The sequence below is a fragment of the Ostrea edulis genome, chromosome 9 (genome assembly GCF_947568905.1).
Source record: "Ostrea edulis chromosome 9, xbOstEdul1.1, whole genome shotgun sequence".
In the NCBI taxonomy this organism is placed as follows: domain Eukaryota; kingdom Metazoa; phylum Mollusca; class Bivalvia; order Ostreida; family Ostreidae; genus Ostrea; species Ostrea edulis.
In genome coordinates, this window is record NC_079172.1 from 49,194,987 (window position 1) to 49,267,075 (window position 72,089).

Sequence of the window (72,089 nt, forward strand, 5' to 3'; positions counted from 1 at the left end):
TCGCCACACTCGGTGCCTCCTGTCTGTAAAGTCTAAACAATACCTGGACTTATCGGTGAACAGAACTTGAACCCAATCGTTCTGTGTCCAAGTGACATGATCTTCAGCCCAGTCCAATCGCTCCCGCCGGTGTCGAACAGTCAGAGGGACTCGAACACATGCCCTTCTCGAGTTGAGACCTGCATTGTGAAGCCGATTCCGTATCGTCTGAGTAGACACATTCACCCTCGAGGCGTTCAGGAGGTCGTTACGTAGGCTGGTTGCTGTCCAGAAGGAATGGCGTCGTGTCTGAAGAGCCACAAAATGGTCTTGGCGTTGGGTTGTCGACTTCTGACGACCACCCCCATGTCGGTGTGCTGCTGTACCAAAAGTTTTCTGTCGGTTCCAGGCCCTGTTTACAACGCTCTGGTTGACGTTTAGTGCATTTGCAACGTCACGTTGTGAATAGCCAGCGTCAAGCATTCCAATACATCTGCCCAGTTGTTCTGTCGTCAGGCGACGCCTTACACGTTGAGGGGCATTGTGTTGATAAACGTAGTGTAAACACTCAAGTGAGTTTGAAATTTTAGAAAGAATCAGACACCGATGCCTGAGTGAAAATCGTGCAATGGTAGCAAAAGCATAAACTGTGATGAGAAACGCATTTCCCATGGCATTAAATGCACGTGCAAGTTTGTTGAAGACGTTTTTTATTTCACTTGGACGCAATATTGCCAGTTATGCAGTTATTAATTTTTTAAACAGAAAAATATCTATGATTCTTATCAAATTTTGAGTAGTATGTTCAGTATTCAAATTTCAACATACAGAAATGTTGCAATGAAGGATTTTGAGAATTAGAGGCTACGAAAAAATAAAACAAATGAAAATGGCACTGTTTACATAATTTGCATGCGTAATATAAGAAACATACTGTACATAATTCAGTGACCAATATGTTACGTCATATATGAACCTAAACTGTTTCGTTGTATTTCTTTTCTCAGTAGAAACGTCGACCTTTTCGATTAATCATGAAAAATATATACTGCAAAATATGGACATAAGAAATATTTTTTTTTCTTGAGCCATGTTATTTAAGAATCACTGTTTAGTTTGATGGGTATGTGAGGTGATAAACTACACCCTGATGGAAAACATGTCAACAGACATAACGGCAAAGCCGTTTTGCGTATATTATCACGTTTTCCATTGTCCCGACAAACTAGACAGTACTTCCTTATATTTATACTTGAAATAAAAATGAGAGAGAGAGGGAGGGTGAGAGAAAGGGAGAGGGAGGTGAGAGAGGGGAAAGAGAGGGAGGATTAGAGAGCGGGGAGGGTGAGGAGAGGGGGTGAGAAAGAGAGGGGAGGGTGAAAGAGAGGGGGTTGAGAGAGAAAGAGGGTGGGAGAGAAAAATAAAATATAAATGAAATAAAATATGAAATAAAAATGAAAATATAAAATCAACATATTAAAATTAAGTACCGAATAGATGTCATTCCATGTTATTTCCACAGTATCCGCCCATTGACATTTCATTCTGCATGAAATGAGAAATTTACATCCAATTGTAAGTTGTGGGGAAATTAACACAATGCGGCTTTAATACTTCTCATTACCAGTTGATTAGAGTTATTGCGCTTTGAAGACTCTTGTGCGCCATTGGTAAGAAAATGAACAAGTATCGAGAGGAAGTGCGAGATACCGAGACACGAAACGGTGATAGCGGTACCCCTCCCTCTTAAAAAAAAAAACACGTTAGAATACATGGTGTATTTTTAGATAAAATAGTTATGGTTCAAAATGTATTGTATTTAAAAATTTCTAACACTAGTTTATTAAAACTAACATGTTTTTAAAAAAAAACAAAAAACAACACTCCATCACACCTATTTTGAAAATTTCAAAAATCAATGTTTTATATCCATCGATATTTTGTAATTTTCAAAATAGTTCAAAATAGCTTAGATGAAGTTCAGAAATGCATTAGTTGTATTAATTAGTGTTATAAACGTGTAAAAAAAAAATGCAGTTTGGCCAATAGGTAATTTATCATAATATTGGAAAAGAAGGCGGGTTACATACATACGATTACAAAGTCAATGCTTATGAACCTGTTCTACATGTAATTGTATGATAAAATAAGACCCCATTACACTCTATTTGCAAGAAAAGTTCTTGTGTCAATGGATGTGCAGTTTTTCGCTTCACAGATGTTCTTGTAATTGATGCTAAAAATTTGTCGGTCAAATTCGGTACCTGCGCTCTCTCAGATATGTTAACAAGTTCGTCTATTTTCTTGTTCGATTACAAAATATAATCAATTCCTTTTGACTTCAGAATTTTAATCAGTGTTGAGATTTGCAGCTGATTATAATTTGTATTCGATGCCATATCTCATATTATGTATGTCTAAGTAAAGTTTACGTACGTTGTCCCGGTAGCACGACTTTACGCGCCTTTAATTTGAAGAGTTCCACTAATGGAAATGATGAGTATTAAAAGGTTATGATATCACAGAGAAAAATCGATCTTTTACCTTTAGATATACAAATACTGCTGTTGTGAACACTCTTACCACGACATGTGAGACGACCTATTTTAGAATGCCCTCTGATTATTACAATTTAATGAAGGTGGTTGTCTCCTTATTGATGTGATATTTTACTTCTTATTATAACTTGTTAATGGTAATGATGACCACCTCATTGGTTTGACAGTCTACATCTTTAAAATCTATATTAGCACAACTTGTTAATGATGGTGATTATCTCCTCATTGATTTGACATTTCACTTCTGTAGATGATGAAAGTTTAGACACGTAATTACTTAGGTCATTTACATTGTCATGTGTACCTGCAATACCAAGGAATTAAGGAAAATTATTGTGGGAGGGAGTACGTTGGGATGAGACTGTTCCTTACTGCAAGACGTGGTTAATTACATGCTTTGTTTTGTCAAAAGGAAGTGTAGACTCCTCCTCTTGTAGCACGTAATCTTTTGTCTGTAGTGTTAATTCAGAATCTATGCCCGACCTTTTATGATGTCATTTACGTGCTGTAAATTGTCTGTTGAACCCGAATGCATAGTCCAGATACTTCAAATGACCAGCAGCATAAACGAAGAGCTGTTCTTTAGTTGTTATGCTTTTCAGGTGTCAAACAACCGTTGAAGCAGATAAAGAATGAAGGATCAAAACCTTATTGTAAGAGGATGTCCGAATGTAGTGGGCAACAACTGATCCGTGAACTATCATGCTTTCTCTCGTTATCGGAGGCAACCGTGGCACCTGTATCTTATGTCCGTCAAGACGGTCATATCAGTCGTGACTGCTGCCTCTAAGTGTTAGTGTCGCAGTGCAGAGGTGACCTCTCCAGGCCACTGACCTGGACACTAATTAAGAATACCCAGGAGTGCTCCGATGTAGGATATTATCCAACAGCCTGATATGTTTCACTCAGAATACTCTCATGCCTTTTCCTTCCCCAAAGGTTTTGCAAGGTTGTTGATATCTGATTCTTGGATTAAGACAAGAAATGCCGACATCAGGACAACGGTGGGCCATGCTAGTGTTGCAACTAGGGGCCTAGCCTTCTCTTAAACCCTAAGGTGTAGCCTGGGGACGATGTTGTCCAGTTGCCATTTCAAGGAGATCTCAAATCTGGTCGTCATGGGTCAAATTGAGAAGAGACTGTAGCCGGTGGAGGACTACACCCATTGTTTGTATTTATCAGCATTGCTAGCCATTACAATTACAGACACCACAACAAACACATATTCATTTGACAAAGACAACATACATCATACATGTATGTGTAATATGAGTTTTCAAATATTTGGCAAATAACACAGTGGTGAACAGGGCATAAAATAAATACTGTTTACTTACATTGGGTATAAAATAAATACTGTTTACTTACATTGGGTATAAAATAAATACTGTTTACTTACAATGGGTATAGAATCAATACTGTTTACTTACATTGGGTATACAATCAATACTGTTTACTTACATTGGGTATAGAATCAATACTGTTTACTTACATTGGGTATAGAATCAATACTGTTTACTTACATTGGGTATAAAATAAATACTGTTTACTTACATTGGGTATAAAATAAATATTGTTTACTTACATTGGGTATCAAATAAATACTGTTTACTTACATTGGGTATAGAATCAATACTGTTTACTTACATTGGGTATAGAATCAATACTGTTTACTTACATTGGGTATAGAATCAATGCTGTTTACTTACATTGGGTATAAAATCAATGCTGTTTACTTACATTATCCAACTTTTTATAAATGTTTAAGAGAAAGGAAATACTACTTAACGTAATTAGAATCTTTGAAAGAATCATCTCCCTCTACTCAAAGTAAAATAAATTAATCAAACTTTGCCTGGTGATGATTTGTTTTCTACATAATATACCCTCATCAGGAACTTTGGTAAAATAATTTTTATGCAAATGTATACATGTATATTTCAAGAATCTTTTGGTAAGTTAATTTGTTTTGGAATGCCTTTCAATATGCATGTCATACAGGGTCTCTGTTGTATAGGTTACCATTGATAAAAAAAATGTTGGGCGCATTACACATCGGATACCTTTGATAGAAAAAAAAGTGTGCTTAGCATGTAATACTATGAGACATTAACTTATTTGTGTACAATACATAACAAAGGAGTATATCGAAATTCACATCTGGACAATCAACTACAGAGATTAAGTCATTACTTCGACAATCTTAAGTCGAAATTTAAAACTTGCAGAATAGACAACTTGTTGGAGCAAAAACGATAATCACAGACCAGTCATGACTACAGGGAGTTGAATGCCATTGATAATCATAGATGATGTGACAATTACAAGATATTCAGTATCGGAAGAGGAGTGGATGTTACATGTATAAAACTCCCAGTCACTGGTATCGCATCGGGCGAGAATATAGCGAGAATATAGAGTAACTAGGCAATAACGTTCAGAAGCATATACATAAAGAGAAAGCGAATGTCAAAGAAGTTCTTGTAGAAAAGAATCCCAAAACATCAGCGAGCGGCAAGTCAAAAGTTTCGCGAAGTAGTTTGATGACACCCTGAAGACTCCCACAGCTTTACAGTTAAACAACTGAATTTTTGAGAAATGGAGTTCGACAGTGCTGTGTGGTCATTTTCAGACTAGAATTTTCTGATCATGTCCATCGTCAAGTTATGATCAAAGCAAGAAAAATAATGATGCTAAAGGACAAGTAAAGAATTAGAGACTAAGAAGTGGTCTGTAAAAAGAAGCAGAAAGCAGACAGAAAAATTTGTTGGGGTTAGTGAAAGAAGGAAGAATGTGACAATGCAGCTTGATTAAAGAAATAACTTTGTATCCAAGGATGGAAAAGAGAGGAGAATGATGACCCATAAAGAAACCATGCATGCAAACAGAAAGAAAGTCGAGGCAAGAGTAGCTGCAAAGAACATCGAAAGAGGGAAATAATTTAATTGAAGGGATTTGTGAAAAATGGATACACAGAAGCTTTTATCTGTGTCTGTTGTTGTCATTACCAACACATTTGACAATTTGGGTGTGATAGAATGCATTGGTACATGGCATCAGGGAGAAGTCTTTTAGGATTTGACACCTTCCTGTTGAGGAACTAACGGCGCCTTTTTAAGTTATGAACCTGAATAAAAACGGTCTTTTTTTTACTTAAAGATGACCCCTATTGTTCCTGTTAGAAATGGTATCCGAACTATATGTCACATTCTGTTTGAACTTCATCAGTGAAAATTCACATGAACACTCCCTATCTTAAACGGATTATCCATATATGAAGACTAGAAACTCCGATAAAATCACGAACAGTCTTTACATGTATCTGTAATATTGTATTTCATCAACAACATTTTGCAAGATTCATCCTAACATGTCCCTACCTCTCTTTTAACAACCCACGGCATCCGTATATACCAAATATTCTGAGTTTTCTCAGAAAAGTAGTTTGGAATGTCAACCCTTTATTTTTGGTGGATTTTTATTTCTTACAATTATGAAAGGTGAAGATAAACAGTGATCAATTTCGTAACTTCTGTAAGCAAAACATATATGGGCAAATATGATGATTCAATTAAACAGAAATCTGCAATGAAATTACCGTACTCTACCATGGATTTAACTAGAATCGGTATTTGCATTTAATTGTAATGTTTCCAGTGATTCTATACTGTATGTTTTTGTCTCATTTTGTCAATATCCTGAATGTATAATTTATTCTTAATCACGTTTTTACGCGGTACACGCATGCATAGCAATGGCGGAATTTTATGAAGATCATTTTAAAAATATTATTAAACTGATATGGTGCCCAAAATTTTTATAGCTACTCCTATCGTAGCATAGACACTAGACGGAAGCTAGGCAGCGAATAGCCAACAGTCAGTACGCCCGTAGAAGCTAGCAGCCAATAGGGAAATTCATCAAAGTACTGATAGTAAGCAGACATAATATTCAAAAGTCGATCAAAATCAATAATTTTTAAATCAATTTATAAACAGAGTTGTAATTGTAATTGTTAGATACTCATTGAACAATTTAGCTAGCCAGAAGAGTTTAATAGGAACACCACAATTATGCATCTCAAAGCGTAAACAGAGAGGTTGATAAATTCTTAATATTTAAAGAGTTCATGAAACGAGCATCGGGACCAGGTAGGGGACTTTTTGGACTATCACTTCCCATCCCAGTTTGGGGTTGCATTGGTGCCACCGAGGGTGGGATCACTTTTCATATCTCTATAATTATTGAAAATGGGGTGATGGAATGAAACACAACTGATAAAAAGTTATAAAACAATGAAGGGCGGCAATGGGGCAATTGGGTTCACCTGGAAGTTCCTAATTACTTCTCATAAGGTCATAACAAAACTGTAAAAAGGGTCATATCAGCCTTTGAGGGTAATTGAGCTCACCTGAAAGTTCCTAACTTTACTTTTGATAAAGTCATAATGAATTTATTTATTAAAGATTCCACAAAACGCGTATGGAGGCAAGGGAACCCCTTGGACTATCATTCCTCGCCTTCAGTTTGTGACTGTAGGGATACTATCTGAGGCATCCAGAGGGTATATATTTTGGTCAATGTTTTCGTGGGAACGTAAGCTGCGAAGTCATCATCGCAGGGTATTGCAGAATTTTTCTTTAGAAACGAAAAATTTCTAGTATCAATATGTTGAAGTCCAAATGTTGTTGAAGCTTTCAGTACAAGTGGCACTTATCGCTTATATTGTTAAACAAATAAGAGTTGTGATGATGACCAAAGATATATGTCATTACCTGTAATACATTCCGGGTATTTCAATCCTTATGACATCAGGAATTATTAGTCATTAAGTATGATCACCGAAATCGTAAATTTTCTTTTCTTTTCCCACACAAACCTCGACAAGGTTGTATGTTCGTCATTATAAAACATTTTTCTTTGTATGATGGTCGAATAATAGATTAAAACAAATATATTATTTTCGAATAAATGATTTACGACGTAAACTTTGCCTTGTTCATTTTGAAATACATTTCTCACTGGGGAAAGGGGGTATTGCTTCATTGCTTGATCCGCCATTCAGCAAAGCAAAATAAAAAATGTCATAATTTTTCTCACATTATCACCAGTGTGAGATAGACTTTACCCATGTGAGACAGCCATGTGAGATTTTTCTGTCTCACACTGCTGCGACGTCATTTGATTGTGACGTCATATATTTTCTATGATTTACGTTACACGGTGAAGCAAAAATATTTTGTATTGTTATCTTTAAATTTTAATGTATATAGCTTTCCGTTGGACAACCTTGGGTTTTTTAGTTTACACTTAAAGTGTAAACCATTTTCGGGTATGCTCTTTCTGCCTATCTAATTAGTTTTTGCATCAAAGTTCAAATGAGGATTTTGATAATTTAGAATTTTCTCAAAGCTCCTAAATTTATGCACTAAACTGTAGGTAAAATGTGAGAAAAATAATCCTTCATTATTTACTCGTGTGGGATAGGGAAATTCCACCTCTGGAACAAGATTCGCTGTCTTGGACTCGGCAAAGCCTCGTCCTAGACTGCGAATCTTGTCCCCTCGGTGGAATTTCCCTATCCCACACTCGTACTAATGAAGGATTCTATTAATATCAGATGACGTCAGTCACATTGACATGTGAATCGCAATTTGTCATGCATATATTTTTCTTATGCCGGATCTACTATAAGCGACATCGTTGCATGCAAGGGTAAGTTTTCATGTAGTAGAAATTTTCATAGACTTAAAAGCCGCATGGGCAGTAAAATACGCGCTGCAAAAATAACCTACACATATTTTCTATCACGACAAACTTATAACGTCACCTTCAATAACTACGTTTAGTCGTTTACAATACTTTGATGAATAGGCTCCGTAGAACTAAGATGGTTGCCTTCACAGCTAGACGATTCGTCATGGTTGCTTAGTGTATCATTGCGCAGCTCAATTGACAAGTATCTTTCAGAATTTATGTACATTTAGATAAACGATGGTTAGTACCTTTGTACCTTTTTCTGTTGCATTAAATTACAAGGAATGACTTTAATTCTGGGGCATATATATATATATATATAAAGCACTAAATAATCACAACTAGGTACTGAAAATTTTCGCCCCAGCCCGGGGTCGAACCAGCGACGTACGGCACCCACCGCCTAGCAAGATTGTCAAACCAGTGCGTAAGTCCACTCGGCCACAACGACTTCCCTGTGAAGGAAGCTTTGTTATGCTCCTAAAGCGCTACTTATACACACTGATGCAATCCCACACAGTCGCTGTGTCATTCAGATATTTTATAAGGAGAGTGGATCTCTCGATGCAATTATATATATATATATATATTATAATCATACATAATATGATATACGGTATATATATATATATATAATATATATATCATATATTATGTCTGAAAGTGATATGTATATATACGTCATAGTACTTTTGTGTATGTAGTCTTGCGTTACGTTGCTATGACAGATAAACACGACTGAAGAAGACAAGTAACACGTCGAAATATTTTCAGAAAGTGTTTTAGAGTTTTATATATATAGTTATTTATTATATCTGAAGATTTTTTTTAAAAATGTAAGCGCTTACGTTTTACAACGCGTTGTCATATTTAATTTTTTACCTATTGATTACCGGACACTGAGGCAATTTTTTACATTTGGATATATATATATATATTGTTAAAGATGAAAATACTAAAGACCAAAGACTGGCAGAATTGAAAATATTTCTTACTGCGCAGAATTATCCGGAAACACTCATTCTTTCAGCCATAAATGAAGCAAAGAAAATTCCACAGCATACACTTAGAACAACAAGAGAAAAAGAACACGATCCTTTCCTAATACCATTTATAACAACTTACAACCCAAAACATATAAATATCTTTCAGGAAGCTAAGAAGAATTTTACAGTTATCGAGCGTGATTTAGAACTTCAAAAAATTATTCCCAAATCCGACCTACTTCACAGCCAAAGACAACCATCCAACTTGAAAAAATTATTAACAAAAGCCAAATTCAATTCAACGCCTGAAAAATACGCAGTTTCTACATGTGGTGATTCAAGGTGTGGTACATGTCCCTTCCTAAAAACAGGACCTTCTACTACTTTTAAATGCGGAAAATATTTTACTGTAAATGATAACATGTCATGCAAGTCGAAAAACTTACTATACTGCATTATTTGCAACGGGTGTGGCGAGGAATATATTGGACAAACCGGAACACAACTAACAGCGAGGATGCGTGTCCATCGCCAACAAATTAACGATCCCAGTACAAGAAATACCCCATGCAGCGAACACTTTGACAACTGTGCTAGAGGCAACTACAGCGTATTTCCATTTTATAAACTTAAAACAGAATCAACATCCATGAGACTTGCTAAAGAAAATTATTTCATTAAACTGTTTTCTCCTAAACTAAACAAACTTTAATCAATTCTGATTGTTAAACCTCTTAATTCATCAACTTTTATCATGTTAATGTTCATGCTTATTTTGTCCAAGTCACCTTTCCCGAATTTTTTGTATTATGACGTCATGTATGTATTCCCTCCTCGCAAAGACTATCATGACGTCATGACGTCACAATAGACGTCTCTAAGATAAACAACTTTGTATTCATTATTTAAAATTTGTATTCACCTGAGGATGGATGTTAAAATCCAGAAAGCGCTAGTGATTTAAATATATTTTGGAACTGTATATTTTCCTGATTTTTTTTTATTGAATTATATATATATATATATATATATATATATATATATATATATATATATATACACATGTATATAAGATAAAAGTTTGAGCATTGGATTTCATTTTTTACTTTATTCTACCCCGATACCAAGAAAAAAGAATTTATTGAATATATATATATATATATATATATATATATTCTCAGTACTTTGATGAATTTCTTTATTGGTCGCTGGTTAGAGGCTGCTAGCTATTTCTTCCATAGAATGACTTTATCTTACATGTACAAAACACAGCTTTCCACTAGCATATGGGGCCAAACATATGAATAATAATTTGTAATTCAGTGATAAATGGATAATGATTCATATAGTTGTAATTATTTCTGTAAAATTCGATCGTTAACCCGAAAGATATATTTTCTGCTGATTGGACACCCTCGTGTTAAAGATCGTTGGTTGATTGATGGTGGTGGAGACTACTGGGACTAGTGCAATTGGAAATCACCACGTGTCCGGATTAACAAGAGCATCACAACACACATTGTTCACTGTATGATAAACGTTATTGCTTCCTTGAAAATGACTTTGTTTTGCCTATGACCTACGCTTAACCCCCAAAAGAACGAACGGTTTTTAATCCCTTCTTAAAGCAATTTATGTATGGCATTCACATAGAAGAATCATGAGTTTCTGTCGTCATTAACAACTTAGAAAATCCAATTTACAAAGAGAAAAAAAATAAATTGTACGTCCGAATTAACCTGCCAAAAGTTGACTAATCTAATTCAACGTGCCGTGAACATCGTGCGTAATCGAATTTATCAAGGACGAAAAGGTTCTCGCGTATTGCTACGCTGTTTTACACCTCCCTGATAATTTTGTGTTTTGTTTCCTCACTTTTCTCGTTGTATTCTAATTCGACAATAAATCAACTTTGGACATATCATGTAATTGACATTTAACAGGCAAATGGTGTTGGAAGAAGTGGCACAATGAGTGACAAATTGTATCGACGCTGTTTCGCCGAGCATTTTGTGATCTCTATTGTCTTACATCGGCCTATCACTGAACCCCGTGCCTAATAATATTAGCGATCTATAAAACCAATCAATGCAATGAAAAAAATCGAATTAGACCCTCCGCTGATGCTCTTACCACACTATAAGTATTTGTATGTGATAAAAATTGCAGGAAATTAATTAGGAGCTGTTCAGTCAAGCTAAAATTATCAAATAGTATTAATATGTACTCAATTAATTACAGCAGTTGGACAAGGATGTAAGCGCCACCTCTGCTGGCGAAAGATCGTTCATTACCGTTTTTTTAATATCATTCATATTCTAGTATCCCTAATGCATTGTTCCATATATCCTTGTCACGTGAAAACTGGCAAACAGTTATGGCTAACACGAGGGTTGTTTTGGTGTCTTGCCGCCGTGGGTATTTCATTTTTTTTCAGTTTTCATTAGCACTACTCGTGTGCCACTTCGATGGCATCCATGACAGCTTACGAAAGGTCTGTGATGCCAATCTGATTACTGGAATCATTAACACAAAGAAATGTTGGCTTCCTAGTTCAGTGGTTCTTGAGAGAATTAAAAAAAATATTCCCACTATATTTTCATTATTTCCGAATTGACTCTTGGAAGGTGGTATAAACAACCCTTCGTCGTTAATCCCTTCACCTTATAACAATTCTGTTACGTTTGGTTGAATTTGGTCTAGTGGTTAGTTAATATGAAGGAAAAAATAAATAAAAAGCTATGTAAGACAAGGATTAAAGGTAAGAAAAGTCCATTAGAGTCGTTGACTCGGGTGAGCTAAAATTGAGAAGAATTGTTTACACATACTTAGTATACGTGTATGTATACACTTCTTGCATGTGATACATTTGTATGTGGACCATTTTAAAACTATTTAGATGTCAGCATTCATTGTGTATGTTCACGATTAGAGAAAGAACTGAAGACTGCATGGTCTTCAAAACATAAATTACTCTAAACGAATTGTAAAAATCCGAGGCCCCGTGTCACAGCAGGTGTGGCACGAAAAATATCCCTCCCTGCTCTAAGACCGTAAGCGCCGAGCATAGGCCTAAATTTTGCAGCCTTTCACCGGCAATGGTGAAGTCTCCATATGAGTGAAAAATTCTCGAACAGGACGTTAAAACAATATACAATCAACCAAACAAACGAATTGTACACAAAACACGCAGAAGTACCGTTGTACGTGTATAAGGACACAACGCACTCTAATCTCTTATTCTTTGAGTGGAAGGATATGAATATGGAAGAGAAACATCACTAACATGGTTAGCGTGAAAAGAATTATGAAAATTTAAGTTTTGTACCTATTTTCCAGAGTATCCGTATAGATATCATAATTTAGCAATATAGCTATAGTTTGTTTTCAACCCGGTGAGACATTCTAAGTACATACAAGACTAAAGTTTCTCTGGAATAGCAATGGAGTAAATTTCATACAACGTTGTCAACGTGTTGAAAAAACAACAACACACCATTATTTCGAATATAAAGAGTGTCAAACATGACATTACATATACAACCATATCCACTGTTCATTCTTTTTTTGTCAACACAGTGTGTGCTAGTTTGGTGAGTCTGAATGACAAAATCTTGTTGATGTGAAAAATGTCATTTATTAATGTAAATGACAGATAATATGCAATGGTAAATACAACCAATAATAAACAAGATATACATGATGAAACATTACAATCAACATACATTTAATATCCACAATTATATGGCCCACCAAAGATGGGGAACTTAACACCTACAGTTTGCCAAAAATTAGTTTATTTCATAAACTCTATTTTATCATTATTTGTCTTGAATACTAATAATGCCTTTTTGTGGTTGTGCAAGACCATGAAATCAAACGCTTAACAAACTGCGATTTTTCTAGAACGGAAAAGGAGTTATGAAATTGTTCACTGTTCGTTTTCTTTACCTTTTCATAGAATGACTTTCCAGGAATTAATCGCGTATCAACGAAAGTATTTTTGACAAATCTGTCCACAAACATTGATTAAAACACAGCATTGATACAAGGATTAATTACCGAAGCAGCAGGTCTTTCAATCTGATGTTTTTCGTTTACTGTTTTTTCATGTTCCGACAGAGTTCTTAAGGTCATAAACATTAGTTGCTGCAAGATGCTAATTTCGCGGAAGAGCAACTCTTGCAATACATATCTTAGAGTATCAATAAACCTGGCCACGACTTACAAAGACATATTCTAAAGAGGATACATGATTCTGAATTAGTTAAATCAGTTGATTTTCAATTGAAAATAAAAGATTAACGGAAAATGATGCATACTATTAGACATATGACGGATGAACTTTTTATCTGAAAACTAATCACAGTTGAAAAGTTCAGTTTTGTGCAAGAATCGTTCTAATTTCGTCTTCCAAGACTCATTAGAGAAAGATGAACAGTAAATAATCTTGCATATCACTGAGCACGCGCGGTTATTTGTCGCCAGGAGACTGAGAGCGTACTAGAGACATGTCATTTTTCTCCAAGAAAGCAATAAACCATTAAGGTGTTCATTCCATGAGAAAAAAAAAACAATTTTCAATTGCTCTTCGTCATTAGAATGTACTTTATAACGAATGGGAAAACGAATGTCTTTAATAATAATTGAGGCAATCTCTAACTTAGCTTAGTCTCAGGAATGATTATCGAAAATGAACAAAGAACTCGGTATAGATACTCCAAGGAAGTTAGGTTATCACCTACAAAACAAATAACAAATCATTTTTATTTATCTACTTATTTTGCACAGAAACAATACCAGTAAACAAATGGATAAAAGTTACCCGAGACGAGGACTTTCAGTGTCAGAAACTGCTCTCGACTACCAGCGTCTCTGCGTTGAATAAGAGGAGAAACCAATTCCGCCAAATATTAAAAAAGTGTTTGAATCCACATGGGTTTTTCCAAAGAAAGCTCAGCCAGGAGAACATTGCAAGCCCCAAAACTTTTTCTCTTCTCTGAGTCAATAGAAGGACCCAATCTCTCTTTCTTTCTCTCTCTCTCTCTCTCTCTCTCTCTCTCTCTCTCTCTCTCTCTCTCTCTCTCTCTCTCTCTCTCTGAATTTTTGCAGCAGTGTGGGGAAATGTTATCATCTATATGCATTGTTTCTTATCCAATGGTGGGAAAAGAAAGTGGGTAACTACTTAAAAATAAAACCCCTGATATGCAAGTCACAGTCTACAACAGAAGACATATCAAGCAAATAGATTCATGTAGTTGGGTGCATGTTGCAAGATGCATAGAGTAACACGACTTTTAAGTTATATGTCGGCAGTGTCTTGTGACCAATTATTGATATGGTCTACATCTCCTGTCATATCGTTTGGTACTCCCATCAGTAACTCATATTTATATTTAGTTTACAATATATAAGTACATGGTTTCTTACCCCAATCATGTATATATGAGATGCAATCTAAAGTTACCAAATACAACAAGAACAGCAGTAATAACTGAATTTATTTGAGAAAACAAACTCTGTATTCCTAGAATTCCTTCAGTAATGTAATTGCGAAATATTTTGTCGAAGCAATCTATTTCTCTAGAAATGAATTTCCTCGACATTTTATGGCGTAGATGTGATGTTGCAATTGAATTCCCGTAAGAGACCAAGGTTACAACTCAATCGTTTACAACACTCTTTATCATCAAATTAGGAAGACTGCAACCAGCAAGAGCATGCTATATTAACTGTCACGCAGGTATCCTTAATTGCAAAATGAATATCTAGTGAGTCGTGTCTCCGCTTCCTAATCACCTCGCGCAAATCCTATCTAATTCTCACGATATTCTACATGTCAACAAATTTGTTACAAATATATTTCAAAAGGCGTTATATCAGCGTCTTATGTTCTCCTTCGCTTTGCTCAGCCGAACATAAAATATTTCCCGTTCTATTATCAAAATAAAATAAAACACAAAGATATATTTAGGTGGCGACAATGTTAGCTAGTTTCATTCATATATGTACAAAATAGCACGCGATTCTTTCAATCCATAGACGGGCAACCCGGAATGGAAGCTTCAGCTGACAGTCCGAAGGGAAACCAGGATTTCCGAACACTAACTTGAAAAATGTATCTGAAAAGAAAACTCATTCACAAAAAATGAACACGGTTTCGAAGGAAACTTACTGGTCATAGCTAAATTGTCGAATGATATTCAAGATTCGAGCATGAATTTAAATACCCTGATGGACAAATAACTGCGAATAATAAAGTAGTACCCGATAAAATTACAATATTAAAATTTGAAAAATATTTGGATATCCTACCCAGAAAAGATGCTATAACCTTTTGTAAATTTCGAACCTGTAATCATCACTTACCTATTGAAAGTGGACGCTGGCGAAACGAGCCCCGAGAAACAAGACATTGTAATAAATGTGATTTAAATGAAATTGATGATGAATTCCACTACATGTTTAATTGCAAATCTCTGATTAATATAAGAAAACAATGTTTATCACCAAAACAAATACGTCTCAAAAACATCATCACTTTAAAAAATATAATGAATTCAAACAAGCAATCTTTTTTAAGAAAATTGTGTTCCTTTATAAGAAATGCTCCCCGACCCAATGACAACTCGAATCTAAAATTGCATATGTTGCCTATCTCCATACTCACGCATGCCTTAAAACAGTTAGTGATATATTACCATCACTTTTATATAAAATATATGTACTAAATCTCTGTATACAATTGTGTAATTGTGATGAGAAATAAATTCAGTTCAGTTCAATGAAGAATAGCAAACTGCTGACAGTACAAAATCATTCAGGTAGAACCATGAAAAAGCTGAACCAACAAATTCGAAACAATATAATGCAATTTTCATTTTATTTGAAAAACGAAAAGAATATTAATGTATTTCTTTCTATAGCGATCTCGGCTCAGCTGCATGGGTCATATACAGGATATGACGTATTACAGAAGGACCGTACCACTAAGATACATGTATATACATTAATTACAAGTCGGAATTATATCCCGGTTACAATCTAACTTTTATCAAAAACAAAAGATGAAAATGGTTTATCTATGGAGCGCCAAATTAACATAAACTCAAATAATTGAAGATATCTTCAATTATTTGAAGATATCATCAATTCATTTGATGCGCGCAACAATTGAATTAAAGATCACTTCAAATAATTAATGATATCTTCAATTCTGAATTATTGCGCGCATTAATTGAATTGATGATAGCATTAATTCTTCAACTGAATTGATGCGCGCTTCAATTGAATTAATGATCTCTTCAAATGAATTAATGATATCAACAATTGAATTGATGCGCGCTACAATTCAATAGACCTTCCTCCGAAAAGCTACATCCGGTTTGGTTTTCGCTTTTATGATATGTTTTATCACGTGATACCCGACATATGTTTACTCGATACAAAATGGACGTTAGTACAATCCGTGCATCAACAGTGTGTAATTTACAAAATTTCTTGAAAGAACGGGGGATTAGCGCTCAGAAATTGAACAAAGGACACCTTGTAAGGCTTTGTGAAGCGGTACTTCATCTTGACTTACCAAAAAATCCCGAATATATAAATATTTCATCAACTAATGACGTTATTCGCAAGCTCGATGCACTGGGGTGCAAGGATCCTCTCACCATGGATGGGTTTTCAAATACTCTGTCTGATATTCCAAATATTACTCTTTATGACGTTTTTAATTATCTAATAACATCGAGATCTGACTACGACAGAAAAAAACTCAAAGCTTACAAATCATGCGAGGATTATAGACTATATTTCGATGGTCATGTGGATGATTTGGAGTACCACGGTCTCTCTAAAGAAGAACCCTTATGTCTCTTCAGAGCAAAAGTCAAACCAACTCAACGAGATAAAACTTACTTGAATGAAAGTTACTATAAATTATGGATCTGCATTGGAAAACAGCATGGCAATGTTAGATCAGCATACTGCACATGTATTGGAGGGTAAGTAGAGATTGGAAATGAATCACAGTGGGGTGTACAACATGTAATCTGTGATTATTTAATTAATGAATGGTAAATGATTATCATGAGGGGTGTTTACTATTTACCATTATGACTATTGGTAGTGACATATGTACATATACATACTCTCAATGTGTTTTGTAGTGCTGATGGTGCATGCAGGCACATAGCAGCTGTACTGTATGAAATAGAGGCGTATGATGAGAAGTCATCCACTGACGGGGAGAATAAATGGATCAAAAGACCAAGACATCATGATTGTCCAGTTCCAATTAAAAGATTAAAAATTATGAAAGCAAAGTAAGACCTAGTGTACAGATGTAAATACTTGATTTCATTGCAGTGGATGCAATATTAAAACTTAAGTTTATGATTTAAAAAATTATGTAATTAAAAAAAGGAATGGGGTCTTAGACTCGCAGAATAAAGTAAGATTTTTATGCATCATAAATTATAACTTCCAATATCAATTTCCTTCATGAAAGATCTTACAAGGGGCTGATTAAATTCAGGAATTTCTTCACATTTACTTTGGTTTATAATCCATTTTATCTTGTCATATATAGGTATCACCAGAATGCAGCAGATGTCAATAATAACTACACAAACGACGAGTTTGATCCTCGTGCTGTTGTTGAGGAAATGAATGATGAAAAACTGGATTCTTTTTATGCATCTTTACAAAAGGTATTCTTTCACTAAATGGCAAAATTCAACACTGTATCACTGTTGTATACCTGTACCAATTAATGTTAATAAGGAACATGAGTACCATAAGATATTGAATGTGTAAAACTTACTTTGTTTGTATATTCAGTGGTATTTTACTTCATTATTCTAAAATCTATAAGATTTTAGATGATTTTAAACCAAAGAATATTCTGAAATTCCTTTTTTAAATAACAGATTGACCCAAATACACAGGCTTTGGATTTGCTGGAAAGTAAATTTGATGAGTCGGATGTACGAAAAACAAATGATGATCAGTGTGTCATGTGGTCCATTTGTGAGAAATCAGTGAATTTTCTTGATGAAAAAAAGCTAAACTATCAGTCTGTTGATGAAGTACCAGATTCTTTATGTGATACCTTTCTAGAAAATATCCATGCCAGTGAAGAAGACATCCAGTATGTTGAGTCGCACACATATGGACAATCTGATAATTCCAACTGGCATGTAGCACGTAAAGGAATGATTACTGCATCAAATTTTAAAAAGGTGTGTGATTGTGTGGCTCATAAAAGAAATCCCAATTACTTGAAGAAACTGTTATTGGGTGCATATAGTGATGCAAAATCAGCTTCCCTTGCATGGGGTGTAAAGAAAGAAAGATGTGCAATAAACTTGTATAAGAGAGTGGCAGGAAAGAAGCATATTGGCATGGATATTAAATTTCCTGGATTGCGCATATTCAAAGATAAACCTTACCTAGGTTGCAGTGTTGATGGACTGTTAACATGCAAATGCAAACATCACGGTGGGACAAAAATTATTGAAATAAAATGTCCATATAGTGACAGGGAAAAGCTACCGAAGGAAGTGGCTCTTCTAAAAGGATGCGTTATGAATTCTAATGGAAATTTACAATTAACTCAGAGTTCAGACTACTATCCCCAAATACAGGGTCAAATGGGTATCTATAACTGTCAATTTGCTGACTTGATCATATATACCAAACAGGGAATCCATGTTGTTGAAGATATTGTGTATGACGAAAAATACTTCAGTGATATGATTGAAAAATTAGAAATGTACTTTAAGAATATTTTGCTTAAAACTATGTTTGTCAATTGCAACAAAACTACATTTGTAGAATAGTAAAATTGTATACTATCTGGATTTATCTGTTTGTAATACAAAATATTGTCAACCACAGTAAAACATGGTATATAGCGAACCTCAAGGGTCAATGAAAAACAGTTTCTTATAACCAAACTTTGTTTTATCCAATACAATTTTCATTTTTTCCTCTCTCAGAGGAGAATAAATATCACTTCACAATAAGAATGAATTTGTTATATGCTTGTTTGTTATAAGCATGTTTTGCCGAATATTGAATTTTTTTTAGAAGCCTGTAAAAATTGTTTTAAAGTGCTGTTTAATCCAGAATGGGGTCTAATTCAATATTTTGATTGGAATGGAGTCAGTGGTATCTGTACGAGAGTATTCAGATATCCTGAGTGAAAAAATTAAGCAAGACTGGTTATGACATTTCACATTTATTGTAATTTTAGTTGTATGTACAAATTTGATTTATTTCATCCGAAATAGATTGGATTGTCAATAAATCTCTAGAAATTGTAATATCTTATGTATACAGGTGTTTGTTAATTATTTTCATATGTTCAGTGAGTAGAAAACCACACCACCGAAGGACCTGGAAATGACAGTATCCAACAGTGAATGGCTCTCTAGATAGCAAAATCCTGCCAGACCCGCACAATGATGTAGCTTCAACATAATGTCTCTTTCCGCACAATGATGTACCCTCAACATGTCTTTTTAAGAAGTCATGATGCTGAATCTGAAATTTAAAGCAAAATCCGCAGCAGAAAAAGTCCTCTTAACCATGCAGGAAATTTACCTATACAAAATTTGGGGAGAGTGGGTGGGGATTTTCATGTGACCAACCCACTGGGAAGTTTCAAGCAAAAAAGGGGGAAGCATGCGCAAAGGAATGCTTGCGTCATTTTGAAAGATTAAATGTAAAAGTAAAACCTAGTACATGTACTACATTCAATAACCGAAATACAAGCAATGTTGACTTGATAAATTAGTTCGATTCTTAGTCAATAATTTTGTTTATCTTAAATGGATAAACTTAAATATTTTTAAAATATCAATGCAACAAATCTATGATAGGTAATCACTTAGAGAAACATTTGAGTATTACAAATTATACTCATCAACTCATTTAACAAGTTGCTTGTCTAGATTACAAAGAATACCACAAACTTTAACTACATTGTCAAACTGAGTCTTCATTCTTAATGGTAAGGTACCCTGTAAAATGGCAAAGTTTTTCAGTCTACCTATTGCTCTTTCAACATGAATTCTTGCATGAGCAATTCTCCTTGTTTTCGTTGTTGCTGCGCTACACATTTGTTTTCCCATTGCAAATGGAGGAATGTTTAATGTCGCTCCTTTAAGAGCTAACTCTCCCCTGATCAAGAACCCTCTGTCTGCCATAATGTCATCTCCATATTCCAAATTCTCAAGGAAACCAGATTGCTCAACAATTTTCTTATCCGATATGCTGCCAGTGAATAAGTTGGATATAAAGGAAAATGACCCCTTTGGTGTTATTCCAACTAAACATTTGAAAGTGTTATGATGTTTGTAGGAAGAATAAGTTATTCTTTGTGATGATGGCAGACTTGGCTTTTGCACAAAAAACTCTGTACAGTCAATAATACAACGTGTTTTGGGAAAATGTTTGAAACATGCTGGACGTTTAAATCTTACTTGTTCTCTGCTTGGCCAGCGAATCAAGAATCCGAGTTCCTTAGATACCAAAGAAGTCCATGTTACAAAAATTCTGCTTACCAAAGTGTCAGATATTCCAAACATGTTTCCGAGAGAAATGGTGTCATAACCTCTTCGCAGTCTCAGAAGCATTAACATCATCTCCTCATTTAGTGTCAGTATACGTTTAGGACCTTTCCTTGGAGTCTAAAAATTAATTGCTTAAAACTTCAATTTTGTACGATACATAAAATTATATAATTTTATCATTAAATTAGGATAATCTCATTTATAATCATTTCCTATAGTGCAAAAAGAATTCATGCTGATCTGTTACCTGCTTTTTACATTTAGGATATACATTTAGGACATGATATATAAAATCACTGTATAGTTCATTGTCTGCAAGATTGACTACTGTATTCAGACAAAATCCAGAATCTGTTACCTGTTTTCTTTCATTACTTGTCTCACTGCCTCTCCAGTATGTCATACTCTTTGCCGACTTAGACAGGAACACAAAGAGAAACCCAAACATTGCCAGGGACAAATCTAAAATGAATGAATTGACATAAAACTAAATACATTTTAAGAGTTTTGTCACCAATTAAAGAACTCTGTAGATATATGTAACATTCAGAACTTATTGTGCAAGTAGTAAGATAGTACCTCTAATATGTTACTGATTGATTGATTGTATATTGTTTAACATCCTGCTCGAGAATATTTCACTCATTTGGAAACGTCACTCTGATTTGATATATATATATATATATATATATATATATATTTTGTAAACTGATATCTTGATTCAAATGACTCTGACCTAGGGATTTATATTGATGTAGAAATGATATCTTGCAAATATTTGACATATATTAGATTGTCTAAGCAACCATTGGTATAGTAAAGTTTAACAATGAACTACCAGTATAAAACTTGCAGCTGTTGTCATCTTTCATGACATCCTTCAAAATGAATTGTCTACGCATGCTTCCTCCATTCATCAAATTATCATCATCATAATCACAGAGATGTTCTTTATTTATTGTGGTTTGCACTGCTTGATCCACCATTACTTTCTTGGATGAATATCCATGCTCTGGGAGATGGTCAGACTTCCCTTTTGAGAAAAAAAACCACAAAACAATTTTCGACATGTCATGGTGGAGTTTTTTCCTCATATAATAATGATTATATCTTATCCGTACACATTGGTATTAGGTTTGTCATTGAAGAGATCATATCACAAAAAAGCTAACTCTAAAATATACTGTACTTTCAATATTCGTTCTATGTGTGTGATTCAACACATTTATCAAAATTAAAGTGTGAATATTGCATATATCTCCATAATTCTTACCAATATCATCAAAAGAATCAGTTGCAATATCCTCTACGTCATCTATCACAATAAATGCTGCCGGGGTAGGAACGGTTTCGATATCAACATTACGGGAAAGCTTTGTGGTGGTTGTGGTTTCGTGATTGTTAGCCTTTTTAGTTGGGGGTTTTCTCAATGGTTTTCCCTGGGATGACGATCCTGCAATAACCGGGTACGGATATTTCTCTGTAGGCTGACCTTCCACAAAGTGCTTGCTGCATACGTAGGCATGTTTGTTTACGTTTTTCACAGTGAAATTTTTCCTATTGCATGCTTTCACCCACACTAAAGTTTCGCGTAATCTTGTTTTGGGCTTAGGAATTGGCCAGAAAGTAACATCTCTCATATATTCCTTGTCTTTGTAGCGCGAATCACTGTTACAAGTGCCCCATGCACATCGTTTTACCATATTTCTTTGATTTGTACTTTGTATTTACACCGCCTCAAATGTCGGGTATCACGTGATTAGTCGCTTACGTACTTATAAAAAGCCGCTTAAGATATGTATAATTGGAGGAACGACTATTGAAGAGAGCAATAATTGATATAATGCGCGCATTAAATCAATTGATGAGAGCAATAATTGAATTGATGCACGCATTAATTCATTTGATGAGAGCAATAATTGATTTAATGCGCGCATTAATTCAATTATTGCTCTCTTCAATTGAATTAATGATAATAATTCATTTGAAGAGAGCAATAATTCTTTTAGAGAGAGCAACTATATAATTAAATATATCTCCAATTCAATATATCCACAATTGAATTAATGATATCTTTAATTGAATTGTTGCTCTCTTTAAAAGAATTGATGCGCGCATTAATTCCTTATACAAAAGCATTGTAAATGATTTAAAGATATCTTCAATTGAATTAAAGAGATCATCAAATTATTTAAACCGAGCTCTAAATTAATTATTGCGAGCAATATTTCTACTAAATTGATGCTCTCATCAAATGAATTGAAGAGAACAATAATTGAATTAATGCGCGCATTAATTCATTTGATGAGAGCAATAATTGATTTAATGCGGGCATTAATTCAATTAAAGAGAGCAACAATTGAATTGATGATATCTTCAAATAATTAAAGATATCTTCAATTATTTGAGTTTATGTTAATTTGGCGCTCCATATATATCATATTGTATTGAACTGGTAGTGGTGCGCTGGGGGTTGGGGCGCTTTCTCCGAAACCAGGAGGCAAACCTACACTTATCATATGTAATAACTGTTCCTTCTCCAAGCTTCCCGTATTAGAAGTGAAAGTCACGGATCTTTTGGATAGGACCACAAAAGCAGGTCCCGTGTCACTGTAGCGTTGACATTATAACGAATCATCACTGCTACGACCTTGAGAGTCATGCAAAGGTCAAAGGAAAAAAGACCTATTGAGTCGGATTTGGTTTTAGTCTTTACAAAAAGCTTATCCATATTCATTCTAGTTTACAACTTGAGGCCAAACAAATGCAATAAGTTGTTTTTCACATATCGCAATGCATTTAGAATGCGGACATATAGGTGTAAACTTGTCATAAATCTTGTACTACGATGCATATGTAACATGATACATGTATTATTTGCGTTGTATCCAAATCATATTTTTGTAATAGTAATTTCCTGTTTTAATCAATTTTGGCATATTTCTTACTTGCTTCTATTTTTCCTTGCAACAACACTAATGATTGATATTGAAATGATAAAATGGAAACCCGAGGGAGTGTAGCTACTGTTGTGTTTAGAAACCTTACCTGATCTTAGCATGCTTTTCTACGTAGCACATGTACTTGAGTCGAGTAACACAGAATGAATTGTTATTGTTTCAAGAACCTTGAGATATACGAAGTAGTTCCACTTGATTGCTTTTGTGTATAGAGAGTTCGCCTTCACATAAATGTCTTACATATAAAGGTCCCGGGGGATCCAGGTTAGAATAGGTCCTCAGTACCTCTTGCCTGTCGTAAGAGGCGACTAAATGGGGCGGTCCTTCGTATGAGACAAAAACACACCCGAGGCCCTGTGTCACAGCAAGGTGTCGCACAATAAAGATACCTCCATGCTCAAAGGCAGCAAGCACTGAGCATAGGTCTCAATTTTGCAGCCCTTTACCGGCAATGGTGACGTCTCTATATGAGTAAAAAATTCATCGAGCAGGACGTTAAACAATATACAACCAACCAACCTTTAATATGAAGAATGATCATGCATCTTATTGAAGGAATATACACGCAGTTTTTAATACAAAATATTTAAAAGGTGTTGTAAAGACGAAATTGAAAGAAAATGTAAATAATATTTTGCGAGTTGGATTCGAACCACGGCAAAAAGGAACATCTGCATTCAATGACAGCGGTGTAGCTGACAGAACCATATTCTAAATACAAGTAATTCCCGCCCAGGTGTTCCAAAACAGTTCCCCATACTGTTTGTCAGCTTTTCACGAATTTCGAATCTAAGGCAGTGAAGTCCTTAAATTATTATTGTAAATTGTTCTTAATATTTTAACCTATCAAAATATTAACAACAACGATCTTAGGAGAGGCCTGCCTTGAAGGACTTCAAATTCATACTTCATGTCAAAACCGTTGCTTAAATAAGGAGAATTCTATTTAAGCCAACTTTGAAGGCTAATTTCAAAATTGTAGATAATAGATTATAGGTTCGAAATAAACCTTATTAATTCAAACATATGTACGACGGAAAGTAACAATTGAAACTTGATATAACAATGTGACTTTTCCCCCGGGAAAATTGTTCTCCCCCATACATGTAGGTCTTTTCTTTTGTTAACCTGAATTGTTCTCCCCCATACAAGTAGGTCTTTTCTTTTGTTACCCTGAATTGAGCCTTTGTAGCACTTCTCATAAAAGATGGTGACATCTCCATATTAGTGAAATATTCTCGAATGGGATGTTAACAATATACAAAGAAACAATACGTATTATTTGCTTTCAGTTCAGGTGAGCTACACAATTACTCAAAGCTGTATATCTATTCATGAATTCAATTGAAAATCTACAAATTTCCTTGAAATGCAAAACCAACCATACATGTGCTAATGGAGAGGGATTTGAAGGTCAAAACTTGTTTTATGTCTCATACTATTTCCTTTTCAAGAGGACAGCTCACCGAAGCTTGTTTTTGCTTTAAAAATCAACACTGTAAAACTGTATGAGAATGAAATATGTCATTTATTTTAGACAACAAATGACGAAGATAAAGGTTCATACAAAGAAGGGGGGAAATCAGCGATCCACGAACACTGTCATAATCTTGCATAATATCAACCCATCATTTCTGATTTCCCCCATATAGATAATTTCACAAATAAATATGGTACTGACCAGTTCAAATAGGGGAAAATCAGTAGATACATACAATGTAATTACATAGGATTTCAACACATCTGTCCTGATTTTCCCCATACATGATTATCACAAATAACAAACAATGACTAGTTAAAATACAGACCTTGGAAACTTGTTTCAAAGTGTACAACAAGCAAAAAGATGGCGAACAAAAAGGGCTACAATAAGATGACGAATAATTAAGCTACATTTTTATATATATACGTGGGATTTAAGATGGGGAGGTGGTGGGTTACTGGATTTCTCAAATTTCAACACGCTTTCTACAAGTCCAAACAATCAAAACTTTCTAACAGAAGTAGACACGTGATCTATACACAAGTTTTCATTGGTTCAGATACAAACTGTGCTAATGTTGAATAGGGGTTCCTGACGGGGTTTAATGTTCAGAGGTACAATACGGGTTACCCGGTACTAACTAATATAAATAATATAAGGAAAAAGTTTCGCCATAAATGTTATTATATACATAATAGATATTTTATGTCTCATACTATTTCCTTTTCAAGAGGACAGCTCACCGAAGCTTGTTTTTGCTTTAAAAATCAACACTGTAAAACTGTATGAGAATGAAATATGTCATTTATTTTAGACAACATATGACGTTGTACTTTGATTTCAGGTGGCTCAATACATCTTGAAAAACCTTTTCAATTCAGCACGAAATGATTTGATTATGGAATATATCATGATATGTAATAAGTTCATATGTTTAAAAGGCAGAAAATATGCAATGTAGGATAAGAAATGCGATTTTCAAAATTTGTATCCATAGATATGAATAAAAGACTCCAAAAGATTTGCGAATCATAAACCCGATACTTTATCAAATGAGCTACGATGATGTACACACAAAAAAATCGAACGATACAAATAATTTCACAAAACATTTAAATCGCCATCTTGTGACGATGTGTCATAAATAGGATACGTCTCAAGTTGGTGAAATGAACTACCTAATTTGAATTATGTTTAAACTAACGGTTAAATTGGCACTGCAACCTTCATTAATCAATCCATGGCATTGAAGTAAAGAAAACATATTCGATTCAAATTTTATAATCTATCATAGAAAATAAATATTTGTGATGTGTATTGGTAATTATTCCTTAAGTATATCAAACATCTGTACATTAAATTGTATCTATATATTGGTTTTAAGATATAATCAATGTAAGAAAATCTTCCAAATCATCAAATCACTTTTACTCGGAGCCACTGCTCACTCCGATGTTTACTGCTCACTCCGATATTTACTGCTCACTCCGATGTTTACTGTTTACTCTGTCTCCTCAAATGTTCCAAATCATCAAATTACTTTTACTCGGAGCCACTGCTCACTCCGATGTTTACTGCTCACTCCAATGTTTACAGTTTACTCTATCTCCTCAAATCTCCTTTTGTTCACCACTGTCGTTTTCTTTACTACCTTTATAATCATCAACAAAATCAACTAGCAGTAAATGTTACGTTGAGAACTGTTTGTTCTTTCTAGTGAAACTGTTCTTATTGATTCGTACGGTGTTCATTCTACCTGGGAGATGGCTATTCCTGAATACGTCACAAGAACATTACTGTTTCTAGGTGGTTTTTAGACTTTGTTTCCAACTCTCACTCAAATTCTTTTTTGATGCTTCATAGAGTTTTACCATATTTTAATTTCATTCATACTCACTTTCGTCGAATTTAATCTTTAGGCCTCCTGCGTCACTCAGATGACCAATTGTTATCGCTATTTGTCCGTCGTCGTCCGCCGTACGGCAGTTATAAACCTTTCTACAGGTTCAGTTTCGTCTTTGGAACTGCCGAACCAATTTCAACCAATTCTGGTAAATTACATCTATGGGAACAAAGCCTGTGCATTTCATGGACCCTGTTCTCTAGGGGCTGAGGGTTGTGACCAAAACCATCAAGATTAATGTAATCTTTAACAAATACTAGTATCTTCTTTACTTCTGGACATCAAGCAGTCAAACTATTAATATGATTATGATAAGCAATGAACCTTATACCAAAACGTGAAATTCATAATCCCTGTGTTCAGGGGTAATGCTCCAGGGTGGAGCTAAAGTTGGTCATATATTTAAAGTGCATATCTTAAAAAATATTTCTGTAGGTTTTATCTTGTGGCAATCCTTACAGTCATACAATACGTTTTATCCTGTGATATAGGCAATCTTACAGTCATACAATACGTTTTATACTGTTATATAGACAATCCTTACAGTCATACAATAGTTTTATCCTGTGGTATAGGCAACCTTACAGTCATACAATACGTTTTATACTGTTATATAGGCAATCCTTACAGTCATACAATACGTTTTATCCTGTAATATAGGCAAATCTTACAGTCATACAATAGTTTTATCCTGTGATGTAGGCAATCTTACAATCATGCAATAGTTTTATCCTGTGATGTAGGCAATGTTTAAGTCATACACAACGTTTTATTCTGTGATAAAGGCAATCTTACAATATATTGACGGTATGCTACCGTATAATAAACATTTTAGAAAACACAATTTACCGATGTTGTTGGTCATGACGCGATTATGGTAAATGCATGTTTGAAAACAAGAGTCACTTGTCACGGTGATGTCCATGCATTTGTTACAGCTGCAGCGATGATTTGAATCCTTGCCATGTAAGCTTCGGGTGTACGTTACTAATGTATTTCCTACATATATAAACATCTCTAGATCTTGTTTCAAGTTTGTTCCGTTGATGCCGCAACATTACATCGTTCCATAAATTTCCCCCAACAATTCGGGCACAGTATTGTGCGTCTTGGGATATTAGTATCAAATCTCAGATGGGATGCTTTGCAGGAAATATTACATCGCTATTTTCAATTTAACAGTTAGAGGTACGGCGTATGGTTCAACATGGACAGCAAATACAAGTGCCAACAACGCGAAGCAGCAGTGTGTTCCAGATCAAGTTCACTGGTCACAACCTGAAACAGAATAATTACGTATACCACGAGCACAATGACAATACACACATACATTCAAAGGAAACATGACCAGATTGGTAGTGGACTCAAAAGAAAGTAAACCCTAATGGCGGTATCAGGGGTTGAAATATGGATAGCAATGTTCAGTAAAACGCTATAATTGGATACACATGTATCTGGGAATACATTTGTATCTGTATGAAAGGACTAGGATCACTTAGATATGTGGTTTTTAAGTTCTTTTGGAATGTTGTTTGGAAAACATATGCTAAATACGAATACCAGTAGGAGAACATCAAAATATTTTCCTATATTCGTCAAGTATCACACAAACGTCATCAATACGTCTGAGTTGATAAAAGGCTGAAAAGATTATCGGTACAATGTCCTGCGCTTCATTCCCCAATCAAACCTCTTCCCATGTGCTTAGTTCTTCCGACTGTCGATCACCCTCTCTCAGAAAATATAAAACAAATGAAGACTCTATACCAAAGGGGTCATACGTAAATGAAATCATCCAGACTCTGTACCAAAGGGGTCATACGTAAATGAAATCATCCAGACTCTGTACCAAAGGGGTCATACGTAGACTCTGTACCAAAGGGGTCATACGTAAATGAAATCATCCAGACTCTGTACCAAAGGGGTCATACGTAAATGAAATCATTCAGAACTGTTACCTTCAGGTGAAATTAGAAAACGGTGTAAATATGCACAACTTAAACACTAGATGAAGAAAGATAACGACTCATGTATTGCAAGAGCAATAGTTAGGTTGAACCAGAATGAAAATAAATGGGAAACAATCAGAAAACGTACAACGACAATTACCTTGGGATATATACCATGAGAAGTGATTGCATTACGGATATGTTAAATCACACAAGTTATGCCTATTTACATTGTACCAGATTTACATTCTGCAGAACTCTAGTCATTGCATACAAAAAATCGTAAAAAGCTCCTTGTCCTCTCAGCTAATGGCAAATAACCTATCGGATTTTGTCGCACAGGATAAACAAATTGATCCTTACCATCATTCAAATGGAGATCGAACCATGGTTAAATGTACAGATGAATTATGTATAGTCTTTGACAAAATGTTTGGAGCCGAAAAATTATGAAATGTGGCTTTTTGTTTCAACACCCAGTATATGAACGTTGAATCTGGTGAGAAATTCATTTACTAAATTCTGTAGTATGCCAACATTTTCTTCAAAATGAAGTAAGATATTAGAGGTTGGCTAGAGTGATATAAGATGGAAGTGGAAAGGCATATGATCATGATGGGGAAAGGAAGCATGATCACAAAGGAAAAGGCAATATTAAAACAATGTAAACTCAGAACTTTCGTGACGTCAACACTAAACGTTTCTGGAGGGACAAAGGTTTTGAACTTGCCGAAAACAATATCTTACAGATCTTTATATTTATTTTGATATGTCGACCGTTGCCATGGTTCGCATACTAAAGATCGATAATGAAAAGTTCGTGGAAGATACAGGGAAAATGAATATCTAACACGATTGAAATCATATCCTTACCTCGAGATAAACGAGTCTTATATGCAAACACTCGCTTGTCTATTTTCATCTCCAGACCCGGGGAATAGTAATCAGAGTGGGGGATTACTTAGTTTGTGTGACAGATGGAGGACATTAGTATATCACTAGTCACAGGAGAGCACAAATTACATGCTTACAGATTAGAAAACAAGGTTGTATGACGGTAATAGCCCTGCATAGCAATAACTCCGTCGACACTCACTATATATGACACAATCAAACATGGTAAAAAAAACGACAGGCACATGGCAAACATAAACATACAATGGTGTGAGCAGAACCTTAGTATATATTGCAACATGACTTCATGTTTGTACCTTGTTGGAAGTTAATTGAAACATTTTATTGACTTTTAATTAATATCAGTACCATGAATCAGCTGTGTGTTTTTAAAACTTCTTAAAGGTAGTCATACAAAGTGTATCGCTTTCTCTTCAAAATAAAATTAACCAGGACAATACATGAACGGTTACTTTAACTCATGGGGTTCCTGCATACCTTTACTGCAAGGTCAGAAATTATAAACTAGTTGAATTTGGATTTAATTACGAAAAGCGAAGTAAAAGTATGAGGCATGTTCATCATAAATAAATTTCAATCAAAAATCGAGGTCTGTCGCATTTTTCAGTTTTTATACAGAGAAAGTGCATGGTTGTCTGATGGTGATTAAATATCAGGTGTAATCGCATTACATGTATATTCAAAAGAGAACAAGAAAACGCTTGCGCTAAAAGTGAAAATATCTCTCGGTTTCTCCATTGTAAATTTTTTTTTTTTTTTTTTACCTTGTATTGGTGTCATTATAATTTTGACCTGTTGAACAAAGAATGAAAAAGGTTATAGAACGTACTTATTGATTTCAGATGAAACTCTACAACATGACCTCTATATTCTCTATATTGTATTGTCTACATACAGTTTATGTACCAGTATCAACATACAACATAAAAAGAACAACATAAAAGCCCGACCTATGCGCTATATAGCTCACATGAGCACTAATATTGTATTGTATATTGATTGTATATTGTTTAACGTCCCTCTCGAGAATATTTCACTCATGGAGACGTCATCATTGCCGGTGAAGGGCTGCAAAAGTTAGGCCTATGCTCGGCGCTTACAGCCTATGACTAGGGAGGGATCTTTATCGTGTCACACCTGTTGTGACACGGGATCTCGGTTTTTGCGGTCTCACCCAAAGCAGTAATACTTTTTCATGTAAAATATTGAAGGGGCGTGGACACGATTGAGCTGAAAATTTTATTTTTCCACTTTTATTGTTTACAATGCTTAACAAAAGTATCTCTAATGGTCAACCAAAATTTGAATATTAGTTTTTGAGTTACAAGTGAGATACAACACTCACAAATCTTTGTTATTTAAACAAACGTCAATTTTACTTAGTTCTTTTTTTAAAATTTATTTATTTACAAAATGTCAGCGAGGGAAGTAAAATCCCCAACAATACAGTGACGTAAATGAATAATCGGGGGGGGGGGGGGGGGGTTAACATACGAAAGCCGATAGGTGCCAGGGTATAGAAGTAATATTTATTTAACTGGCGGCCGCTACCTAATTTATGAATTTATGTGGCGGCCGCCATGCACTTAATTTAACTGGCGGCCGTCACTTATTATCTGGCGGCCGCTATATAAATTAACTGGCGGCCGCCAGTTATTTTATCTGGTGGCCGCCACTTACTTTATACATGGCGGCTGCCAATTGCAAAAACAATTTAATTCGTATCGCTGAGTGATTGATTTGGAAAGATTTAGAATAGTATGTAAAACGCAGCATCGTTTTTCAAAGTGTAGGGACAGTCGGAGGAGAAAATGTCTTCTACAAGTGTTGACAAGCAGAAAAGGAACCTAAAATGTCTCTTTTGCCAAAACTTCGTACTCCTAAATTGGAGGGAGGGGGGCTCCGTTCATCCTTAAATTATCAGTTCATTCATCATTACATTTTTACCATTCATTACTACATGTACCACCAAAAGAGTGCATGGGTAGGGGCCAATCCGCCAATTAATCTTATCTCACATGTGAAATTAACTTAGTTTGCATGTGAAAATAACAGAAATTAAACATTGTCAAAAAAAATGGAGAGTCAGTCCCGTGGTTCTACGTATTTAACAGCACAATCGAAAAACAATAATTTAATGCTCTTAATTTTATATATATATCACATACATATTACTAAGCATTGGGGAGGGATTGCACCCCTTTCATTTTGATAGAGAGATAGAGAAAGAGAGAGGAGTTGAATAAATGGCAACAGCCATATAAATCATTTAAATTGAGTGGCGGCCGCCATATAAATTAAGTGGCGGGCGTCAGTTCATTTATCTGGCGGCCGCCAGTTCATTTATATGGCGACCGCCAGTTTATTTATATGGCGACCGCCAGATAATAAGTGGCGGTCGCCAAATAAATTAAATGGCGGCCGCCAGTTCATTTATATGGCGGCCGCCAGTTCATTTATATGACGACCGCCAGTTGATAAATGGCGGTCGCCAGATAATAAGTGGCGGCCGCCGCATAAATTATGTGGCGGCCGCCAATTAAATGAAAATTAGCTCTATACCCTGGCACCTATCGGCTTCCGTAGAGAACACACAACTCGTTGAATATAAATCATATCAAGCCACAGCCATGGGAGATCCTATGTATATTGGTGTCCATAATAAGTTCATATCAATATGATAGTTACTCACGTGTGTCGACATTATCTACGGATGTGTTGAATAAGACGATAAATTTCATCGGACCATGCAATCAACACCAATCAGAGTTCAGATACCCAGACCGAAATTTTGAAGGTAAGGTGTCAAGGGTTTGTGAGAAATGTGGTGGATCACAAACCCTTTACTTTGGAAGATGCTTTCACTCAAGAAATCTTTGTACCAGGTTTGGATGGAATGGATCCATGGTTGTGTGAACATGTGAAGTTTTTAGATGGACCGATAAACTTGGATTACCATTCGCGTATTGTATACGTTCCGAACTTAGATCAATCAATTCAAACAAACCAAATATATACAGATTCACCACCAGCTTTCTAAACGCCAGTGATTTCGTCTATCGTGCATACCTCTTAGACGTAACCTAATAATGAGTGTAAATTTCCGGATTCAAATATAGATATATTAATTTGTACTATCTAAGCGCTGTAGAGGAGTTGTAAATTGATCCAAAATAAGGATGCATTCATTTAAACAAATGAAAATTATTATGCATTTGTATAATACATGTAGTTTCCACGTGTAAAGAGTGTAAGTCTTGTACTAACCAAGGTTTATACAATAAACAATTAGAAATTGATTTGTTAAAAGCACTCTCTGTTGGACAAAATAAATTTTAAAATATATATAACTATTATTGTTATAAAAAAAAATCACCAGAAAAGCCATAAAGCCATTTTATCAGAAGAATGACAATTTCCGGTTCAGCTGAAGTGTGCGTGTTTCAGAAATCTTAATCGGCTCCGTGTTATAAATGAAACCTATAAAAGAAATGATTTATTTAAAATGAATCTGGTAATTATGTTTTCGTTTGGAAATATAAAAACAAAACAAAAAACCGTCATATAACTTATCCCGTCAGAAGAATGACAATTTCCGGGTTTAGCTGAAGTCTGCGTGTTTCAAATCTCTTAATCGGTCCAATGTTATAAATGGAACCCAAAGCATATGATTTATTTAAAATGAATTTGATATTTATACACAGTACAGGTGTGTAAATGAAGTATTATGTAAATCATTCTTTAAATGTCATTCAGTATAGTGTCATTATTTGTATTCTGATGTGGAATAATGAAACGGATCCACTTTTTGGTTATTAATATCAGTTAACTATGTTTAAATGAAAGTTTCAAAAGAGATTCATAGGCCACCTCATTCGCGTGATTAATATCCTATGTGAAATTTCAAACGCTTATGTGGCCATTCCTGTATATGGTTCAATTTAAACATTATTTTATTATGTATAACATAATAAGAATTAAGCAGCAGGCAGAGTCTCTAGCTCTCCTGCTCCAAGAAAAAAAAAACCCCTTTAACTGAATACACTATATGAGGATATTTGTACATCAGCTTAACAAACTATACGCTTATAGTTCTTTTAAAATGTTTTGAACGAATTTTGTTGTATATCCACGATGACCGCATATGACGCACACGTGGATAATAGTCATTGGTGTATACAAACTTGAATCTACACTTATCTACATATAGCTGCAGAACTGTACCTCTCGGGGCATTCTTTGTGCGCCGTAAATCGAAGGTTTTTATAAGGGGTGGATCTGTAGCTCTCTGGTCTGTCCCAATATTTTCTCACAGAGCTACAGATCTGCAGCTAGTCTGCATAAGGATGTTTGCACATCAACATAACAAATAGCATTCTTAAGGGTCTTGAGAGGAAGATTTTAAAGCAATTTTTGTATCTACATTCCAAGTTATTTTATTTTTTTCGGTTTGTGTACTTACTGGAGATGTGTGGTCTTGAACGCTCTTAAACACTTGATTTGTAAAATGCTGCATCAATAATTGAACATGCTGTGATACTATCTTAACTGTGAATAATGAGTACAATATTCCAACAAAGTTCTTCCTTGTACAAGCATCGAATTAACAAAACCTAAACAAGCTAGATGGTCATAAATGTAAACTCAATATACATGTAGTATCGAATGAAAGGGGGATTGATAAAAAGCTCAGTTCAACATATATCAATCCAGTCCCCAATATAACATCTTTTTGTACATAAAAACATTTAATATACCGTGATTGTAAGACGTTTTTCTACCCCTCGCTATCGATCTACCTGTATATTCCTCAGGTATGCACAATGGTTGAACAGATTGACAGCTAGAAGTACGTCATATCATTCATATCTTGCAGTAACACCCCCCCCCCCCCAAACCCAAAACAACAAACTTATCAAGGCCAAAACCAATATTTTCAAAAGAACCTTTACTATGCCACATATATGAGAGGAATTCAATAGAGTCGGCTGGTCATTTCTGAGTCTACCTCGCACCCCATTTCGCTCTGATAATCAGTTCCCATTAACTAATGAAATGTAACAAGAAAAAATCTCTACAACCCCTGAAGGACATATTTCAACAACATTTCACAATTTGTAGTGTTGTTGATTTAAAACAAGAGATCCAAGAGCCACTGAGCTCATCTGAATTACCTTGCTTAATTGAGACACATGAGTTCAGAACACTATCAGTGGTAAAACACAATTACAGATGTCTTACTACTAGTATATTCCGAAGAACTATATGAACCTATTTATGAATAAATAAAAGTGAAACTTTTGATTTCGCAAAAGACCTTTCGCGAATATTGATTACTAGCTTATGACAGGAAATCTACAGTAAAGCCAAGAAGTGTTAATTAATCGCTACTGTCTGTCTTGAACAAATTGAATGTTTGTGTCAGGAGAACCAAATGATATCAAACACTTGTAAGTTTATAGGAACGTTCCAGAGAAAAGCAAAGCTGTTTGATCCTTCTCTCGATTAATTGTATCCAGTCAACAAATTAATTGTGCAACAAATGAAGTAGGAACACGTGCTTATATTGACGACTTTCCACCATATAATGCTGTGGTAGATCATCTCTGTAAATCTGTGGACTGTAAATTATCCCTGTTCGCAGAATTAAGAAATAATTAACCATGCATACTAGAGAATTATTTTTACAATGCTTATGTATTATTAGATTACAATCTGGGGTATTGTTCTTGTCTCTGAGATTGACTGGTCTCATAACGTAGAAAAAAAACCTAAATAGCAGCTAGAATCGTTATAGATGCTTCTTATGTACCTTCCATGCCTATGTTTGACAAAAGATAATGGCTGACTATATTTTTGCAACTTTAAACATCTATATCTTTTTGCATAAATCTGTACATAACTGGAGCCTAGATTACACGAGTTCATATCATTAACACTCTGCATCACAAAAACATGATTCACGTCTACCAAAATAAAAAAGCAATATTTTTTTAGAAACTCATTTCATTACTGTGATGTTCAATTACGGAGTGCTTTACACTAACATATCGAAATGTCAACTACTTCATCTGTTTTTGAACCCAATATTAAGAAAAAAAAAGGATGTATTTGCAATATGTTGTTTATGTATATTTATTGTCATTTGTAATTGAAAAAAACGTGAAAGACCTTGAGGAAGCCTAGTGCCTGCACTTACCAAGATATATCTCCCATAAAGAAAGTATCGATATTACTATTATTATACTGTATACACTATATGCCTATGTATGCCTGCATATATCAAATTCTAAGAAATTATCATTTGATGCTATGTGTAAATCTGTTATAGAAATACCGGGGAAAAAACCCGATCCCTATACAAGTTATTTATGGATACATGTATTTATAGCATGCCCACTCTGGGGCAAGATGTTTGAATATATTATATATATTTTTCCAAATTGTTAGTCTAAGAATTCCGGCACTTGTCTATTTACTGTTCAACCCTTTTATCCACGGAGGGAGAATGGTTTGAGCAAAAACGACACGATGCCTGCATCTATTACCCAAATAGTAACTACATGTATATTGTTATTGTCTTGTGGGTCTTGAGAATGTTTTTAGAATTAATAAACATCCCGCCCTATTTTCCATATGTTCTCGATGGCTAGTCTTCTGAAAATCACGTCCCTTGATTTAAACAAACTTGAAATCACTTCAGCCAAGGATACGTATCCTTGAGCAAAGTTTGGTTGAAGTTGCTTCATACTTCTGTAAATGTGAATCGTTAATAACGATGACAGGTGATCCACACATTTTGATCAGAAATGTTCACTTCACTGCGGATTTCTTGCGTACCGTGATTTGGGGAAAGTACAAATACAAGGCCCAGTACAAATCTAACCACAAATCTCACCATGCTTCTCATGTATGTCTAAGTATTTCTTGTTTTGGTGATGCTGTAAAACTTTTGAATATATTTCATTCTAAAATATTTTGCACTTTGGTAAAGGCAAGGCGAGTCAACTGCTAGCTTTTAAATGTATGTAGTATAATAGTTTTTTGTATTAATTTCAGACCTAAAGAACGTGTGAAATTCTTTAGATAGAGTTAGCTAATGTTTATTACCCATAATTCTTTCTGCGCATGTCCAGTTTCCAGTAAAATCTCAGCATGATTATTTTATCAGCACTGAGACCGACTATAGGACGTGTCACATACTAGAATGTACTTATTTTAGCGCATTATAGATTGGGCACATTCTAAATTTACGCATAATTTGACGTAATCATGGTCTATAATTAGTGCTTCTTATATGTACGATAGTGGATGAATAGAGATTTTCATATTTTAACATAACCATAATTTCGCGTTTTGCGTCACCGATAAAGGCGCTAATATATAAATCCCGCTCAATTGAATATATACGCTCGTATTTGAACATGCCGAAAGCATAAAAAAAACAACCCCTGCAATCTGCCACTTGGAGTCTAGTAAACCGGATTGAGAGCTCCAATCTTACTTATATTGAAAGATCACCTGTGTTAGTTAAAAGGCTTGTGATTTATTTCCGTTTTCACAGAAGTAGTTGTCATGTAGTGTCATTGGTCCCTCGAAAATTATAAGGGTTGAGTGGAGGTGAAGCGAATTAACTTTCTCTTTACAAAATGAGGCGAGAATGGCTCTATAGTTTGGTCAATTGCCTAATTAAGAAGATACATAATACAAATGTATGTACGTGGGTATCAAATAACATTTAATGAGAAGTATGACAGAACGTCATTCCTTAGTGAATAAAAGATTTTAAATTTCCTTCTAAACCTTAAAGTCTAGTTTTAAAAAACAAACTAGATTTTAGATATTTTAAAAAGAGGTTTTGCGAAGTGTGATTTTCTGCTCTTAAAAGAGAATATACACGTTGTCATTGTCGTTTGAAAATAAACAATAATTATACCGCTGGGATCAGGAGAGAGAGAGAGAGAGAGAGAGAGAGAGAGAGAGATATGCGAGTATTGATACAAGATTGCGTGTTCAGAAGAATTATAAATGTTATTTTACAATAAAATATGAATTGATTTTGTTTTGAAATACCCTATCTGGCTCCATGGTGTTTTGAGGTGTCGTTTAAAAAAGTTTTCGTAATATATACATGCATTCTTTTAAAATATTATTTCAGTTGCAGAACAGGTGGAAATCGGATATATGCGACGATGTCATCAAACAATGTATCGTAGTTAAAAATTAAAATTAATTCGCTGATATCGAACGTAAGAGCACGTGTCGTTCAATGATCTGTTTCGATTGTCCGTTGTGCTTGAGATGAAGACATCCGGAGATATATTTTATCACATGAAATTTCAATCAATAGCAGGCTTACTTAAGGGGGGTGAGCATTGTTCTGACAATCTTCAAGGAGAGATGGCTGTCACCAGCGAAACATTCTGAGGTTTTATCTGGACTCTAATTATCATGTAATAAGCTTCGATTTGTCGCCGTTCCCGCCAGTTGTACGCTTAGAAGCGACCATGTTCGGAGGCAACGTTTCTTCTTCCAACGACAGCGATACTGCAGGTTTAATACAGTCGGTTGAGGACTATTTGCTGTCATTTCTAATGATAGTAACTATCGCTGTGACAATTGTTGGAAATATATTTGTTGTTCTAGCAATCTTAAAATACAAACCCTTACGCAATGTCCAAAACGTGTTTCTAATTTCTTTAGCAGTAGCTGATTTAGCCGTAGCGATAATAGTTATGCCTCTTCACATTTCAAACAAGCTACATGGAAGTTGGGATTTCGGAGGAGCAATGTGCAACTTCTGGGTGACGTGTGATGTACTGCTATGCACTGCTTCCATACTTAACCTATGTGTCATCGCCATGGACAGGTATCTGGCTATACATGAACCACTCAGTTATGCTCGGAAACGTACAATTACACGTGTTTTGCTAATGATTGTTGCGGCATGGGTGGCAAGTGCAGTAATAAGTGTTCCGCCTTTGTTCGGTTGGATAGACTCTCCTAACAATAGCTTATATAAAGAAAATACTCATCAATGTAGTCTGACTGCTGAGAAGGGTTACATTATATATTCCTCATTTGGATCTTTTTTCATACCACTTTCTATCATGACGTTTGTTTACATCAAGATTTTCTTTGCAACCAGAGAGAGGCTACGGAAAAGAGCAAAAGCATCGGCCGCATCGAAAATGGCACTTTTAAAAAACAGATCACCACCATCCCCAAATCTTGCAACAATGGAACAAATTTCTGAAGACAGTAATGAAAATAATGAACAAAATAATCGCGAGTTCAGTTACAATACCACACCGAATCATTCATCTCATCTTGTAAATGACCGAATACCCGAAAATACTACCACCATGGAAAATTTCTTCAATCAGAAGCAAAAAATTTCGTTGTCAAAGGAGCGAAAGGCTGCCAGAACTCTTGGAATAATAGTGGGTGCGTTTGTGCTCTGCTGGCTCCCGTTTTTCATCATGTATGTGACAGTTCCGTTCTGTAATTCGTGTACACTGACTCCCGGGGTAGAGCTGGGAATAACTTTCCTTGGGTACGTGAACTCAGCACTGAATCCTGTTATCTATACAGTTTTTAATGTTGATTTTCGAAGGGCCTTCACTTTCCTGGTTGAAAAGTACATTAAATGCAAACAGAACTCAAGACAATCTAATTTATACCGAAATTCGGTAAATACGAGAAATTGAAATAGGCACTAAGAAAATAGAATAGTATCAATGATCTATTTTGATTTTTGAAAACTTTGTAAGTGGTTAGAAAGCCAAATTTGAATATACTTGTGTATTTAATAAAATATACATTTAGTTCTATGTGATTTATCGACAATGAATTTGTGTGTACCATCCTACTCTAGTGCACATGTATATTTAAAGGCATATGACAGAGATGTATTTACAAGATTGTCTACGCATAGCTCAATGAAATATAAAGTACATTCTGGTGATTTGATATTTACGGAATTTAATACTTGTAATGAATTGATAATACTCAATTATCTACAGGCATATTTTTATACATGTAAATAAATTCTAATCTGGTGTAAAATCTCATATCATATTTTGTTTTACAATTGACCAGTATTATCAGTAGCGAGATGATAATGTACAATTTTCACAGAAATTCAGAAAATACTGTATACGTACGATAAGAACCGTGGAATTGGAACTTCACAGGTACACAAGTAGTGATGTGACTATAACACAGACCGGGCTTGAAAACCGTGAATTTAAAACCTGCGTGAAATATATTAAGGACACTTGCTACATGTACAATCAAAACAGTGGATGTATGGATTGATATATTTCTTTGACTTAGTATGTTGTAATCAGTACAACTATTAAAATCCTAAGATATAAGGAACCTGTATATTTTCTATGATGATAAAAAATTGTGACATATTGCCCCTCTCTGTGTTAACTCAATACAAATTTTCTCCCCTGAATTGGACATCATTGAGAAATCCTGGTACAAAATTAGATTCCATGCGATGAAAAGTATTCCTCTTACTTATATAAACATAAATTCAGTATCCATTTTCATCGGGGGGGGGGGGGGGGGGGGGGGTTTGTAGCAAGTGGTCTTGAGACAAGAAATCGGGGTTGAAAGACATATGTTCAATTTTTAATTAACAAGAATGTTTTATCAGAGACATATTATATATAAAACCACCATTGTGAGTTTTGTGAAGAACAATACGTATCGGCAAGCCAGCTTCATGATTATTAGAAAAATATCAGCGTATTGACAATATACACTTGGGGAAACAAATTTCATTTTTGAAAATACAAAAGGGTATGCGACACTTGAAACCGGCGAACTTCATTATGATGGCATATTTCTGCCATCATTTATCAGATAATTGTGTCGACTTGTCATATCATTATGATTATGTTGACTTATCGGATCGATTTGTGGACTTGTCAGATGATTATGTTAAGTTTTCACATCGGGATGATGAAAGATGGAAAGATGTTAGCAAATGGCATTAGCATATCAAAATCAAAAGAGAATGAGAAAATATGAATGAGGATCTTTTTTCCAACAAGTGGACATAATCATATGACAAGTCGACATAGTTATCCGACAAACTGACATTATTATCTGACAAGTGATGACAGAAATATGGTACCATACTTCATGAGGCGCGTTTCATGAAAAAGCTCTGCAGTTCATACCAAGATTTATTTTCAAAACTGAAATTTATTTTTTATTTTCATTGTACTTTTATCTATATTGGAATTTCTTGCCGCTAAATATAGAATAGACGTGGACTATATTTATCAAGATTCATGTGCATATTTTTCGCAACTGCAGTACATTCAAGAGGAAATTTTAGAAGATTCACGGCGGGTTTGACCGGTCGACAGGGGATGATTACTCCTCCTAGACACCTGATCCCACCTCTGGTGTGTCCAGGGGTCCATGATAACATCGCTCTGTAGCAGGACAAATTCGTTATATGGATTCTTGACAGGGTATATGGACTTGCATTCCCTGTCAGTCTATATTCTCTCTAGCCTAACACCTCGGGATAATGTAAACTTTGACAGAGAATGTGAGTCCATATATCCTGCCAAGAATCCACATAACGAATAATATATACCTCTTCTCAATTCGCTTCAGCGATATACCTACAATATGGTTAAACCATACGACGAATTATACCTCTTCTCAATTCGCTTCAGCGATATACCTACAGTATGGTTAAATCATACGGAACTCCTCTTGCAAAGGAGACATGCTCTAAATATTCTAGGTAAGGGTTTTAGGTTTTATATAGAACTAGTTTACTGAAAATGCATCAAATTTCATAAATCTTTTATCTTCCATTCGGAACATTTACTAGACTTCCTGTGTGTAAAGTAAGTAAGTAATTTTTATTTAAAGTCGGAACTATATACAGGTAAACAATAAACATGAGCTAAGATTGTAATTGTAAAGAGTGCAAGATTATAATAGTTAGTAACTAGACGAATTGTCCTCCGTGCTAGCAACTAAAAGATACGTATTATTTCTGGGCAATCTTAAAAACCACATCTATAGCTGTGCCTACAGATATATGGAGATGTCAATCTTGTGTCACGTTGAGGAGACAAAATGACAAACACAAGAAGGAAAGCGATATTTCTGATCTCAGTGTGCAATACAAACCTTATTCTATTACATTCTTGAAAAGAAAATCCTACTTGTCATTCCTTGCTGCTTAAAGGTCTAGGGATGGGTTCAATCACATTTTGTATATACCAATGTAATCAATCAAATTAGAATTGCTTTGATAAAGTAATCAATTAAATTACAATTACTTTCACAAAGTAATAAATTAAATTGCATATTACATTTAAGTAGTTATTTTTTTTTTATTACCAAAACACTATACAAGAACACACACATATATGTCAGAAATGCAATGGATGCATTTGGCCTTAAACTTTTCTTACACTGGGTTTCTTAAACTTTAAATTTCTTACACTGGGTTTCTTAAACTTTTAAATTCTTACACTGGGTTTGGACGGACTTCAAAGGGCTTTAAAAATAACACACCACCCTTGACTTTGGTGTTTCAAATAAGTCTGGAAGTCTGGATGTGTCTAGTCGATCAGTCATTATGACGATGTAGTGTAAGGTTAATTGTCCAGGTGTCTCTAACTCAATAGATTTAAACCATGCATTAATTACCCAGGGACATACTGGCCATCCTGGTAAGGTGATCATGAGTAGTTAGTTTAGCAATTAGCAGATGTTGATGGGGGTAATTATTTTAAGGATAACACCACACCAACAAGAGATATTTAACATAAACAATTTCAATTTTTTATTGTCTTTGAGTTATACAGCTCATCGGAATACATCTAGTTTATGTATATATTATCTAATTTTATAAGGTAACAATGGGTGAGTGGACATGAGAAAATAGGAGGAGAAATTACAAATATAATCCCATTATGGGTTACACATGTTATTAGAAAATTATCATAATTACAACGCTAAACTGAAAAAAAGTCATTACACTTAAAAAACATTCCTATCAAAATACTTCAATGTATTTACAGCATCAAGGCATTGATTATTATACATCCATTTCTCGGTTTCCATTATTTCTAATAATAACGATTTTAGTTTTTGATACATCCACGATTAAATTCCAATCATTATAGAGCGTAATTAACATGGTTGTAATCCTGGAGGAGTCTCCAATATAATCCCCATGCTATCAGCATACATTAATAGAAAAACATTCATCAATTGTAATTCAATAAATGAACAATTGTTACTAATGAAATATTGACACAAAGAGCAAAAAGTAATGGTGATAACACTGCGCCCTGCATAACACCCATTTCATTGTTAAAATATTCGCTTAAAACCCCATCGTACTTTGCACATGATTTCACACTGCTGTAAAGATACTGAAGACTTGAAGCAAGAAGTATTTTCCCTCGAATACCAACATTAAACAATTTGAATCATAACTTAAACCTATTAATTGAGTCAAGTCTACAAAACAACAATATAAACGTGTTTTCCCCAGAATTTTGTTAATTCATGAGTGTGAAACAAATACTGCACAACTTGTAGATAATCCTGATCGGGAACCAAACTGTGCATCAACCAATATATTGTGTTTGTTATCCTATTCTAAAAAGTTATCATTAAAAACACTAGTGTATAGTTTCCCAAAGCATCTAACAATAGATATAACCCTGCAATTATTTACGTCATCGATATCTCCCTTTTATGTAAAAGTACAAGATAACTCCTTGTTAAAAGTTCTGGGTATATATCAAAATTTAGTTCAATAATTTGTGTAACAGTGGCATCAATATATCCTTGCACTTGATAAATAACCCATTCAAATACAATCCCTACTAAAACTTTTATTATACTTCAATTTTTGTATAGCTTTCCTAATTTCATCTTTCGTGATTTCCTTGTATAACTCGTCGAAAATGGCATCTGTGTTCGTTATGTCATAAGTATTGTCTGTGGAGGCACCATTGTTAGTATTAATAAGTTCTTTAAAATGTGCAAAAAATTCATTTGTCAAACTACTTTTTTGAAAATTAAACGTTCTCTTTGACAATAAATTGTGAAAATGTTTTGCGTTATATTTTCCCAAGTAAGCGTAATTGTGCATATGCCCTTTGAGTTGTTAATACCTGCATTTGAATTTGTTTTCATATTTTTTATATGTTTTCTTAGCACGCAATAGTTCTTATCTATTTAGGTGAAAAGGTGATGATAACGAACAATGATCAATTTCATATCTTTCATAAGGAAAACAATATTCAGAGTTGGGCAAACACGGACCCCTGGGCTTACCAGAAGTGGGATCAAGTGACTAGGAAGAGTAAGCATCTCTTGTCGACCGGTCACACCCGCCGTAAGCCCTATATATTGATCATGTGAACAGAGATTGTTTAGGGAGAGGGCTGAAATATGCTATGCCTGCTGCGCAATCCCATTCACTGATCAGTGAATAAAATATTGAAAATCTGATGTTTTTGTTGGTAACCCAAATAGTCTGTGTTCAAGATCATTTTCTGAAATAATATATAGGAAACGCATGGAAGTAGTTTTATCATGCCCGAAGAATAGTTTTAGTAAGTTCTTAATTTGAATCCATTTAAAAAGTGCTCAAACACTCTTGAAACATGAAAGGTGAAGATAACGAACAATGATCAATCTCATAACTCCCATAAGCAAAACAAAATAGAGAGTTGAGCAAACACGATTCCCTGGATATACCAGAGGTAGATCAGGTGCCTAGGGTGATGATATATTAGATAACAAACAGCGATCAATCTCATAACTCCTATAATCAATACAAAATAGATAATGGGGCAAACACGGACCCCTGGACACACCAGAGGTGGGATCAGGTGCCTAGGAGGGGTAAGCATCCCCTGTCGACCAGTCACACCCACCGTGAGCCCTATATCCTGATCAGGTAAACGGAGTTATCCGTAGTCAAAATCAGTTTGTCAAGATCGGCTTAACAATCGGTATGAAACACGTCAGACAGCATTTGACCCAATGATAGGTTGTACTGACGAACTAGACCGTTATAACGATATGTAACAAAAGCCTAATAATAATATGTTTTACGGCGTGACCGTGTTTGAGGGCGAAGCAAAAAAGTTTTGACATTAGCATCTATATCCAAAACAGGACAAAAACAACCCGAAGTTAGCACGCGGACGGAGCTGTATCAAAGCATCCAATTTTTGGACATTTGATCCACCTATATATTGAACGCGGGAAATATAACGTAATTGATGTAAACAGTATATTGTGACGTCATATTCAGCGTCGTTATTTAGCAAATTTACAAACAAAGCGTTTGAACCACAACAAAAAACATGGCGTTAATCGTGGAGTGATTATACCGAGCGAAGCTCGGACGGGCCGAAGGCCTGTCCGCGAAGCAAGGCTCTAAAGGTAACACTTATGTAAAAGAAAAAAGTCAAATTCAGCAAAAGAAAAAGAAATTATCTCTATATACATTCACTGAAATTTTCGTGATCCATATGGGCGCCGCCATTTATTTTTTCATTACCTGCTTCAACAGTTATTCGTGTTTTATTTTGAATGCCAATAATAGAAGACTCTGACGTGCAATTCGTAATTTAAACATTCAGTTTGTTCAAAGTGAATAGTATAATTATCATTATAACAGGTTTTAGCAAATAATTACATATAAAACCGTAATACGACTAAATAGATGAACGAGTTCATGAGTTTCTTTTAATAAGAATATACGATAAAATTACGGTTACTTTTTTACCATTTTGAATTTATTGGTTAATTTTGTTTAGTTTTATAACGGCCTTTTTATTGCATACGGAATGTATTATTGTTGTAAAAATAATTGTTTGATTTGAAAAAGAGAAAAAAAAGTCGAGGCTAAATGTGACGTCACAATGCACAGTTTACGTCGCCTTGCGTTTGACTTCCCACGTTCAATGAATAGGCGGATCCTGTAAAACTGTTCTCCACATATAAATCCCTTTAATATTGAGATCTTACTGGTTTTTTAGCGCAAGGAAAATTTCAGTAAAAATATGTATTTTTAAATGAATCATAATCTACCGTACTTAACGGAATTATGATTACCACTTGGGACACTCCAATGACCATTACATGCTTCGTTCGGTCCAACGGTCACACCGTATACATATTATATGATTAAGAAAATAAGATTTACATGCTTTTACGGATTTTATGTGTAACATCTCAGAACGACGTGAACTAGGGTAGACGAGATTCAAAATGGAGGAATACATGTCCACGTGCTAATATTCGAATCGACACCATTGGTACCAAACTTTTCAAGTCCCATAGGTATGGTTTAATTTTTCATTATTTTCCTATATTTTCCTTTTAAACATGTATATACGTGTTACCTATAGGGAGAGTTCCCTCTCACGGCCCTTCGGGCCGTGACAGGGCTTCGCCCTTTATAATACTTGAAAACAACTCACTGTGCACTCTCACCTGGCTGTTGCATACAGGTAAACTCTCCTTGAGGGCAAACCCAGTCGATACAAACTTGCATCGAATCAAAATAAATGCTGATAATCTTGATCAAAGGATAAACGAGAGGCCCATGGGCCACATTGCTCACCTGAGACACCTTGGCCCATACTTAAATATTTCCCTTATATAGTCGCATGTAAAACTGATTCTTATTGTGACCCAAACCTACCCCAGGGGTCATGATTTTTACAAACTTCAATCTGCACTATGTCAGGAAGCTTTCATAAAAAAGTAATTTTCTAAAGCTAAATGGTTCTTGAGAAGAGATTTTAAAAGATTTTCGCTATATATATGTATGTAAAACTGTGATCCCCTATTGTGGGCCTATTCTATCCCCGGGGTCATTATTTTCACAAACTTGAATCTCACTATGTCAGAAAGCTTTCATGTAAATTTCAACTTTTCTGGCCCTGAAGATTTTCCCGATATATTTGTATGAAAAACTTCGATCCCATATTGTGGCCCACCCTACCTTCAAGGACCATTTTTGCATATTTGTGATTATCTCCCCCTTGAAGGGAGTATAACATTTGAATAAACTTGAAAGCCCTTTACACAACGATCCTTTTTGCCAAGTTTGGTTGAAATTGGCACAGTGGTTCTGGAGAAGAAGTCGAAATTGTGAAAAATTGACAGACAGACGGACAGACGACGGGCGATCAGAAAAGCTCACTTAAGCTTTCAGCTCAGGTGAGCTAAAATACGGAAGGGTTATAATAAATAATAATAATAAAATAATAATACCATATTTATATAGCACCCTTTTCATACACTATGTACGCTCAAAGGTGCTTTACAAATATTATGTACATTATTACCCCGGCAGACCTTATATCAATCTAGAACTTTCTCAGCCTCCTAGTAAGCATACAGTGTAAGCTGCCATTACAAGCGCTAGAGCACTAACATTCTAACAATATCTTTCACTGTCTATAGCCAGGTACCCCTTTTACAATTGGGTGGAGTGAGGAAATTCATGTAAAGTGCCTTTCCCAAGGACACAACGTCAGCCCTGCCGCGGCCAGGACTCAAACCCACGACCTTTCGGTCGAGAGTCTGACGGCCTAACCACTCGGCCATCGACGCCACACAAATCAAAATCAAATAGAGTTTTCATTTCTCGTGTGAAACATGTACTAAGTATCTTGTTAAACTTTTCTCTCGCCTCTCGATTCGCTCGGCACCAAATATGTTAGTACTCGAGAAAAATTTACCAACAAATACTTAGACTATTCAGAAATTGTCAAAAGTATGGGTGCATTGTCAGAAAAAAATACTTAATATATGTATAAAAGTCATTCAGAAAAAATGCAAGGTTGTTGTATGAAGTATCAAAAGAGTATAATGACTTTTATCTCCCTTGTTTGATGACATCGGCACGAATAATCTTTTCGTACCCGCCTAGCATAGCCACAATGACGGCGGAATAAAACTTTGCACAATCTGATTAAATTTTTTAGATAACAAGAGGAGCATGGGCCACATCGCTCACCTGAGTCACCTTGGCTCATATTTAAAGATTTTTCCTATATATTCGCATATAAAACTTTGATCCCTATTGTGACCCAACCTACTCCCGCGGGCCATGATTTTTTTTCAAAACTGAATCTGAACTATGTCAGGAAGCTTTCATGTAAATCTCAGCTTTTCTGGCTCAGTGGTTCTTGAGAAGATTTTTCAAGACTTTCCCTATGTATTTGTATGTAAAACTTTGATCCCCTATTGTGGCCCCATCCAACCCCTGGGGGCCATGGTTTTAACAAACTTGAATCTGCACTATGTCAGGAAGCTTTCATGTAAATTTCCACTTTCCTCGGCCAGTAGTTTTTGAGAAAAAGATTTTAAAGGATTTTACAGATATATTTGTATGTAAAACTTTGATCCCCCATTGTCGCCTCACCTTAGCCCCGGGGACCATGATTTGAACAAACTTGAATCTGCACTATGTCAGAAAGCTTTCATGTACATTTCCACTTTGCAGGCACTGTAGTGTTTGTAAAAAATTTTTTTTTTAAAATGTTCCCTATATATTTGTAGGTAAAACTTTGATCCCTTATTGTCGTCTCATCTTACCCCCGGGGGCACGATTTTAACAAACTTGAAGCTGTACTATGTTAGGAAGCTTTCAGGTAAATTTCTACTTTCCTGGCCTGGTAGTTTTTGAGAAAAAGAGTTTCCCTATATATTTGTATGTAAACCTTTGATCCCTATTGTGGCCCCATCCTACCCCCGGGGGCCATGCTTTTCACAAACTTGAATCTGCACTATGTCAGGAAGCTTTCATGTAAATATCAGCTTTTCTGGCTTTATAGTGTTTCTTGAGAAGGTTGTCCCTATATATTTGTATTTAAAACTTAGATCCCCTATTGTGGCCCCATTCTACCCCCAGGGGCCAAGATTTATACAAACTTGAATCTGCACTATGTCAGGAAGCTTTCATGCAAATCTCAGCTTTTCTGGCTCAGTGATCCTTAAGAAGATTTTTAATAATAATAATGTGCGGCATTTATATAGCGCATTATGTAATTTGTAATTACTCTAAGCGCTTTAACAATGTAAAACATGATAAGATTAATCAGAGCATAAAATATAACATCCAAATATAATAAAACAATTTAAACATTACGAGTTCATGCGACAAACCAGCCTTTACTTTAAAAAAGAATATATTACAAAATATGGTTATAAGATTTCTTAAAAAGATATGTTTTGAGGTTTGTCTTAAAACTTTTGACAGTGCCACACGAACGGATGTCTATCGGTAAACTGTTCCATAGTGTGACAGCTGTAACATCAAACCTCCGATCTCCATAGGTCTTTGTACGAACGCGGGGTTTTTCTAACAATCGTGAATTGCATGAACGCAGAGATCGTTTTGGTTCGTACACAGTGATGAGGTCGCTGATATAGGCCGGTGCCAATCCGTTTAGTGCCTTGTATGTGTGTAGTAAAATCTTGTATTCAACACGGGAATCAACTGGAAGCCAGTGCACGGACACAAGCACCGCACCGATGATATATGGTCATGCTTCCTGACCCGGGCAACAAGTCGAGCTGCTGAGTTTTGGATTGTCTGTAGCCTGCTCAGATCTGTTTGGGGTAGCCCTTTAAATAGTGCATTTCCATAGTCTAAGCCTGATAACACAAGAGAACATACAAGTGTCTTGCAGTCGTCACCATTGATGAAAGAACGAATCCGTGCCGTAGATGATAATAACAAGAACGAGAGATGGAACTAATATGATTTTTAAAAGAAAGTACACTGTCGAAGAAAACACCAAGGTTTCTAACACAGTCCGAGTTTGAAATAATGTTATTTCCAAAAGACAGTTTAAAAGATGGTGAAACGTTTGAATGTTTCGAAGTAAACACTATAAATTCAGTTTTTCTTCGTTTAAGTTTAAATGATCCTACCCTATTTTTGTGATTATCTCCCCTTTGAAGGGCCCTTCGTTTGAACAAACTTGAAGGCCCTTCTCGCAAGGATGCTTTTGGCCATGTTTGGTTCTAATTGACCCAGAAGAAATCAAAAAATGTAAAAATTAAAAAAAAAAGAAAAGGGGGGGGGGAACAGACGACGGACAGCAGGCGATCAGAAAAGCTCACTTGAGCTTTCAGCTCAGGTGAGCTAAAAGTATAGCAAGCATATTTTTTTTAATTGTTTTTAAATTACGGTGTTAGGTCACCTGAGTAAACTCAGGTGACCTATTGCAATTGGTTGTCGTCCGTTAAGAATTGAACATTTTAAACTTCTTCTTAATAACTACCAGTCCAATTCTTTTCAAATTTGGTATGAAGTATCACTGGGACAAGGGCGACATAAATTGTAAATTTCAGGACTCCAACACCCCTGGGGCGGGGTAAAAACTGCCCAAAATCGACCAATTTTCAAAAATCTTCTTCTCAAGAACCACACACATGTAAGAAAAACTAAATGCATTGTGATGTAGAGCAGGAAGGCCTCTACCAAAATTGTAAATTTCATGATCCCTGAAGTAGGGGTTCTGACCCCCAGGGCGGGGCCAGACTTCTTATATAGTGTTTATGTGTAAAACACGTAAATAATATCTTCTTTAGTGCTATTGAAAATAAATTGAAAGTAAATAGATATTTAGAAAGAAGAGGTAGTCCTTTACCAAAATTGTAAATTTGATGATCCCAGGGGTAGGGGTTTCGGTATCAGGGTGGGGCCAAAATGGTCAGTTATTAAATGTGTGAACAATAGACATTTTTAACTTTTTCTTGATAACTATCATTCCAATTCTTTTCAAATTTGGTATGAAACATATTTGGAACAAGGGAAACATCAATTGTAAATTTCAGGATTCCTGCACCCCTGGGGCCTTAGAGGCAGGGCAAAAACTGCCCAAAATGACCAATTTTCAAAAATCTTCTCAAGAACCACACACATGTATGAAAAACTAAATGCATAGTGATGTAGAGCAGGAAGGCCTCTACCACAGTTGTAAATTTCATGATCCCAGGGGTAGGGGTTCTGACCCCCAGGGCGGGCCCAAACTTGTTATATAGTGTTTATGTGTAAAACACTTACATAACATTTTCTTTAGTGCTTTTGATACTAAATTGAAACTAAATGGACAGAGCAGGTAGTCTTTTACCAAACTTGTAAATTTGATTTTCCCCTTGTGAGTAAGGATTTTGACCCCAGGGTGGGGCCAAACTTAGTATATAGTATTTATGTGTAAGTTTGCTGATACTGTATAAAATCTAAATGCATACTTAAGATTAGCAGAAAAGGATGTACAAAAAATGATGAATTTCACAACCCAGGGTTATGACTTTAGGATGAGTCCAAATTAGTCATACATTTTGATGTTTTAATGTTAATACACCTATTATTTAAAGCCTTTCATCAGTGTATGCATTTTTGAGGGCAGTGAATTTTTAAGAACACATCTTGTTTTATACTGTCTGTATTAGAATTTAGCTTAGATATTCAAAACAGGATTTTCCCCCCTAGATTTCAAAGCCCATGGAAGTAGTGATACTTTTTCACTAGTATTCAGGTGACCGATAAAGCCTGTGGGCCTCTTGTTTTTCTGTCATATCGTAATTTTTGATAAAACAGATTTTTGAAAGCTGTAAAATTTGGCGACATACTAGCCTTCGACGTCTACGTTATGTAGTTTCCATTCTACAGTATTTAGTAAGGGCGGTTTTGTTTCACTTGTGATCGCAAATCAGCCTATCATCATGTGTCCATTTCCCAAGAGCATTGGGTAGCTTATAATCTCGGTTGAGATTCAGCTGGGCTAGATATTTGGACTGACACCTTCACCAGATCTCAGAGCAGTACTTCATAATTCATGTCTGGAAATTTAATGTCAGTTTCATTCGGTTCTAGCAATTCATGTGCACCTAGATTGCATTGCCGCTCATTTCAAATAAGACTGGCAAACATCAAGTGGCAAGAAATGAAATATACAGCAGTCGTGATATTCATCGGTTACAGTCCAAATATTTAACGTCAAAATGCAATGCGCGGATGCTAACTCAGCGTGGATTAAAGAGATCTAAGCTTATCGCCGCGTAAGGGTGGGGACACTTTCAACAAGGACTCCCTTGAAAACATTGGATTGAAATTCCAATTTCTAAGTTGAATTTCAATCCACTTGGTTTTACTCTTATTGTATTAATGAAACATGTTAAACATTTAGTAAAACGTATTCAAAACGAATGTATGAGGCCTATAAGAGATTAACCCAAGAGGAACATAATTAGTTCAATTTTTATATTCCATCTTGCTGATTACAGAACAATGAGCGGGTTATAAGCCCGCAGAAACTGCAGTTCCTGATTTCAATCAATATGTAGCTTCCACCTCTGGCGAAAATATTTATGTAAGATGAACTTTTTCAAATTCAGTTCAACCACGCATATGATCCGTATACTCATTAGAACATATTTGTACGGTAACCATTTCAAGAAAACGCTGTATGTATCTCTTGCAGTGGTCTTCAATGCGACATTCAGATATATCGACGACGAATTATCTATTAACAATGCCAATTTTCATTCATATGTCGATTCGATATATCCCTGTGAACTTGAAATAAAAGACACCACAGAGTCGTCCACTTCTGCTTCATACTTAGATATTTTATTGAAAATAGATATCAACGGCAGACTAATAACTCAACTTTATGATTTCAACTTCTCCATCTTCAACTTCCCATATTCTATGTATCAATATTCCGTTATCACCTGCATATGGTGTTTATATCTCTCAACTAATTCGATACGCAAAAGCTTGTTCTACGTATGATCAGTTCTAATTCAAGACAGACTATTGATAAACAAGCTGATGGTGCAGGGATTTCAACAACCTCGTTTAAAGTCAGCATTTCGCAAATTTTATGGTCGTTATAACAATCTAGTTTGCTAATACAACATATCCCGTGGGAGATCCGGGTTAGAATAGGTCCTCAGTACCCCTTGCCTGTCTTAAGGGCCGACTGAATGGGGCGATCCTTCGGATGAGACCGCTAAAACCTAAGTCCCGTGTCACAGCAGGTGTGGCACGATAAAGATCCCTCCCTGCTCAATGGCAATAAGCGCCGAGCATAGGCCTAAATTTTGCAGTCTTTCACCGGCAGTGGTGGCGTCTCCATATGAGTGAAATATTCTCGAGAGGGACGTTAAACAATATTCAATCAATCAATCTAATACAACATATCATTGGGTCAAATGCTCTCTGACGTGTTTCATTCCGATTATTAGGTCGTTATTGGCACACTGATTTTGATTACGGATAACTCCGTTTACCTGATCAAGATATAGGGCTCACGGCGGGTGTGACCGGTCGACAGGGTATGCTTACTCCTCCTAGGCACCTGATCCCACCTCTGGTATATCCAGGGTCCGTGTTTGCCCAACTCTCTACTTTGTATTGCTTACAGGAGTTATGAGACTGTCTTCACATTTCATGTACATATGGAACTCGATTTACGAAAAAAGCTGTCCCCATTTCTCATGCATATTTCCGCATACTATATTGTTATCGCAGAAAAGTTTATTGCAATTACTAGCAGCTCTTCCATCGTTGTGAACAAGACTGTGTTTAATTATATGTGTATATTGTATATATAACAAGCATTCTGAGAGTATTGCATGGCAATACATAGTCCCCTACCGGTTGCAAAATATCTGGACCGCAACCATATTCAAAGTTCATTATGCAGGTCTACTGAAGTGAAAACATAAGAGCAATTTCATATTTGCAAATTATATTCTTAGATATGATACGTACAACCATCCAAGTAACGTGATATAATAAGAATTCCATGTATTCGATTACTCCCTGAATACTTATCATTTACTTAGTTTGTGTGTATCAGTCGATTTCTAGTGATGAAACTGCGTATGAGAAACTTACTGAGCACATGGACTTATGCAGTGATGAATATTTATCACACTCCCGCATGTAAACAATTTGTTTCGCGCCTTATTAAGAACGAGAGTTCTCCAAAGGGAAATAACTGTAAAGTATCTCGAAACCGGCGTATTATGCGAGTATTTTTTGTAGTTGGTGAGCGAAGTCTGACCAGTTGGCTCAATTTACCGCATTCCAGTAACCCGACTGAAATCGTAGGTATTCGAAATCGGCCTTAGAACAGTTGATAGTAGTAAGTAATGGTACAAAAGTATTTCAGAAGTTCTTTATAAGTACTAGTAATTAAACTGCAGATATAAATGTTATATCGATGTGTTGTTTTGTGTTCCCCACGTAGTTTTCGCAAAATTTGTGACCCAGATTTCATGTTTTTTTTAACTGCATCCAAACTAGGCAAACGTTATGTCACACGATGACGGAGTATCGAATTTTCTTGGTTGTTTTTATAATTATAGCTATCAAACTCAATTTGCTATGCGATATTTGGTGTAGGTTTATGAATTAAATTGAAAATTATAGAGTTCTGACTAAGACTATTTCATCCCTGATAAAAACTACACGTGTCAACTGTATGAACATTGAAACACCAAACGTATCCAATACTGGTAAATATTGTGATTTGGTACGTATCAATGCTATAATAGGTCATACATGTAGTTTAACATCAAACAGCATTAAATGTATATCCGCTCGAATATTACATTCATCAAAAAGGGGGGGGGGGGGCACCGGTAGGGAACATGTATTGCGTATGCAATACTCTCAGAATGCGATATGTAGATTTTTCAGAAACAGGAATTTTTTTTTATTTCTACAGTAATATATGTTATCCCGAGAATTACCGTAAGGGATCAGACCCGAGATCCTCGCAGCAGGATGTGGATTAGTAAGCCAGATAGATGGGCGAGTCGACGGTAGTTGGCTCGTGAAATTTTCTGCAAAGTTGTACTAAAATTTGGAATCAGTTCATAGAATTGTTCAGAAAAATTCAGATATTTAAAAAAAAATATTACAGTTGTAATACATAGTGATAACAAGAACGTTTTTCACATTTTAGAAGTGGGTAGTAAAAATAAAGGAATTTGCTTCTGAAATGTTTGAAAGAATAATAACATTTCCATAATAGATGCAAAGACCTGATAATCAAGAATCAGATTTACTTGCTAGACAGAAATACGAGCAAATTAAGTTAACGATCAGTGGTCATACTCATAAATCCTATAGAGAATGGAAAATCTAGGGAAAACATGAGCTCTCTGGACATACCAGAGGTGGGATCAGATATCTAGGAGTAAGCATCCCCCATCGACCGGTCACGACCGCCGTGAGGCCTATATCTGGACATACCAGAGGTGGGATCAGGTGTCTAGGAGTAAGCATCTCCTGTTGAATGGTCACACCTACCGTGAGTCTTATACCTTGATCAGGTAAACAGATTACTCCGTTCTCACAATCGGCATATAAAGAAAGACATAAAAATTGGTATGAAACGCGTCAAACAGCATTCTACTCAGATAGGTTGTATTTGCAAATTAGAACATTACAACGGCAATAGAATAAGCGAAATGCTGATTTTAATAAACGAGACTGTTAAACCCCTGTAACTTGCGTATCGAGTAGGCTGAGAGACATCCATGTAAGTACCGTACAGAGGTGATGATAGAATATTGCTACACAAATAAGAGAAGTTGACGATGGGGAAGCTGAAGTAATCTTGTTTGTCATAAAGTTGTTAGTTTGCCGTTGATATCTACATATATGTTCAATAACGTACACAAATATGAAATTTAATAGCTAATACGAATTGTGATCTTGACCTTTGAATCTAAAATCTGTCTTATGTTATAAAGATTCATCACCTTTAGTGTCATTGCACAAGCTTGGGAGAAAACATAAGTTATTATCTAGAAACCGTTTTATGTAATACATGTATATGAATTTCTGACACTGGACTTTGACCTTTGTCCTCAAAATCAATAGAGGTCATCTTCAACTCATAGGAAGATATCATATGAACTTCCATTGCAAAATCTTAAGGACTTTCAGAAGTATAGTCTGGAAACGAAAGTGTGACGACGGACGAACAGATCTAAGTTAATCATGATTTGACAAATTTAAAATATACAAGGATCTTTCTAAATAGGTGATGCAGATTCAAATGTGTTCCAATCATGTCCCCGGGGGTAGGATATGGGACCTAAATAGATAAAAGTTTGACATGTGTAATATATGGGAAAATTAGTGATCAATGTGGAAAAATCTAATATTGCAAGTCAGTCCATCGTATATCTTATTAAGTTTGCCAGTGTTTATTAATTCTGTTACGCAGACAGACCGAAACATGTTCATATAATGATGGTAAGACCTCCAGAGTCCAAAAGAGTAGCAGCAATGCATATTTTTCTAGACGATGCGCTGCAAATTAAGACATAATTTGTTATGTATCGCAAGTATATACAATTTATATCTGCTCTGATAGAATTTCAAGGTCATTTGGAAAGAAAAGTATGACCTTGAAATGATCTTGACATAAAATCAAGAACAGTGACACCTATATTTTTATAGTCAACAAAATGCATACATTCTATGCTTGGTGTACACTAAATATAACATCTCAACGCGTTCAATAAATAAGAGATTCCAGCCTTAAAACGCGTTGATCACAACTAAAACCTTACAAAGACCATTGTCAGTCTACGTATTTCTAGAGCTTGCAGGAATCCGTTTATGAAAGGCTGATGCTTACAAAGAGACGTCAATACCACAAAGACAGATCATCCAACAGGAAATGGAGAAGAGATTCTATATATAGCACATCTTGTTTTCCTTGTATCTCATCAATGTCAATTGACTGTTTTTGAAGCCCGATAAAGCTGTTTAAAATCATCGTCAGTATATCTGCAAGTCAAAGGAAAATACGCTTCAGACGTTAATTAAATCGATTATTGTATATAGTTTTACGTCCAAGAGAAAAAGGTACGTCATATTCAGATTTTAATGTCTGATGTCGTAAACCGTATACTATCATTAAAATGACAGCTTGTCACTTCGCTTGATCGAGCGTGCAAACACTCACTGATTGGCCGTGTGGTTTCAATAAAAGTGAGTTTGGATGACCAAAATAAAACCGGTTTCGTTGACATCTATGAGAAGGCTCGCCCAAACGTTTGCACGCTAGATCAAGCGAAATGTCCTGCTGTTACTGAAATGATAGTAGTTTCACTATTTTCCGTGGCCGAGTGGTTAGAGCATCGCGCTCAATATCACACGGCCTCTCACCTCTGGTCGGCGCGGGTTCGAATCCCGCTCGCGCTGGTAAGTGAGAAAGTTTCCCATGGAAGAGAGAACCCAGAGACAATGTACCTAGGAAAAGGTGGTCTTTTCCTAGGTACATTGTATCTGGGTTCTCTCTTCCACCAATAAAAACTGGGCGCCACCAGATAACTGAAAAATTGTTGAGTGTGGCGGGAAATAGCAAAACAATCACACCACGGTCAGTTTATTTGCACTATTACTATTACTACCACTTCATATTAGTACATGCAGTAAAGGTAATCGTTGTAGTATTAGGACATATTAGTACATGCAGTAAAGGTAATCGTTGTAGTATTAGGACATATTAGTACATGCAGTAAAGGTAATAGTTGTAGTATTAGGACATATTAGTACATGCAGTAAAGGTAATAGTTGTAGTATTAGGACATATTAGTACATGCAGTAAAGGTAATCGTTGTAGTATTAGGACATATTAGTACATGCAGTAAAGGTAATCGTTGTAGTATTAGGACATATTAGTACATGCAGTAAAGGTAATCGTTGTAGTATTAGGACATATTAGTACATGCAGTAAAGGTAATCGTTGTAGTATTAGGACATATTAGTACATGCAGTAAAGGTAATAGTTGTAGTATTAGGACGTAGTAATAGAATTAGTGTTATGGCAGTTTTATAGTAGTAGTAGTAATATTAGTGCTATAACAGTAGTATTAGTAGTAATCATTATTATTATAGTAATATTGTAGTAGTAGTTCATGTATGACATACTTTTCATAAGGGCAGCTCATTAGATAAATTATCCCGTGGGGATCCGGGTTAGAATAGGTCCTCAGTACCACTTGCTTGTCTTAAGAGGCGACTAAATGGGGCGGGCCTTCAGAAGAGACCGCAAAAACTGAGACCCGTGTCACAGTAGGTGTGGCAGGATAAAGATCCCTCCCTGCTCAAAGGCGCGCCGAGCATAGGCCTAAATTCTGCAGCCCTTCACCGTCAATGGTGACATCTCCATATGAGTGGAAGATTCTCAAGAGGAACTTTAAATAATATACAACCAACTAACATTAAATAAATTAAAAATGTAGGCGGTTAGTTATGACTACATCGCCCATCATATAAAAGTACAATCTATCGCTGTGGCAGATCAGAGAGTTTAGCGATCACATTGTGAGCGTGAGTTCGTGTTTCGAGCCTCGGCTTTGTCAAGGATATCAATATGCTGGGTGACTGTACATTTTACGACATCAGTCTAGGGAATTACTATCGTTTCAAAAACAGCATGCCACTTCACTTGATCGAGCGTGCAATTGTTTAGGCGAGACTTCAGGTTTTACTAGTACTTTTGTTCTCAGTGACCAATCATCCTGAAAGAATGGCATAACATGGTCATCGAAACTCACTTTTACTGAAACCATACGACCAATCAGCGAGAGAAATTTGCACGCTCTATCAAACGAAGTGGTACGCTGTTAGTGGAACGATAGTATAAATATCAGCAATACTGTTGTTTATTAGTCAAAAGCATATACACCTTATAGACATAGTATACAATGTAATAAATCTAAAATCATATAAAGGTCAAGAAAGAATAGAACTTTATAAGTCTCTTCATTTAAATCTAAATGCTTGAGTAGATCAGTCGGTTAACGTGTCGACAGATGGTCCGTCCGTCAAGGGTTCGAGTACAGCAGAGGTTTCAATTTACATTTCAGATTACTTTCTACTAAAACTACAATTTTAACTAAATAAAGTAAAATTGAAAGTTTTTAATTTAAAAAATGTATATATTCTCCCCTTTTCATCGATATCAATTTTTTCTGGTGTAGTATTCCTCCTTAAAAACGGAGGTCCCGTGTCGCGACAGACATTAGCACATTAACAAGAGGCCCACAGGCCTGATCGGTCACCTGAATACTAGTGAAAAAGTATCACTACGTCCATAGGCTATGGAATCTAAAATTTGTTTTCCTGTTCTGAATATCTAAGCTAAATTCAAAATGTTCAGCAACAGTATAAAACAAGATGTGTTCTTAAAACTTCACTGCCTTCAAAAGTGCATACACTGATGAAAGGCTTTAAATAATAGGTGTATTATCATTAAAACATCAAAAGATATGACTAATTTGGACTCATCCTAAAGTCATAACCCTGGGTTTTGATTGAAATTCACCATTTTTTGTACATTCTTTTCTGCTATTCCCAAGTATGCATTTAGATTTTATACAGAATCAACAAACTTACACATGGAAACTATATACTATGTTTGGCCCCACCCTGGGGTCAGAACCCTTACTCTTGGGATCATCAAATTTACAAGTGTGGTAAAAGACTACTTGGTCTATCCATTTAGTTTCAATTTAGTATCCATAGCACTAAAGAAGATGTTATTTAAGTGTTTTACACATAAACACTATATAACAGGTTTGGCCCCACTCTGGGGATCATGAAATTTACAATTTTGGTAGAGGCCTTCCTGCTCTCCATCACCATGCATTTAGTTTTTCTTACACGTGTGCGGTTCTTGAGAAGATTTTTGAAAATTGGTCAATTTTGGGCAGTTTTTGCCCCGCCCCTAAGGCCCCTGGGGTGCTGGAGTCCTGAAATTTACAATTTATGTCCCACTTGTCCCAAAGATGCTTCATACCAAATTTAAATAGAATTGGACTGTTAGTTATCAAGAAGAAGTTATAAATGTTCAATTGTTAACGCACGACGACGGACGACAACCGATTGCAATAGGTCACCTGACTTTACTCAGGTGTCCTAAAAATCGCTCACTGCTACGACCCTGAGTGGTAAGCATAGGTCTAAATTTGTTGTACTTCGTCTACAGTTGGCGACGTCTCAATATGACCGAAAATGTCTTGAAGAGACGTAAAAGAAAGTAAGAAACAAACAAAAACATGTACTAATACTCTCGCTGCTGCTACTCTGCTTACGTACATGTGCAATATAACTCTATATATGACTCTATTGCTGCTGTCGCTGCCACCACTACTAAAATATAGCGTGCTCACTCAAAGTCTTCCCGTGAATCTTACGATCCGATTGATTATTCAATTTGAAGAACGTCGTCCTTTTCTAATTCGGTTTATTTACCCATCTCTATGATATTGACAACTAACAAGGTCTTTTTGTGATTTAAGGAAAAAGATCGATGTGGGACCGACAATCTAATTATTGTAAACAAAAATGACGTGTTTTGTGTTAAACAGCTGATAACCATATAATTCAAATGTTATGCACGACAAAATACTTTTCTGTTAAGTCAGTTTCACTTACCAATGATAGCTTGTTGAAGAATTATTTACATGCAGATTCAATTGACAAAGTTCCACTGATAATTACATATTATTATGCATTTCCCACAATGTCTATATTATTTATTTCATGAAGTGAACGTCTTGTCATACGACAGCTTAACCTAACCCCTCCCTTCTAAAAATTTGGATCCTTTAAAACTTGAATTATATACTGAATATTGAAACAATCTGCTTAATAAAATCATAATTTTAATTGAAATATCGAAGATTTATTCGATTTTCTGAAGCAAGAATTTCCCGTACGAGGATTCTAGTATTCCACAATCGAGATAACAAAATAATTTTCCTTCAACATCGAGAAAAGTGTCACTTTACACACTGTGTCCGAAATTAGTTTCTGGTTACTTCTATCAAGCAGATTGTTTCAGTGTGGAAAAGATTGCAAAAACAATAAAACAAAGGAGGAAAACGTTAGCTTGGATCTATTTCAAATTTTCACAAAGATAGGGTTGATGACTGACAAGAGGTGATTAGATTTGTATTTTATAAGATCTTTCAGTCGTCATCACAATAAGGCTGGATCTCCGGGTTCATAAACGATGAAGAAAAATCATGATTACGTCTAGAGAGACATTTTATTGTTAATTCCAGGAAATGTATTAACGTAGTTAAACAAAGAGGTGGAAAAAAACATTTCTTCATTTTTGTTTCACATAAACATTGATCGTATCGATAAGATTTAATGAAAGACCTTTATGTCGTACGTACAACGGTATATCCTTTCAGAAAAATTGAAAGCAAACACTGTTGCCAATGTTTCAGAAATGAATTAGTATGAGCAAGTTTAAGGAAATATACGAATCTCATCTTTGTTCATATGACATGGTGTTTATGGATAGACAGGACAGTGGCATATAAAATAAACTATTCCTCAATGCATTTTCTTCATATTTGGTATAATTGTAGTATAGAATACCCCCATTGTAAATCTGTCCCTATCATGTGAGGGTTCTTTGTATGGGCATGGTAAATCACCTTCCTGAAAACCAATGGAATCTTTCCAAAAATACTTCATAGTCCTGTTAAACTTTTTCCGAAATCAATTCCAGTCTAACATTAACAAAAATATTTGGAATGGATACCCTTCAAAAATAATATATGCTCCAACCATTTAATAATAATAATATGTGCTCAAGATTGCATTACTATAAGTTGAATTTATTACTATCCTCTTCCTTTGGCTTCAGCCTTGAAACGTGACGTACGTATTACTCTAAAATCCCCCCCACCCCAAAAAAAAAACCAACCCACCAAACAAACATCAACAAAAAACAACAACAAACAAAGAAACAAACAACGACGAATCTTTCACGATATTAAAGTGGGTAGCGTATTGTCTCCAGCGAATTCAATTTGTAATGTGCTTCATCGTCTGTACGACTACACAAATCCATGTACAATTCTGTCTCGACATTTCATCACATTTGATTTCTTCAAAGTTTGCTCTCCGTCTTTTACCGTCAAGTACTCTATAAAATCATCGCAGAATCTTTGTTCACTTTTAATGTTTTGGTTTGAGTAAATCTCGATGCCAAATATATTTGAAGGGACACAATAAATCTGACGTCACACAAAGGGCCGCAACTCTATCTTTCCGTTACAGTTGACGAGACCCTCAACAGGAATCAGTATGTTTCAAACGAGAGAAAAAAAGTAGATACACAGTTTCAGGTTCTCAAGGTTCAGTTATGACACGGCCATATTGCCAACAATATTACTTGCAGGGCATGATGATGTACAGATAGACAGCAGTCACATACATTAACTAAACCAATTAGAGGGGACATTTTAGACAGAGGGAAAATAATTATAGGTTATAGACTTTGTATGGGAAAATAAGACGACCGAGTTTTATGGCGCGTAGACGGACCGAGCTTGCGAGGTCCGTTCGCGACAAAAAACGAGGTCGTCATATTTCCCATACAAAGTATATAACCTTTTTATTATATACTTTCAATTTCATTTAGAAACTAACAATAATTTTATTTTTAACAATAACTTTATCGGTTTAACTGAGTAAAAGATGAAAAACACTAAAAATTTGAAAATTAACGGCGTAGAAATTTGATTGTGACGTAATGTTTGCGGGCCGGAATGTTTCCGGGCATATATCGTGTGATATATGCCCGCAAACTTTTAAAGAAAAAAGAAGAGATGAAATTGAAAGTATATAATAATATACATTTATTGCATGATAGTGAGGGAGATATGAAGATTTATTCACCCAAGAAAAATCATATTCCCCGAGGGCGTTGCCCTCGGGGAATATGATTTTTCTTGGGTGAATAAATCTGTTGCCCTCGGGGAATATGATTTTTCTTGGGTGAATAAATCTTCATATCTCCCTCACTATCATGCACTAAATTGTTTATTATACCGAAACAAAGCAAGACTACAAAAATGTATTTGAAATTGGAGTCCGCTCATCGATATGGCTGAGATCGCCCAAACGGTAAAACCGCGCCGTCAACGTATTACGGTAGAAGATACAAACAACGAAATACAGTGAAATGATAACCAGTTTTTGTATTTCCATTTTCCTTGAATGTAGATTAACTTCCTTGGGTTTTCTGTATCAACTAAAACCATGCATTCAACTGTGTATGAGAGACCCGCATATTTTGTGCCCACAAACTATGAAAGTAGAATGACTCGGACTTATTGTGACGTCACAATACACTTCGTCTACCTTGACGTTAAATTTATGGAAAATGCACGAGGCTGCCCAAGGGGTAAATATGATAGGGAAATATGATGTTTGAGAGGGAGATATGAAGTTTTGTTATCCCTGGCATGTGACCGTCTAGACCAATCAGATTACGCGTTGCATAGAATTCTCATATTGAGGTATAATAATACGCCATAGCCTACTACGAGACGTAACATACTTTGTTAAGCTATGATATCGATGACGGCCACTATTATGACGTTGGGTTTCTGACATAACATTTCAATCACGTGATCCGTGTTCTCCCTTCCATTGCTGTATTTTGGTTACAGTCCCACTCGAGGATCTTTCACTCATATGGAGACGTCACCATTGCCAGCGAAAGGCTGCAAAATTTAAGCCTATGCTCGGCGCTTACGGCCTTTCAGCAGGAAGGGATTTTTATCGTACCACACCTGCTGTGACACGGGACCCTCATCCGAAGGACCGCTCCATTTAGTCGCTTCTTTCGACAAGCAAGGGTTACTGAGGACCTATTCTAACCCGGATTCCCACGGGACCTGCATTTCTTTAAAGTGATTGTATATTTTTAGCGTCCTGCTCGAATTTTTTCACTCATATGGAGAGTTGAAGGGCTGCCAAATGTTGGCTTATGCTCGGCGGGTACGGTCTTTGAACAGGGAGGGATCTTTATCGTGTCACAACTGCTGCGACACAGGATCTCGGTTTTTGTGGTCTCATCCGAAGGACCGCCCAATTTAGTCGTCTCTTACGGCAAACAATTGGTACTGAAGACATATACTAACCCGGATCCCTACGGGACTTGATGTACATATACTACACAGTAATAATGAAAAGAAACAGCATTCGTGTGTTTATACCTAGGTTGTCCTGGATGCTATCTTTCCTGAGAACGATTGACATATTTCAGTGTTGTTGTTTTTTAAATAAATAAATAGTGAAAGTCATGGATCTTAAATACCGAGGTCGCGTGCAATGGTAGTCGTTGGTACGATCATATGCTACTAGAACCTTGAACCTTGCAGATTTTGCAAAATTTGGGGTACTGTACCTAAAGATAGTTACATCACTGTATGAATAAAAAATATCGAACGGGATTTAAAACAACAAACAAACAAAAAACCCATCCTGAAATCAGGCAACGTTTCTAGATTTCTGCATCGTGTTTGAGTCAACTAGTGAAGATGATATCTTAAGGATGTATGCTACACCAGAAAAATTTGATATGGATGAAAAGTGGAGATTGTGTACAACATTATTTTTAAATGAAAAACTTTCAAATTTACTTGATATAGTCAAAAAATAGTTTTAGTAGAAAGCAATCTAAAAAAAAAATTTAAAAAACCCTGCTGGACTTGAACCCGCGATCTACAGTTCAGTCGACTCGTTAACCCACTGAGGTACTCAGGTAGACAATGAATTTTTCAGTGAATAGGCAAATATTGCTGATATTTATATTTTCATCCATGTTTTAAAAGGAAGCCAGCCATTTTGGCAATTTAGAGTACCGCCTGAAGGCTGACAGTCTGCGTTACTACTATTTTATGATCACTGTTCCTTGGTAATCTCGTAGCGTAATTCCGTAACAATTAAAACAATCCTTGAATAGGTTTCCCCATGAACGTTTGAATAGGAAGAGCAAAGATCTTTTAAACAAATAACTTGTTTTTATGTCCCCGCCATGAAATGGCTGGGGCATTACTTCTATTTACCCCTTTCCGTCCTTTCGTTATGACTTCAGCTTTCCGTCCATTATCTTTGGTACAGATGCGCATATTCAACTGAAATTTGGTATTCATATACAAATGTAGATATATGTCTATCATGAGAATTCTTATCAGGTTCGGGTCAGATAAGTTTTGTCAGAGCTACATGTATGCCCCATTAATAATTCAGTTTTCGTTGATGATCTCAGTTATACATGGATATTTTGAATTGAAATATGGGGTATAGATATACCATGACAGTCGGATCTAGAGGGGGGGGGGGGGGTTGCACCCCTAACCTATTTTAGTTGAATATTTCTTTTTAATATAAAGTGGTTTTGGGGTATTTACACTTTCGTGGGCGGGAAAAGGCACAGACTTGAATCCCCCCCTCCCCTGAATTTTGTTTTGATCCGTCACAGCATGGCAATACACAGGTTAAGTGATCACTTTTTGGTTTTGGTAAGATAACTTTTGTCAGAGCTGTAAAATATACATACCCCTGGATTTCGAAAATCTTTCAACAATTTAACGTTTCCGCTCATTATCTTATTCTTCCATGTACATACACATAGTTTGAATTGAAATGTGGGAATATGGGAATATACAGGTCAAACTCGTATTTGGTTCCGGTCGCATACTATTTGGAAGAGTTGAGCCACATGGACTTTGAAAAATTGCAAACAATTCAGTTTTTGCCGATTACCTCAGTGATACATTGACATTATAAATTGAAATTTGGGATAAAGATATATCATGAGAATACGCAGGTTAAGTATGATTAATATGGGTTATTATTATACTTTCATGTAAGATACTTGAATCTGATTGGTCGAGAAGCATTGGAAAAAACATATTGTTACCCTCTGAGAACAGAAAACACGCCCTTCAAGGTGATAGTATCTAGCAACGGGTAACAGTACTTGACAACGGGTGATATTATAAAAAATTATCACATGCGTCAAATTTATGCGCCTACGGTTCGCCGTAGATTGCTAGACGACGTCGTTTGAGCGTTTGTAATAAATGCGAATACCCGTATTAATATACGAAATATCGCATGACGTAGATTGATTGAATGTCAACAGACGTTTGTTTACTAGTTCATTGTACCATGTTTGCTGTAGTGGGAGAGAAAGAAATACAAAGATTAATAGATGAAAAGGAATCGAAAAGCACGCAAAGGACGATAAAAAGGTCTGTCAACTTATTTCGTTCGTTCTTGAGCCAGAGGAGTCAAAGTACTGAGTTCGAGAGTTTCAGTAAACAGGAGCTTAACGAAAATCAGAGATTGTTTTACGTCGCCATTCGAACAAAGTCGGGAAGTAGTTTGAAAGTAAGCTCACTGAACAGTATAAGGTACGGACTCGCCAAATTCATAAAGGATTCATGCCAAGTAGATATTTTGACTGACCCGGAATTCAGTGAATCGAAGAAGGTGTTTAAAGCAACCCTAACTGACATGAAGAAAAAGGGATTTGGTTCCGTTGATCACAAGCCAGCGATTTCTTCGGAGGATTTGAAACAACTTTACGAGCCCAACAACACCGTTTTTAATACCGAAACACCCTGTGGTCTCCAAAATAAGGTGTGGTTTGACTTGATGTTTTACTTATGTCGCAGAGGCCGTGAGAACTTAAGGAATATGACCAAAAGTACTTTCTCAACTGACATAGATGCTTGTGGACGAGAATTTGTGTTCCAAGCCATAGATGAAGCTGATAAAAACCACAGGTTAGAATTTCTATTTCTCTCTCTCCCTCCTCCCCCCTCTCTCTCTCTCTCTCTGGGAAGAGGGGTTGGGTGTTTTATTCAAGTTTATTATATATTTTCACTATCCCTGTATCTTTTTTAGATCTAGTGCACCGGATGAGACAGTTGGAGAGGCGAGGATGTATTCCCAGCCAGGAAATGTTCAGTGTCCAGTTACTTCTTTCAAAAAGTATCTGAATAAACTACATCCTGAAATTGATGCACTTTGGCAGCGACCCTTGAATTCATTTGACGAAAACAGTTCTGTATGGTACTGTAAATCTCCTTTGGGGAAAAACATTCTTTCCAACATGATGCCTGAAATTTCTAAACTTGGAAAGTTATGGAGGATTTATACCAATCACTCAATTCGGGCCACTGTCATCACAGCGTTAGACAACGCAGGCGTGGAAGCAAGGCACATCATGCGCGCCTCTGGCCACAAAAATGAGGCTTCCATTCGTAGTTATGCTTGTCGCCTAAATGATACTAAAAAGAGAGAAATGTCTGAATGCCTTGGTGGAATACTTGGAAGTCAATCACGCTCAAATTCTGATGCCAATACTGTCTCTACAGCTACCGGTATTGTAGGAACAAGTCTTAAGGAAAACGAGTTTCCTGAAATAACACCTGAAGAATTAGATTCTATTTTCAGTGATTCCACTTTTGACGAACTTTCTCACAGTGTTGTTAGCAGTGAAAATGTTCCAAATGCTCAGCCTCTAAGTGTGTTGAATCTTAATGCAATACCCACAAGCTTATCTACTAGTACAGGGTTTCATGTTTACCCAACAATGAATAACTGTGTTGTGAACTTTAATTTTGGTCCCCAAAAGTGAAATGTGATTTGTTGAATTATGACTTTTTCTTGTTACATCTTTAAAATATTGAAAACATTATAGATTTTAAAAAAAAAACAATAGCAAACTGTGTGATCTGTATCCAGGACTGTGATTTGTTGATTATTACAGAATTCACAATTTTAAGCTTGTTAACTTTGAATTATATCACCATGTTTACTTTAATTTTTGTTTTTTGTTTACAACACCATAGATAAATTACTGAAGTACATGTCTTTCTGTTTTTGTTGTTTACATAACATTCAGTATAATAAAACAAATATTGCATGCAATTGAGGGTAACATTGAAAATTTTCACCCCTCGAGAAACCATTGTCAACCTCGGCTACGCCTCGGTTGACAATGGTTTTCTCGGGGTGAAAATTTTCAATGTTACCCTCAACTGCATGCAATATTTATATAATGTTGCGTTTTGCCTCAGGCAATACAAAGTCCATAGATCTATACGTTGTTGCCAGCGGGGGCATTCGTGTCATTCAGACAGATCTAGTTTTGATGTAGAAAATATTGTCAATGTATTAAACTGTACAATGTAACCCTGAAAAACTTTACAAGTATAATCTACAGCATAAGAGAAACAGCGTGTAATTCTCCCATGAATACCATTGCCATGGGCAGGCCGACAGGAATGTCTTATTGAAAACATGCATGATTGCCAGCTTTCGTTATTACTCTTCACAAATAATGTAATAACTTCATGGCACCTGAAAATGTATTAGCTAGAAGATCCGCCGCATTGATCACTGTACCTTTGTTTATGAGAGTATGGACAACATGGCTATTAATGGGGGGAAAAGAAATGGCGAGGTTATTCCGATTGGGGGACGCACATATGCCAAACTTTTCGGGTTCAGAATGGGACCATACAAGGAAATTTTACATAGGGATATATAGGAATTTAAAGGTATTTTCAGCTTTCTTCTGATTAGGTTAAAATAAAACTTTATGTTAACAACCAACTTTATGCCCCTTCGAGAATTTATCACTCATATTGACGCCAGTACCCCTTGTTTGTCGTAAGAGCCGGACTAAATGGGGACAGTCCTTCGGATGAGATAGCATGTGACACGTCAAAGATTCCTCCCTGCTTAAAGGTCGTAAGCGCCGAACATAGGCCTAAATTTTGCCGGCAATTATCCTGCTCTGTACCCCATGCTTGTTGTAAAAGGCGACTAAATGGTCAGTCAAAAACTTTCCGACCGCCAAAAAACCTGTGGACATACCAGGGAGGAATAAGCATCCCCATGTCGACGGATCACACCCGCAGTGCGCCCTATTTCTCGATCAGGTACAAACGGAGTAATCAAAATCATTGTGCAAAGATCTGTTTAACAATTGGTATGAAACACGTCAGACAGCATTTGACCCAATGACAGGTTGTGTAGGCAAATTATAACAAACATGGGCCATGGAGATCCAGGTTAGAATAGATCCTCAGTACCCCTTGCTTGTCATAAGAGGCGACTAAATGGGGTGGTCTTTTGGATGACGCCGCAAAATCCGAGGCCCCCATGTCACAGCAAGTGTGGCACGATAAAGATCCCTCCCTGCTCGATGGCCTTAAAGGGACTGATTCACGATTAACTTTTCACGATCACTTTTAATGATCAAAATCTACTGTCCAATGTGTTTAAAAGAGTTCACATAAAAATCAAGGTTATACATTATCAGAGAAGCTCATTATAGAGAGTTTATTATTATACCCCCCGCAACAAGTTGTGGGGGGGGGGGGTATACTGGAATCGGGTTGTCCGTCTGTCTGTCCGTCCGTCCGTCCGTCTGTAGACGCAATGGTTTCCGGACTCTAAAGCATTATCCTTTCCACCTACCGTCACCATATCATACATATGGACTACCCATGGGATGAAGATGTTCCCTATCGATTTTGGGGTCAAAAGGTCAAAGGTCAAGCGCACTGGACATCGAAGAAGCAATATGGTTTCCGGGCTCTAAAGCGTTATCCTTTCCACCTACAGTCACCATATCATACATATGGACTACCCATGGGATGAAGATGTTCCCTATCGATTTTGGGGTCAAAAGGTCAAAGGTCAAGCGCACTGGACATCGAAGTAGCAATATGGTTTCCGGGCTCTAAAGCGTTATCCTTTCCACCTACAGTCACCATATCATACATATGGACTACCCATGGGATGAAGATGTTCCCTATCGATTTTGGGGTCCAAAGGTCAAGCGCACTGGACATCGAAGTAGCAATATGGTTTCCGGGCTCTAAAGCGTTATCCTTTCCACCTACAGTCACCATATCATACATATGGACTACCCATGGGATGAAGATGTTCCCTATCGATTTTGGGGTCAAAAGGTCAAAGGTCACGCGCACTGGACATCGAAGTAGCAATATGGTTCGGTTTGTCATGCCATTTGTTTTTTACACTCAGAAAAGAGGTAGTTTATACCTATTACCAACACCCTTTGGGAGATTGGGGTAAGCGGGGGGTATTCTTAGTGAGCATTGCTCACAGTACCTCTTGTTTGTTTTGTAAACAAAGATTGCGGTATGTTATTGTTTATGAAATTTTTAAAGGAAATGGATATCGATCTAAGTTTAACATATCTTTAACATTTCAAGCATTTTGGGGGTAAATGTGTCATCTAAACGTTAAAATTTGTGACTATGCAAAATTAAGATGCTTTATATTACAAAATCAATATTTCACTTGTTTGTTTGTATACATAAAAAGACTCGAGTCTTTGTTTACATAACACATAGTTAAGGCTAAAATATTGCTTTAATTCTTACATTCAGAGGGTCAGAATTTTGGCTGTCAATACTAAATGAGTTATATTTTTAATGTTTACCATCAAAAATGAAAAATATTTTTATCAAAAATCGTGAACCAGTCCCTTTAATCGCCGAGCATAGGCCTAAATTTTCCAGCCCTTCACCGGCAAGGGTCACGTTTTCATATGAATGAATAAGTGTCAGAAGCCTGCTTCGATTTAATTAACTGATCATACGCAGAACAAGTTCTTGCCTATCGTATCAACCGAGAGATATAAACATCACATGCAGATGATAATGGACTATTGTTATTTGAATGTGGGAAGTTGACGATAGAGAAACTGAAGTCATCTCGTTTGTGATAAAGTTGAGTTGTCAATTTACCATTAACATCTATGTTCAATACAATATCTAAGTACGAAGCAGATGTGGAAGACTGTGTGTCTTTTCGAGTTTACTGGGATATATCGAATCGACATATGAATGCAAATGATTGCTGTTAATAGACAAAACGTCGTGGATATATCTAAATGTCAAGTTTTGTTTCTCCTCAAGTAGATGGTTTTAAATACATTCTGCCGCGTAAGAATTTTAAAACAAGAAAGCTAATAAAGGAGCACAACTCGTGCTCATGGATATTCGAACAGACTTTTGAAAGACCTGATCACCAAAGACTATGAAGATATTGTCAATGGAAACGCCAGCATATTTTTAAATATCAACTTCAGAGTACTTGTGTGTGGAATCAGAATGCACGTTGTTATATTTTTTTCTTACAAAGTAATTATTTTTATTGACTGATCACTAGATAGGTATGGTTCCTATTTCCAATTTTATTGAACAAGCAACTGTCTATGATATCAAAACGTCTAGTCTTCAATTTATCTTGATGAATGGTCGTGTATAGTGTTGAAATGTCATGAGTGTTGATGTTGTTGATTTGAGAAAAGTTTTGTGATTTAAATTTACTAAAAAGATTTTTTATATTTTTAGAATCAACATTTGATTTACACAACTTGTATATATTGTGGCACAATACGTATTGTTCGCCATCACAGCAGTTAATATTTTCGTGAGGAGCAAAGATAGGGCCATGGAAGAATATTTACTGGATCCAGCAATGTATTTATGTTTGTAAGGGTTTTTTTTGTGAAGTTTAGCAACCCAGTATACATGTAGGTACGGTAATTCATATCTCATATGCATTTGTCCCATTGAATGGGATATTGGATGTGTTTAAAACTGCAGTATGACTTTGAAGGATCCCACCATCTTTTGAAAGGGAAGTAGATGATGATGATTTGATATCAATATATCTTTAATACTCTTTTGACAGGCCACATGGATTAGAATTTTGTGTGTAACAGTTTGTGGATTCTTCAAAACTACATTCATTTTGAAAGCATTAAAATATCCTGAATGCTACATCGGGTAACATATATTACTTTGCATCATATATGATTAAGCTATAAATCATTGAATGGTTCTTTATTTTAGAAACAGTTAAATATATTTATAGTAACTTGGCTAATAATTCCTTTTAGAATAAAAAAGCAATTAATCATTACATGTATGTAACTTTGAAAAGCTACGCTAATGTTGTACCCAAGCGTGTTCTTATCCAATGGATTTCAGTGACAGACCTGTGGAAAGGTTGTAATAAAAAAAAAACCATGAATACCAGCCCTCCTTTGTCC

At 35.8% G+C, this 72,089-nt stretch overlaps 4 protein-coding genes across 5 annotated transcripts; 3 read left to right on the forward strand and 1 right to left on the reverse strand.

Moving 5' to 3' along the window:
• The first annotated feature begins 16,633 nt into the window (after positions 1-16,633).
• Positions 16,634-19,619, forward strand: LOC125652255 (uncharacterized). The gene is made up of 4 exons (XM_056149472.1): positions 16,634-17,283; positions 17,449-17,604; positions 17,871-17,991; positions 18,211-19,619. The coding sequence occupies exons 1-4, from the start codon at positions 16,712-16,714 to the stop codon at positions 19,120-19,122; spliced, it is 1,761 nt and encodes a 586-aa protein (XP_056005447.1). The 5' UTR covers positions 16,634-16,711; the 3' UTR covers positions 19,123-19,619.
• LOC125652256 (uncharacterized) lies at positions 19,508-22,637 on the reverse strand. 2 transcript variants are annotated; one of them, XM_056149473.1, is made up of 5 exons: positions 22,133-22,635; positions 21,698-21,892; positions 21,218-21,321; positions 20,901-20,976; positions 20,626-20,808 (listed from the first exon to the last, which is right to left on the reverse strand). In XM_056149473.1, exons 1-5 carry the CDS (start codon positions 22,560-22,562, stop codon positions 20,759-20,761), a joined length of 855 nt encoding a protein of 284 aa, XP_056005448.1. In that variant the 5' UTR covers positions 22,563-22,635; the 3' UTR covers positions 20,626-20,758. The 2 variants fall into 2 exon arrangements, with proteins under 2 accessions (XP_048737263.2, XP_056005448.1); XM_048881306.2 differs by having other exon boundaries at positions 19,508-20,976; positions 22,133-22,637.
• Positions 22,638-38,370: 15,733 nt separating this feature from the next.
• On the forward strand, positions 38,371-39,779 carry LOC125660102 (octopamine receptor-like). The gene is made up of 2 exons (XM_056150774.1): positions 38,371-38,437; positions 38,557-39,779. The coding sequence occupies exons 1-2, from the start codon at positions 38,371-38,373 to the stop codon at positions 39,777-39,779; spliced, it is 1,290 nt and encodes a 429-aa protein (XP_056006749.1).
• A 26,369-nt stretch (positions 39,780-66,148) lies between these two features.
• Positions 66,149-67,645, forward strand: LOC125659236 (uncharacterized). Its single transcript, XM_048890842.2, has 2 exons — positions 66,149-66,768; positions 66,890-67,645. The coding sequence occupies exons 1-2, from the start codon at positions 66,149-66,151 to the stop codon at positions 67,623-67,625; spliced, it is 1,356 nt and encodes a 451-aa protein (XP_048746799.2). The 3' UTR covers positions 67,626-67,645.
• Positions 67,646-72,089: the final 4,444 nt, after the last annotated feature.

Bases quoted from the DNA above. Each gene is read 5' to 3' on its own strand.
- LOC125652255 (XM_056149472.1), top strand. From the start codon at position 16,712: ATGTTTACTCGATACAAAATGGACGTTAGTACAATCCGTGCATCAACA. The intron at 17,605-17,870 runs GTAAGACCTAGT...TGTCATATATAG, and splicing joins TTAAAAATTATGAAAGCAAA to GTATCACCAGAATGCAGCAG. The intron at 17,992-18,210 runs GTATTCTTTCAC...TTTAAATAACAG, and splicing joins TTTATGCATCTTTACAAAAG to ATTGACCCAAATACACAGGC.
- LOC125659236 (XM_048890842.2), top strand. From the start codon at position 66,149: ATGTTTGCTGTAGTGGGAGAGAAAGAAATACAAAGATTAATAGATGAA. The intron at 66,769-66,889 runs GTTAGAATTTCT...TATCTTTTTTAG, and splicing joins GAAGCTGATAAAAACCACAG to ATCTAGTGCACCGGATGAGA.
- LOC125660102 (XM_056150774.1), top strand. From the start codon at position 38,371: ATGAAGACATCCGGAGATATATTTTATCACATGAAATTTCAATCAATA. The intron at 38,438-38,556 runs GTGAGCATTGTT...CGTTCCCGCCAG, and splicing joins AGCAGGCTTACTTAAGGGGG to TTGTACGCTTAGAAGCGACC.
- LOC125652256 (XM_048881306.2), bottom strand. From the start codon at position 22,562: ATGGTAAAACGATGTGCATGGGGCACTTGTAACAGTGATTCGCGCTAC. The intron at 21,322-21,697 runs GTAGTTCATTGT...CATTCATTTTAG, and splicing joins CAGCTGCAAGTTTTATACTG to ATTTGTCCCTGGCAATGTTT. The intron at 20,977-21,217 runs GTAACAGATTCT...ATTAATTTTTAG, and splicing joins CAAGTAATGAAAGAAAACAG to ACTCCAAGGAAAGGTCCTAA.